Below are 72,089 nucleotides of genomic sequence, written 5' to 3'. Positions count from 1 at the left end.
TAGAAATGACCATCGGAGGAGAACGAAGCGCCGGAATGCAAAACGGACAACGGGGAAAATGCTCGAATGCATGAGACGAACACGTATGCAAATGCAATGCACATGATGACATGATATGAGATGCATGACAACGACAACAACACACGGAGACAAAAACCCGAACCCGAGAAAATAAAATAACTTAACGCCGGAAACGGCAAGAGTTGGAGTACAAATTTGGAAAGTTACATCCGGGGTGTTACAACACTCCACCACTACGAGAGGATCTCGTCCCGAGATCTAGAATGGCACCGGAGGGAAAAACGGAAGAGAAAGAGAGGAGGTAAAACTAAGTTGCTTCTTTGACAAACGAGTGAGACCAAAGAACCTTGAAAAGGTTAAGCCATTTCAAGAAAAAGAATAACGGAGATGACAAATTTGAAAACACTCCGTTAGAAAAGAGGGACAAAGAACATTGCGAAAAACCTTGAGGTTGAAGGGCAAGATGTATATTGAAACCACTCTAGTTAAAACAAGATAGAGAAGGATTAAGAATGATATAATACCACCTCCAAAGATACAGAAGAAAGAATTGCACTCTAGATTACCATATGAAGAAATCTTGAGTTTCTTGGAAAAGAATCTCGATGAACACTTCGAGAATGAATTAAATCATAGATGAACCATCATGTAGAACCTTCATGAAGAACTCCGGTACACAAAAGAATGATCGGACGGAAAGAAAGATGAGAAAAATAAGGTTAAAACCTTGCAATGATTAGATGAAGCTTAGCAACGAGATAAAGAGAAAACTTGGCACTCCGGAAAAGAAAGATGAACAAATGGAAATAAGAATTTGATGAGCCTCCGGAATAAGGAATTAATCACTTGTGTGAAACAAGAGTAAGAATTATGTTATGCGTATCCTTCACCAATTAAATTGATGACCAACAATGGATTTGGCATACTACTTATTCTCGAAGAAAGGATTAGGATATATATGGCGTCATCTTGAGAAGGTCTTCAACGAACCACCGGTAGAATTTGAAAGAACGTGAGTATGATAACGTAAGAAGAGGAATCTTGAATGAAACACCGTAAGACTTAAAAATGAACGAAGAGAAGATAAACAAAACACCGGGAAGAATTAGCAAATGAATGAAGATGCTTGAGAGAATTTAGATATATGAGAACGAAGAGATGACGAGCTGATTAGAGAACACTTGAACGATGCACCGGTAGGATTGGAGAATGATAACTGAAAGCTGAGAATTAATAAATCTTCTGAAATGATGGGCTCCGGAGAAACAAACTAGAAAGACTCCTGAATTACTCCGGCTGGGTGAAAAGAATTCTCATAATCGAAAGCAAATATGAGAGGAAGGCAACAAGCTAGAATCACGAATCTTCACGAGAACGGATATGATTGAAGAGAAAATTATTCCTTGGTCTTTAAATGTTGAGAATGATGACGAAAACACCACCATGAATTATTTAGACACTCCGAAATGACGAATGGAAAGATTGAGCCAACGATGAAAAGAATTTGAAAGATCTTGGAGAAATACATTTGACTGATGATAATTCATCCTTATGTCAAACTTCGAAAGGAATTTGAGAATACCTCCGGGAAAATAAGAAGAGTCAGGTAAGATCCTGGGAAAAGACCCGTGGGTTAGGGCCCACTCAAAAGAAACACCGTAGAACAATTTGAAGGAGAGATTACACCAGTTGAATTAAATGACTTAAATGATATAACATCCTCAAAAGAGTTTGAACGAAAGCAGAGTGGTAACATGAATCTTCGAGATATCTTGAGCACTCCGGAACAAATGAATAACGAGAAGTGAATGAATATGAGGTGCATCGGCATGAGAAGGTATTGAAATGAGGAAAAGGGTAAGATCAACAAAGCTTGACTTGAAACCACCGGAGAAGATAAAAGAAAGAAGAATGATGAACTAGAAGCTCCGTTAGTATCTTCACGAGAATCGCCGGATAAGAACATTGAAGGAAAGGATGGAGAGACTTCACAAGAATAAAAGGATACTTGATTAAGACATCAGATTCCTTGAAGAAAAAGGGTGGGTGGGCGGGAAAAAACAAAGGCAACTTGGAGATGGATGAAACAAACAGCGTTGAGAAGAACTGATACTTGATCTTGCGGATGTTGAAATGATCAGATCCACTTGAAGAGAAACACGCCGGTTGGAAAGAAATGACATGCCAATCTCAATTATCATGAAGGATTAGTATTCACATAGGAATATGAGAACACCGCCTAGGAAAGGTATGGAATCAACATTTGACTTCGAAGCAACTCGAATACCACAACCCAAAACAAAAACAAAAGGTTGGCTTGCAGAATAAGCCGGAACAAACATATGACAGAGATTTCATCCGAAGTTTTCGTGGTGGGGCCTACACGGGCTTGATCGTACAGCACCATCATGTACAAGGCAGTGCACATGACATACGAAGCGTCCCCGAGTCGGCATAGCCAAGGACTCTTTAAGACACAACGAGACCACTGTAAAATCGACCGTGAATAGGCGGACCACTAGACGCCGAACCCCAATTTCATATCATATATCCGTCGGAAAGATATCCTAAGAGCTACTTGAATTCCCACCTATGAAACTCCCTAAATTTTCCGGTTATGCAATCAGGTGTTGGGGATACACGGGAAGCATAATATCTCACCCAAACTAGCAAATCCTACATCAAGCTGTATCCATCCTTCAACACATAACCAAGAAACCTTCGGAAAACATCTACCTCAACCTTCGAAAAGCATCCGTTATACAAGTTATGGCGATACTCCCGAACTCCCGCCCCAGTACTGGGTGGCATCGAGGTTATCTCACCAACGAACTGCATAAAAGAGATTTTCGATGTCGGCGTACTAAACTCAGGTATTCCAGAACTGCAACAATAAAATTATGATGACAACACCTCAGATCTCAACTCCCCGGGACACTTCCACAAATCCCCTGACAGGAGGCACCAAGACAATGTTCTCATCATAAAACCATCGGAACGATTCCAAGATACCCGCGTGATCCTAAATTTTTTTTAGTGAAATTTGAGAAGAGAAGAGTCAAAACTCTACGTCAGGATGCCTTACCAGAGCGATGAGGAGACTGGGAAGTAAAAAGAATCCCTAAACTCTCCGATATATAATTCCTAAATGACTCAAAACATTTTTTCTAGACACAACTCGGCCGCTAAAAACGATCAAGCAATGGGGCTCCTAAGGTCGGGGAAGGCTCTGATTACCAACTTGTAACACCCTCGATGCGACTATAGCTCCCACATGTCGAGGCACGACTTAGAGACATAATCGCATTGAAGGCATATGTCGCAAGTTAGGCAATCTTCACAACATCCCATGTAATATAAATAATAAAGGGGAGATAACATAGTTGGCTTACACTCGCCACGTCAATCAAGAACATAAATAACATTACATCATCCAAACACTCATGGCCCGACTACGGCGCCAAAATAAAAGAGAACCCAACATGCGACACGGTCCCGATCACCCCCAACTAAGCACCACTACTGATCATCAGGAAAGGAAACATAGTAACATTGAGAGTCCTCGTCGAACTCCCACTTGAGCTCAAACGCGTCTCCTGGAGCGGAATCATCAGGCCCTGCATCTGGTGTAATAGTAATCTGTGAGCCACAGGGACTCAGCAATCTCGCACCCTCGCGATCAAGACTATTTAAGATTATAGGTATGGCAAGGTAAATATAAGTGGAGCTGCAGCAAGCGACTAGCAAAATATGGTGGCTAACTTATTCGCAAAAGAGAGCGAGAAGAGGAGGCAAAGCGCGAGCGAGAAACTAGAGAGCAACCTGCGCAAGCATAACTCCAACACCGTGTCCACTTCCCAGACTCCGCCGAGAAGAGGCCATCATGGTAACACACTCACTTGATTCATTTTAATTAAGTTAAGGTTCAAGTTATCTACAACCGGACATTAACAAATTCCCATCTGCCCATAACCACGAGCACGGCTTTCGAAAGTTCAAATCCCTGCAGGGGAGTCCCAACTTAGCCCACGACAAGCTCTCACGGTCAACGAAGGAATAGACCTCCTCCCAAGACGTTCCGATCAGACTCGGTATCTCGGTTCTTCAAGACACTTCGACAGCTTAAAACAAGACCAGCAACACTGCCCGAATGTGCCGACAAATTCTGATAGGAGCTGCACATAACTCGTTCTCAGGGCACACTCAGATAAGCAATCCGTACAACTAAAACTAGCCCTCAAGTTTCCCCGAGGTGGCGCTGCAAGGGGCTCTAGGTTGGACCAACACTCAGAGGAGCACTGGCCCGGGGGGGGGGGAAGAGGCTAGGTGGAAAATGGTAAAACCAAGGTTGGGCATTGCTGGAAAAGCTTTAATCAAGGCGAACTATCAAGGGGTTCCCATTATAACCCAATCGCGTAAGGAACGCAAAATCCGGGAACATAACACCGATATGACGGAAACTAGGGCGGCAAGAGTGGAACAAAACACTAGGCGAGAGGCCGAGCCTTCAACCCTTACCAAGTATATAGATGCATTAAAATAACATGGCAATATAATGATATCCCAACAAGTAAATAAATGACCCAACAAGGAACGGCCTCCAATCTTCACCTGCAACTAGCAACGCTATAAGAGGGGCTGAGCAAAGCGGTAACATAGCCAATCAACGGTTTGCTAGGACAAGGTGGGTTAGAGGTTTGACATGGCAATTTGGGAGGCTTGAAAGCAAGTGGTAGGCATCGTAGCATTGGCATAGCAAAAGAGCGAGCAAACTAGCATAGCAAAGATAGTAGTGATTTCGAGGGTATGATTATCTTGCCTGCACAGTTGTCAGAGTTGACTGGATCCTCGAAAGCAAACTCAACGGGCTCCTCATTAGCGAACTCGTCTCCCGGCTCTAACCAAACAAGACAAACAAGCAACAAGGACACAATCAACCACGTGCAAGGATCAAACAAAATGATGCAATGATGATATGCTATGCGGGATGCGATGCGGGATGCATATGCAAGATATGACAGAGAATGCATGAACCTGGCCTCAACTTGGGAATCCAAGTGTGCCACTGGAAAGATGAGATGAAATCGCTTGAAAACGATATAAAGAACACCGGAATCGGAGTTACGGTTTGGAAATGGGAAGCGATTCAAATAAGACACCGGTCTGCGATTTACAGCAAGTAGCCATCTAAATGCAATGATATGAACATGCTACAGCACCCAAACATGACAACAAAATACATGGCAGGGATGCATTCATGATGCTTAACAAAAGTCTAGCACTGAGCTACGGCCAATTCATCCATTAACAGGTTCAAACAAGCATGGCAAAAAAATGCATATGGCAAACAGATCTCAGACTTAGTGAAATCAACACTTGTCTGGAATTTCAGATCAGATAGCACTCTTCGGAGCAACAAAACTTCATGCTACAGGACCTGAACATGGCAAAGTAAAGCATGGCATGGAGCTAATCAAAGAGCTTAACAAAAGTCCCTTAGTGACCTTGAGCCAAAAGGGATCAGAAAATTCAATTGCAAGCATGTGAACATAGCAAAAACATAATCAGTTTTCACACTTAGTGAAAACTAGAGCATGCTGAAAACAGATATCAAGTAGGCATGTTTACGAGCTCGATGAACTCACTACGGTGCAAGTAGTGAAAAACTAAGCATACACCCATCAAGAACACACAAAATGCAAGCTAGACATGACAAGAACAAAAGCATAGCATGCACGGATCAACTACAACATCATCGGCAAAATTGCAAACAAGTTGACAATCTGCCCAGATTCACAAAGTAGCAAAAGTAGAGCTCGATTGACTCAAGCTAGGGTACTCCATAAATGCAAACAAAGACATGGATGGATAGAGCACTACAAGATTAACAAAACATCCCTACTGATCATCCTCAAAAGAGGCACGGATCACTAGGAAACAACATGAACATATGGCATCATGAGATAAACAGATCAAGGACTTAGTGGAAATGCTAAGTCCCTGAAAACAGAATTAACAAGTGCACCACTTTGCAAGCTTGTGCTAGTCACCCCACACATCACAAAAATACATGGGTTGCACCTCCGGAAAGATGACAAAACCCTTAACAAAACATATGTAGAGCATCAGGGCATATCATGCACACATTAATCATGGCAAAAATGACAAAAACCTAAATGGAGTAGCAGATCTGACAATTATCTCAAGTAGCCCTCTTCTAACAGCATTTCGGGAATCAAGATGAACTCAAATGAAAATGATGCAATGGAATGAAATGATGTACTCTCTGAGATGAACATTTTGATATGCTATATGTATGAATCAGAGCTACGGATGCAAATTTACGAGGCTATGAACATGAGCACTTGGATCTGGAATTTTTGGGACTTAGAAGAAAAAAAACAACCTCTCCGGGATAGATCTAGGGTTTCGGCGGGCATGCGGCCCGAGGCAAGTCCGACGAGCTCCCTCGGCTCCGGCGAGCTTGACGGAGTGGCGGGGAGGCGAGGGGGAGGTCGCCCCGGCCTCTCCTGGCCGGATCCGGCGGCGGGGAGGCGAGGCGGCGCGGGGAGGCGGCTGGGCGAGGCTCCCGCGGCAGCGGCGAGGTTCCGGTGGCGGCGGCCGGCGACGAGGCGGCGCGCAGGCGGCGGCGTCCGAGGCGGCGAAGGCGGCGTGGGCGAGCGGCGTCGGGAAGGAGAAGGCCGCGGGTGGCGCGGCGTCTGCGGGCCGCGGGGGCCCCGGCTGGGCCGCGCGGGCCTCGGGCGATGGCGGCTTGCCACGTGGCAGACGGCTAGAGACCGCGGGCGGCGGGGACGAAATGTCCGGCGCGGCGGACATGTCCGGTGCGCGCGAGGTGGATTCTTTAGGGTTTCGGGGGAGAAAGAGATCCGAATTTCGGGGGGGGGGGGGGTCTATTTATATGCATAGAGGGAGCTAGGAGAGTCCAAATGAGGTGCGGTTTTCGGCCACGCGATCGTGATCGAATGCTCTAGATGATGGAGCAGGATTAGGTGGGTTTTGGGCCAAATTGGAGGGGTGTTGGGCTACAACACACACGAGGCCTTTTTGGTCCCTCGGTTAACCGTTGGAGTATCAAACGAAGTCTAAATGATACGAAACTTGACAGGCGGTCTACCGGTAGTAAACCAAGGCCGCTTGGCAAGTCTCGGTCCAATCCGGAAATGTTTAATCCCCACACACGAAAGAAAGTTAGAAATGACCACCGGAGGAGAACGAAGCGCCGAAATGCAAAACGGACAATGGGGAAAATGCTCGAATGCATGAGACAAACACGTATGCAAATGCAATGCACATGATGAAATGATATGAGATGCATGACAACGACAACAACACACGGAGACAAAAACCCAAACCCGAGAAAATAAAATAACTTAACGCCGGAAACAGCAAGAGTTGGAGTACAAATTGGGAAAGTTACATCCGGGGTGTTACACTTGAACCATAGCTACACCTATCGGGAGCTTGGTCATGTCCGACCATGGTAACGCCATCTGATCAGCTCAAATAAGCCTCTTTTTGCAAACGGTTTTGTCGTTGCCTTTGCTTCACATTTTTCTTTGAAAGATATTTCGTTCTTTTTATTGCGTTTTTTAAACTGACAAAGTTTTAAGCCGGTTCAAACTGTCAATTGACGGAACATGGTCCATTTTAATCCGGAGACTATTTGCTTGGTTGATTTTCTATTACCATCCTATTATGGAATAAACCGGTGTTTATCACAAACCCGGTACGGTTTCATCATAAACCGGTACAATATGAAAGGAGTTATCATTACTCCAAGATTGGGGTTATCACTCTTACTACAAAAAGTTGGTAAACCAACGATGTGATTCAATGTCATAGGTATGATATATTTCATGTTTTTAAGTGCAGCCTTGGTTATAAACCCGGGTTATATGTTGGGCATTATGACCCGTCCGGCGGTAAACCGCCAGGACACTTTAAACTTGTTGTATGCAGAAACAGGTTTGTTAAACCGGCCTGGTTTTTGGACTATAAGTCACCAGTGTATATATATTTGGATTGCGCCATCGGAATTATGCGCTTATAAATCATTGGGTTATATTATTCAAATAGCCAAACTTGAATGAATAAGGTTTTCACCGGATTATATTATCTTGAATAGCCAACATGGCTGGATTTTTATGGTTATTAATAACCGGTATTATTGAGTTTTCAAAGTCGCTATAGCACAATGTCTACTATTTTATCAAAGGATATCATTTATTGTACAATGGAAGGAATAGTCCCGAGTCGCTACAGGCTTACAACCCGGCACTTGGGGGCTACATTATTCAAATCGAGATTACATGCAAGTCTCATGTCGCTGCAAGCATGCATCATGACACTTGGGGGACTAATGCCAAGTCATTTTTAGAAGACCCGACTCATCATATTATAATGAGCCGGCCCTTGGGGGCTACCAATTGCTCCTGTCAACAATTCAAGGTACACAAGTTTTTATCCATTATATTGAAGGGTCCACTCCTCAGTGGGTAAAGCACAAAGCTCTTAACCTTGTGGACCTGGGTTCAAGCCCCATGATGGGAGTTACATCATATGATGTTATTTTCAATGAAGTATATATAAAGTCCCAGCTCAATATTATCTTACTGAACCGGCCCTTGGGGGCTACACTAATTGAAGTTTTTATAAGAAATTACAAGTCCCAGGTTGCTGCAAGCATGACAACCCGGCACTTGGGGGCTACATATATGGAGTATTCAGTTTATATAATTGAGATGAACAAACCGGATTTCTTCAAGGTTGAAACACTTATTGGAGCAAGTCTTAACTTATCACTATGTTCTCCTCTTATGACTTGGGGGCTACAGGTATTATGCATATAAAGGAGGAACATCTTCATTTTATCAGTTTTGAGTAAATCAGGAAGATCAATTACATGACCCGGTGTCGACAACAATTATGACCCGGCGCCATCAGTACTTATAAACTGGCTATTTTGGTAATATTAAACCGGCAAGTTTTACATCTTCAAACCGGTTGAATATCAGATAAGTATTTTCAGACCCATGTTTCTTAAACCGGCGCTTTGGGAGCTGAGTCAAAGGATTTATTCTTCACGATATTTCTTGATGACAAACCAAGGTCGGCAAATTGATTATGAAGCTGGTCTGTTGACCCGGATTTCTCAGAAGGAGGAAATAACAAGGACTTAAGGATGATCAGGTACCGGTTTACAAAAATTCTTAACCCGGAGCATAACCTGTCAAATTTGTTCTTGTGTTTATTTTGCAGCATAAGTTTACCATGAATAAATCCAAGCTAAACTTGGGGGCTAATGTCAGGGATATACCCCGCGGCGTAAACCGGCCGGAAGTTAACCCGGCCAGGACTTGGCGGTTTATCAGAAGACCCCGCTGACACTTGGCGAGTTACTGGCGACCCGCCCTGACCTGGCGGTTTACAAGCAACCCACCTGGTCATTATGACTCACCGGTGATCCGGCGTGTGGGACAGACGGATGACAAGGCCCAAGGCCCAGAAGGCCGGTTCACGTTTAATGGTGGGCCGGTTTAAGAGGAAAGGCATGAGGAACGTTTATCTTACAAGGAGTTAAGACCTGGACTTGTATCCGGTTTGTATTAGAGATAGACTAGTCCTAATCCTAATAGGACTCTACATGTAACCCGCCCCTCCAACATATATAAGGAGGGGCAGGGCTCCCCAAAGGGGAGAGGATACACAAGTTCCACAAGTTGGACAAGTTAGGTTTAGACAATAGCTCTCGAGATAGAGCACACTTGTAACCGTGATCATCATCATCAATATCAATGAAGCAGGGTGTAGGCTTTTACCTCCACCGTGAGGGGCCGAACCTGGGTAAAACATCGTGCCACTCGTCCCGCTCAACCCCTCTCAAGCTACCACATAGATGCGTTGGCCTCGCGACTAAGTCCTGAAACTAAGGACATCTGCCGTGACAATTCCACGACAGTTGGCGCCCACCGTGGGGCCTGCGCACGGTGATGTTGAGTTCTTGGAGGGATCTTTCTCATGGATCGAGAAGTTCGCAATTTTTTCGATGAAGAAGAGCTACAAGAGCTTTGTGATGAACTTCAATATGCAGGGGATGGAAAAGACCATTCCTGAGGTATATTCAATGCTGAAATCAGCGGAGGTGGAAATCAAAAAGGCACATCAAGTGTTGATGGTGAATAAAACCACTAAGTTCAAGAAAGGCAAGGGTAAAAAGAACTTCAAGAAGGACAGCAAGGGAGTTGCCGCGCCCGGTAAGCAAGCTGCCGGGAAGAAGCCAAAGAATGGACCCAAGCCCGAGACTGAGTGTTTTTATTGCAAGGGAAGTGGTCACTGGAAGCGGAACTGCCCCAAATACTTAGCGGATAAGAAGGCCGGCAACACTAAAGGTATATGTGATATACATGTAATTGATGTGTACCTTACCAGTACTCGTAGTAGCTCCTGGGTATTTGATACCCGTGCGGTTGCTCACATTTGTAACTCAAAGCAGGAGCTGCGGAATAAACGGAGACTGGCGAAGGACGAGGTGACGATGCGCGTCGGGAATGGTTCCAAGGTCGATGTGATCGCCGTCGGCACGCTGCCTCTACATTTACCTACGGGATTAGTTTTAAACCTCAACAATTGTTATTTAGTGCCAGCTTTGAGCATGAACATTGTATCAGGATCTCGTTTAATTCGAGATGGCTACTCATTTAAATCCGAAAATAATGGTTGTTCTATTTATATGAGAGATATGTTTTATGGTCATGCTCCGATGGTGAATGGTTTATTCTTAATGAATCTCGAGCGTAATGCTACACATATTCATAGTGTGAATACCAAAAGATGTAAGGTTGATGATGATAGTCCCACATACTTGTGGCACTGCCGCCTTGGTCACATAGGTGTCAAACGCATGAAGAAGCTCCATGCAGATGGACTTTTGGAGTATCTTGATTATGAATCATTTGACACGTGCGAACCATGCCTCATGGGTAAAATGACCAAGACTCCATTCTCAGGAACAATGGAGTGAGCCACCAATTTGTTGGAAATCATACATACTGATGTGTGCGGTCCAATGAGTGTTGAGGCTCGCAGTGGCTATCATTATGTTCTCACCCTCACTGATGACTTGAGTAGATATGGGTATGTCTACTTAATGAAACACAAGTTTGAGACCTTTGAAAAGTTCAAGGAATTTCAGAGTGAGGTTGAAAATCAATGTGACAGGAAAATCAAGTTCTTGCGATCAGATCGTGGAGGAGAATACTTGAGTCACGAATTTGGCACACACTTAAGGAAATGTGGAATAGTTTCACAACTCACGCCGCCTAGAACACCTCAGCGAAATGGTGTGTCCGAATGTCGTAATCGCACTCTATTGGATATGGTGCGATCTATGATGTCTCTTACTGATTTACCACTGTCATTTTGGGGCTATGCTTTAGAGACTGCCGCATTCACTTTAAATAGGGTTCCGTCGAAATCCGTTGAGACGACACCGTATGAATTATGGTTTGGGAAGAAACCTAAGCTGTCGTTTCTAAAACTTTGGGGATGCGATGCTTATGTCAAGAAACTTCAACCTGAAATGCTCGAACCCAAGTCGGAAAAATGCGTCTTCATAGGATACCCTAAAGAAACTGTTGGGTATACCTTCTACCTCAGATCCGAAGGCAAGATCTTTGTTGCCAAGAATGGGTCCTTTCTAGAGAAAGAGTTTCTCTCGAAAGAAATAAGTGGGAGGAAAGTAGAACTTGATGAAATATTACCTCTTGAACCGGTAAGTGGCGCAGCTCAAGAAAATGTTCCTGAGGTGCCTGCACCGACTAGAGAGGAAGTTAATGATGATGATCATGAAACTTCAGATCAAGTTACTACTGAACTTCGTAGGTCCGCAAGGACACGTTCCGCACCAGAGTGGTACGGCAACCCTGTCTTGGAAATCAAGTTGTTAGACAACGGTGAACCTTCGAACTATGAAGAAGCGATGGCGGGCCCGGATTCCGACAAATGGCTGGAGGCCATGAAATCCGAGATAGGATCCATGTATGAAAACGAAGTATGGACTTTGACTGACTTGCCCGATGATCGGCGAGCCATAGAAAATAAATGGATCTTCAAGAAGAAGACAGACGCGGATGGTAATGTGACCATCTATAAAGCTCGGCTTGTCGCTAAGGGTTATCGACATGTTCAAGGGGTTGACTACGATGAGACTTTCTCACCCGTAGCGAAGCTGAAGTCCGTCCGAATCATGTTAGCAATTGCCGCATTCTATGATTATGAGAGATGGCAAATGGACGTTAAAACGGCATTCCTTAATGGTTTCCTTAAGGAAGAATTGTATATGATGCAGCCGGAAGGTTTTGTCGATCCTAAGAATGCTGACAAGGTGTGCAAGCTCCAACACTCGATTTATGGGCTGGTGCAAGCATCTCAGAGTTGGAACATTCGTTTTGATGAGATGATCAAAGCAATTTGGTTTACGCAGACTTATGGAGAAGCCTGCATTTACAAGAAAGTGAGTGGGAGCTCTGTAGCATTTCTCATATTGTATGTGGATGACATACTGTTGATGGGAAATGATATAGAATTCTTGGAAAGCATAAAGGCCTACTTGAACAAGTGTTTTTCAATGAAGGATCTTGGAGAAGCTGCTTATATATTAGGCATCAAGATCTATAGAGATAGATCGAGACGCCTCATTGGTCTTTCATAGAGTACGTACCTTGACAAGATATTGAAGAAGTTCAAAATGGATCAGTCAAAGAAGGGGTTCTTGCATGTATTGCAAGGTACGAGATTGAGCACGGCTCAATGCCCGACCACGGCAGAAGATAGAGAAAAGATGAGTGTTGTCCCCTATGCCTCGAACATAGGGTCTATCATGTATGCTATGCTGTGTACCAGACCTGATGTAAACCTTGCCGTAAGTTTGGTAGGAAGGTACCAAAGTAATCCCGGCATGGAACACTGGACATCGGTCAAGAATATCCTGAAGTACCTGAAAAGGACTAAGGATATGTTTCTCATTTATGGAGGTGACGAAGAGCTCGTCGTAAAGGGTTACGTCGATGCTAGCTTCGACACAGATCTGGATGACTCTAAGTCACAAACCGGATACGTGTATATTTTGAATGGTGGGGCAGTAAGCTGGTGCAGTTGCAAGCAGAGCGTTGTGGCGGGATCTACATGTGAAGCGGAGTACATGGCAGCCTCGGAGGCAGCACAAGAAGCAGTCTGGGTGAAGGAGTTCATTATCGACCTAGGAGTCATACCCAATGTGTCGGGCCCGACGACTCTCTTCTGTGACAACACTGGAGCTATTGCCCTTGCCAAGGAGCCCAGGTTTCACAAGAAGACCAGGCATATCAAGCGCCGCTTCAACTCCATTCGTGAAAGTGTTCAAAATGGAGACATAGAGATTTGTAAAGTACATACAGACCTGAATGTAGCAGATCCGTTGACTAAACCTCTCCCTAGAGCAAAACATGATCAACCCCAGAACTGCATGGGTGTTCGATTCATCACAATGTAACTAGACTATTGACTCTAGTGCAAGTGGGAGACTGTTGGAAATATGCCCTAGAGGCAATAATAAAATGGTTATTATTATATTTCTTTGTTCATGATAATTGTCTATTGTTCATGCTATAATTGTGTTATCCGGAAATCGTAATACATGTGTGAATACATAGACCACAACACGTCCCTAGTGAGCCTCTAGTTGACTAGCTCGTTGATCAACAGATAGTCATGGTTTCCTGATTATGGACATTGGATGTCATTGATAACGGGATTACATCATTAGGAGAATGATGTGATGGACAAGACCCAATCCTAAGCATAGCTCAAAGATCGTGTAGTTCGTTTGCTGTAGCTTTTCTGAATGTCAAGTATCATTTCCTTAGACCATGAGATTGTGCAACTCCCGGATACCGTAGGAGTGCTTTGGGTGTGCCAAACGTCACAACGTAACTGGGTGACTATAAAGGTACACTAGAGGTATCTCCGAAAGTATCTGTTGGGTTGGCACGAATCGAGACTGGGATTTGTCACTCCGTATGACGGAGAGGTATCTCTGGGCCCACTCGGTAATGCATCATCATAATGAGCTCAAAGTGACCAAGTGGTTGATCACGGGATCATGCATTACGGTATGAGTAAAGTGACTTGCCGGTAACGAGAATGAACTAGGTATTGGGATACCGACGATCGAGTCTCGGGCAAGTAACGTACCGATTGACAAAGGGGATTGTATACGAATTGATTGAATCCTCGACATCGTGGTTCATCCGATGAGATCATCGTGGAGCATGTGGGAGCCAACATGGGTATCCAGATCCCGCTGTTGGTTATTGACCGGAGAGGCGTCTCGGTCATGTCTGCATGTCTCCCGTACCCGTAGGGTCTACACACTTAAGGTTCGGTGATGCTAGGGTTGTAGAGATATTAGCATACGGTAACCTGAAAGTTGTTCGGAGTCCCGGATGAGATCCCGGACATCACGAGGAGTTCCGGAATGGTCCGGAGGTGAAGATTTATATATGGGAAGTCAAGTTTCGGCCATCGGGAATGTTTCGGGGGTAATCAGTATTGTACCAGGACCACCGGAAGGGTCCCGGGGGGTCCACCGGGTGGGGCCACCTATCCCGGAGGGTCCCATGGGCTGAAGTGGGAGGGGAACCAGCCCCTAGTGGGCTGGTGCGCCCCCCTTGGGCCTCCCCCTGCGCCTAGGGCTGGAAACCCTAGGGATGGGGGCGCCACCCTTGCCTTGGGGGGCAAGGCACCCCCTTGGCCGCCGCCCCCCTAGGAGATTGGATCTCCTAGGGCCGGCACCCCCCTAGGAACCCTATATATAGTGGGGGGAGGGAGGGCAGCCGCACCCAAGCCCCTGGCCTCTCCCTCTCCCTCCCGTGACAATCCTCCGTCTCCCTGCGGTTGGCGAAGCCCTGCCGAGATCACCGTTGCTTCCACCACCATGTCGTCGTGCTGCTGGATCTTCATCAACCTCTCCTTCCCCCTTGCTGGATCAAGAAGGAGGAGACGTCTTCCAACCGTACGTGTGTTGAACACGGAGGTGCTGTCCATTCAGCACTTGGTCATCGGTGATTTGGATCACGACGAGTACGACTCCATCAACCCTGTTCTCTTGAACGCTTCCGCTCACGATCTACAAGGGTATGTAGATGCACTCCTCTCTCCCTCGTTGCTAGATGACTCCATAGATTGATCTTGGTGATGCGTAGAAAATTTTAAAATTCTGCTACGTTACCAAACAGGCCGGAGTAGTGGAGGAAGACGCCAGCGAGCTCGGGGCGACGAGATCTGGCTGGATCCGGCGCGGCGCGGTGGCGGGGAAGCGCGACGCCGGCGAGGCATGGGTAGCGGTGACCGGCGAGGCGGCGGAGAGGGCGAACGGCGGCGGCGCGGGGGTTAGCCGGGCGGCGGAGGAGGCCTGCGGCGGCGGCGCTCGCCGTCCTCGGGCGCGGGGACGCGCGGGGGAGCGGCCGGGCGGCGAGGGCTCGCGGGCTGCGGCTGCGGCAGGTGGTTCGGTGCCATGTGGTGGCGCGGGGTTGGATGCGGGCGGCGGCGCGGACACGTCCGGCCGTCTTAGACGCGTCCGATGGCGGCGGGGATGGTTAGGGTAGGGTTTTGACCGCGAATTTGGAGAGGGGATCACTTATTTATACATAGGAGGAGTTTGGAGTGTCCAAATGGAGTGCGGTTTTTGGAAACACGGTCGTGATCGAATGGCTGAGAGGATGGAGGGGGTTTGGATGGGTTATTGGGCCACTTTGGATGGGTGTTGGGCTGCAACACACATGAGGCCTTTACGGTTCCCTGGTTAACCGTTGGAGTATCAAACAGACACCAAATGGCACGAAACTTGACAGGCGGTCTACCGGTGGTGTACCAAGGCCGCTTGGCAAATCTCGGTCCATTCCGAGAATGTTTAACACCCGCTCATGAAAAGAGGCAAAAGGGGGCGCCGGAGGACATAGGAGTGTCAGATTGCAAAACGGACAACGGGGAAAATGCTCGGATGCATGAGACGAACACGTATGCAAATGCGATGCACATGATGACATGATATGATATGCATGACATGAACAAAATTCAAAACAAAGACAAGAACCCAACCACGAATCTCATAACTTAGAGCCGAAAATGGCAAGAGCCGGAGTACAAATATGGTAAGTTACATCCGGGGTGTTACAACACTCCACCACTATGAAAGGATCTCGTCCCGAGATCTAGGACTGAAAGAACTCCGGATATTCGGAACGGAGGTGATCCTCGCGTTCCCAGGTGGCTTGTCGGTCGAAATGATGTGACTACTTCACTTTCAGGAATTTGATAGACTTGTTGCGAGTCTTGCGCTCAGTTTCTTCAAGAATAGCAACGGGATGCTCATGGTAAGACATGTCTTCTCGGAGATCAATCTCTTCGAAGTTGATGGTGTGGTCAGGAGTCTTGAAGCACTTGTGAAGCTGAGACACGTGAAACACGTCGTGCACATTTGCAAAGTTGGGCGGAAGCTCAAGTTGATAGGCGAGATCGCCTCTTTTGCCAATGATCTTGAAGGACCCATGTATCTAGGGGCAAGCTTCCCTTTGATACCGAAGTGACGAGTACCTTTCACTGGAGAGACGCGGAGGTAGACATGGTCTCCTATCTCGAAAGCCAATTCATGATGCTTGCTATCATAGTAACTCTTCTGGCGCAATTGCGCGACTTTGAGATTTTCACGGATGACTTTGCACATTTCTTCAGCCTCTGTGATCAAGTCATTGCCAAGAAGTTGGCATTCACCAGTCTCTGACCAGTTAAGAGGAGTACGACACTTTCCGCCATAGAGAATCTCGAATGGGGCCTTGCCCGAACTCGCTTGGAAGCTGTTGTTGTAGGAGAACTCGGCATATGGAAGACAATCTTCGCACTTCATACCGAAAGAAATGACACAAGCCCTGAGCATATCTTCCAGAATTTGATTTACTCGCTCGACTTGTCCACTAGTTTGAGGATGGAAGGCTGTGCTGAAGCGGATGCTGGTGCCCATGGCCTTCTGGAAGGAAATCCAGAACTTAGAAGTAAAGATGCTTCCGTGATCTAAAGATATTAACTGCAGAATGCCATGCAAGGAGACAATCCTGGAGGTATATAGCTCTGCCAACTGAGCTGCTGTGATAGATTCTTTGATAGGAAGAAAATGAGCCACTTTTGTAAGCTTGTCGATGACAACAAAGGTAGCATCATTTCCACGCTTGGACTTGGGAAATCCAGTCACGAAGTCCATCTCAATATGATCAAACTTCCATTCTGGAATGGCAAGAGGTTGGAGGAGACCAGCTGGCCGTTGGTGTTCTGCTTTCACTCTTCTGTAGACATCACATTCATTCACGAACTGAGCAATTTATCGCTTCATCTGAGTCCACCAATACGACTGCTTGAGGTCATGGTACATCTTTGTACTTCCAGGATGAATAGATAGGAGTGAATTGTGAGCCTCGTTCATAATGACTTTACGAAGGTTACTGTCGGTGTCAAAACCGGCGGATCTCGGGTAGGGGGTCCCGAACTGCGCGTCTAAGGCGGATGGTAACAGGAGGCAGGGAATATGATGTTTTACCCAGGTTCGGGCCCTCTTGATGGAGGTAAAACCCTACGTCATGCTTGATTAATATTGATGATATGGGTAGTACAAGAGTAGATCTACCGCGAGGTCAGAGAGGCTAAACCCTAGAAGCTAGCCTATGGTATGATTGTATGTTGTCCTACGGACTAAAAACCTCCGGTTTATATAGACACCAGGGGGGGCTAGGGTTACACAAGGTCAGTTACAAAGGAGGAGATGTACATATCCATGTTGCCTAGCTTGCCTTCCACGCCAAGTAGAGTCCCATCCGGACACGAGATGAAGTCTTCAATCTTGTATCTTCATAGTCTAACAGTCTGGCCAAAGGATATAGTCTGGCTGTCCGGAGACCCCCTAATCCAGGACTCCCTCAGTAGCCCCTGAACAAGGCTTCAATGACGATGAGTCCGGCGCGCAGTATTGTCTTCGGCATTGCAAGGCGGGTTCCTCCTCCGAATACACCACGGAAGAATTTGAATACAAGGATAGTGTCTGACCCTGCAAAATAAGTTCCACATACCACCATAGAGATAATAATATTTCCAAAAATCCAATTTGCTGACTTGTTTTGGCAGCACGACATTATGCCATGGCCCGGTGATTATTCGAACCGTTTCCTTTAACTAGCCTCGCACATAACGTGAGGCAGTTTTTTGACACGTCTTGTCAAAGCAGAGATCGTGTCCCCCTTATTACGGGATTCTCATCAATACAGTTGTGGGTAACCCAACCGTGTCTAGGACTCCTAGATTATAGGCAAGTCCCAAACGGCTACGGAGAGGACGCTTGGTATTCACCCTCTTTATAAAGGGACAAGGCTTTTACTTTTTTCCCTCCCATGCTCAATCAAATCCTTCCCCCGCCTCGAGTTCTAACACCCAAAGCCCAGGTCAGGTGCTTCGGACCTTCAATCATGTCCGGATCTAGCCTTCAAGGCCGGTGGATGCCCTCCTCCGTTACGGAAGAGGATATCAAGAAGTTGAGGGAGGCCAGATACCTGACCACCGAGGTTTCGCATCGGCTGCCTGCCCGAGGGCAGGTCATCCCTACTCCCGAACCCAACAAGAACGTTGTGTTCATCTCCCACTTCCTCCGAGGCCTAGGCCTCACCCTGGATCCCTTTGTTAGGGGTTTGGTGTTTTATTACAGGCTAGATTTCCACGATCTAGCCCCGGACTCGTTTCTCCACATCTAGGCATTCATTTTCGTGTGTGACGCCTTCCTCCGCATTACCCCTCACTTCGGCCTGTGGCTCAAGACCTTTGACGTGAAGCCGAAGATAGCCGAGGGGCAGTATGCAGCGTGCGGAGGCGCATTAATAAGCAAGATAGCAGGAGCTCCGTGGCTAAAAGGTTCCTTTCCAGAGGTGTCCGGATTATGGCAACGGGAGTGGTTTTACATCACAGCTCCCAGAAGTGCCAAGTGGGTGGCTGCCCTGCTTTCCGCTCGGGCCCCCCACCACAACTGATGTCATGGATTAGCAGAGGACTGAGCTGGGGTCCAGCCAAGGACGTGCCTATACTGCAGAGCCGCATTCAAGATCTCTTTGAAGGAGATTTCAGTCTGGTTACGGTGGTGCAAGTCATGCTGGTTCGTCGAGTCCAGCCTTGCAAACGCCGGCCCCTCCGCATGTGGGAGTTCAACCCAGAAGGGTCACACACTATTCAGAATTTTCTCAGCCTGACGCATGAGGAGATGTACAAATCATTCTTCAGACCCCAAATAGAGTGTCCGGATACTACCGAGGACGTGGGCCTAAGCAGCAACCGTACCGCCGACCAAGTAAGTAATCCTTTAGCCGAACATACCATCTTTCATTTACCATGACGTCATTCTGAGAAATCGCTCTTTGACAAGGATTGGCTAACAAGGGCGAAGATGATTCGGTGTTCGGCCCCCCTTACTGAGGGTTTGGAGAATCCGATACTGGAAAAGATGCTCGAGCTAGCACCTTGCCCGGAGCCCTCAAAGGAAGATAAAGGGGGGAATAATGAGGTCGAAAGCGGGCCCCCATCGCTACCAATTCCAACCGAGGGAATGAGCGCCTCCGTGAAGGAGGATAACCAAGGGGAAGAATCTGACCTTCTCTAGCTTCGAGGAAGGAAGAGGACTACCTCTGAAAATCCGGAAACCAAGGCTTCCACACGTGAGAAGAAGTCTCCGCCAGAGGGTCTTGCCTTGGAGGGTGCTTTTGCCGCACAAGGTCCGCGCGAGGATCAGCCCTCCAACAAGCTGTAAGTAATCAAAAAGTACTTTAATAGTGGAGAATACTACCTTACCTCTGAGGAAAATAACCGAAGCGTTTATCTTGCAGTTCGGATCTTAGCCCTTCTCAGCAGAGCTCGTCTTCGGGGGATCTTCTTCCGGAGATGATGGAGAGCGAAACGCCTCCCCCGGACTCCCCCGCTCAAGAAGCGGGCGACCTTGAAGTGTCGTCGCGGAGGGCCTCTCCGGATCCGATGAGGCCAGAAGATAATCCTATAGTCACCCGAAGTCCCTAGCGTCCGGCTCTTGAAGAGAGCAAACAAAAGAGTCCGGCACCGTCTGGTATGCGGTCGGACATACTGAGGGAGCTATTGGAGCGAGCGGCCATCTCAGAAGAACACCGTACGTTGATGGGTACAGTGATGGAAAGAATTTCGTCCACCGAAAGCGGATTGCATGAAGCCTTTATGAGTCTACTGACGGGCTTTGAGGTACGTGAAATGATATACTTTTTGATAGTACCACACATTTTTAGGTGTGCCCTGTGTAGATAGTAGCCCCTGAGACTCAGGTCGTCGTCGAGAACGGCGACAAACAGAGGATCGTAATCCCAAGTAATAACCATACCGCTTTATGTGCAGGTGATGGGAGCTCCAGTGGCTGGCCGGACTAATGAGTTTGCCGAACTAAAGCGGCAACTGGATGCGGCAGATGATGACATCGAGCTTGTTAACAAGCGGCTTGACGAGGCATAGGGTAAGTAATGTTTTTACGGTCAATGTCACATAGTAAGAGGAGCATGATGCCAGTATCTTTAATATGTTGTGACTGCAGATGGAGCTGCCGCCGTGGAGACCCTTCGGGCGAAACTTGCCTGAGCCAACGAACAAACAAGGATTAGTAATGCGGCCGCTTTAAAGGTGGCCAAAGAGTTAAGAGCCGAGAAGGCCGCACATTGTGAGAGAAAAGAAAAGATGGCCAAGATGGCTGTAAAGTTAAAAGACACTGCCGACCATTGTCGGTTCCTTGAAGAAGAAAACCAAGCGAAGGCGACGGACCTTGAAAAGGCCATGATGGTGGCCAAAGACACCCGCTCTGCCATGAGGGCAAAGAAGGAAGAGCTGCGTGAAGCTGGTGATATTGTGGCTGGGAAGCCCTTTTTGCTGTGGTGGAAGTTCGGAGATCCGCAGTATGCCCCTCTGGATCGGCTGTGGAGTTCGGCAGACGCATATCTGGATTTGACGACGAGTGCTGTCGATGCGGCTGAATACTTTCGAGATCAGACATATCGTGAAGTGGACAAGCTATTTTGGTCGCAATTTAGCGTTCCAGAGCGTCCGCTTCCCTTGACTGATCGGCTAGCCAAATGGGCCGAACTCAATAGATTGTCCGGACTTGCCATGAGGTCCGTCATAGATCATCTGTGGCCGGAAAAACCAAAGCCGAACAACTATTTCAGCTTAGTGCAACAGTTCCTTGGAGCAGTGCCGCGCATCAATGCGATGAAGAGGTCGGCGTGTATAGAAGGCTCGCGGATGGCCCTTGCCCGTGTCAAAGCATACTGGGCGGAGATGGATGCTACCACTATTGCGGCGCAGGGTTCGGCCATAGGCCGAGTGGCTGCCGAGCACTATTTTGAAGAAGTTCTTGAGGGTGCTTGTTTGATAGAGACCCAGTGCTCGAAGAATATTATGTTTGAGTGACATGTATTCCCATTGTAAAAACAAAGTTTTTATGAAATTTATCAAGGTTGTATTTATACTTTTCCCCGAAAGTAATATGATGCCTCCTGTGCGGCCGTTTATGTATACATGCGTATAACCTGAAAGATTGTAGTCGTTGGCTTCAGCCCCCACGCATATAATGCGGGGGTGTTCGCAGAAGACGCGTATTCACACTTAATCCAACGTCTTGGTCCTAATAAAGAGGTGATGGCGCAGCGAACTAGGCAACCGGACTATAGTGCTTTAACACTTTCACTTAGCCATAGGAGTTTGACAGTGGGGCTATTATATAGCCCCTGGTGGCTTCGCACTCATCCGAATTCGGGGTGCGTACATGCCTGGCCGGGAAACGGCCCTTCGTTAAGGCGGAGGAATTCTAACATTTCGATAGGTCATCGAGTGGTTGACCAGTCTCACGCTATATCATGACAGTCAGTTTTCGGCTTTCTCTACTGAGGTGCTCGTCCGGATGAACCAGGGCACAATCGCAGCAGTTCTCCTAGTGCCGTGTTAGCCGATAGAGCGGAACGTAAGGCAGCAAAACACAGGAGCCGGGCAAACCCGACATTTGACCAAAGACATGATTCGGAGCTGATGCATATAAGGCCACACTCGCGACGCCGAACACTCCCTAAGGTATTCGGTCTTTATGGTGCAAACCGGGCCTAAACAGTGCCCTTTATAAGAAGCCCCAGGTGTCCAGGTACGTGCATTACTCTGACGTGGCCACATGCCAAGACGCCAGCATCCTTCTCAATTGTACTGAGAATCCGAGGGATGTGTATCAACAAGAGACAGTAAAAAAGGTTTACGTAGGGTCTTAATCTAAAAAGAACCCTTGGAACGGGTCTGTGCTGCACGTCTGCGCCTGTGTCTCCGTTGTGCCGTATCCTGGATGGGTGTAGCACTATGGTCATCTGTAAAAGAGAGAAACTTAGGTGAAAAGTTGTCGTGCAAAAAGGTAGGTTTAAAGAAACCATGTATAATTTAAGATGAGTAAAAATTGCCACTTGTCTACGCGCGTTGAGCCCCTTGTATTTGTAATAGGGGTGTGGCCTATCAAACCTGTGTGAATTACATATAGTTGTGCCAGACTCGTCTAACCGTGTCCGTGGTCTTGACGACCTATCAAATGCTTTAGTTGGTGAGGCCGTTTTTAGTGTGCGGCTACCAAGGCAGTCACACTCTCTTCGGTGCGCAAGGATCGCTCAATATTTTCATTCACTGTAATGATGCCACGTGGACCGGGCATCTTAAGCGTGAGGGAAGCGTAATGCGGTATTGCATTAAAGCGAGCGAAAGCTTCGCGTCCAAGTAGTTCTTGATAGCCACTTTGGAACGGAGCAATGTGGAATGTTAAATTTTCGCTACGAAAGTTATCGGGGAAGCCGAATATAACCTCTAGTAGCAGGGAGCCCGTGCAATGAGCCCCTGGGCCTGGCGTTACTCCTTTAAAGGTAGTATTGCCGTGGCAAATTTTTAGTGGGTCTATCCCCGTTTTGCGGATTGTGTCCTGATATATCAGGTTTAGACTGCTGCCACCGTCCATCAGGACTCGTGTGAAATGGTATCCGTCAATTATTGGGTCTAATACCAAGGCAGCCCATCCTGCATGCCGGATACTTGTTGGGTAATCCCAATGGTCGAAAGTGATCGGTTGAGACGACCAGTGGCAGGACTCCGCGGTGATAGGCCCTTGGGCATATTTCTCTGGGAGTGCCGCTTTGTTTCTCCACTTGATCACATGTAACACGTTTACTGTTTTGACTTATGGTGGAAATTTTTTTTGTTCCCCAGTGTCTTGCTTGAGAGGCTCATCCTCGTCTTCGCTTGGTGTATCCTCCCCCTTGTGTACGGCATTGAGCTTGCCGGACTGCTTGAAGACCCAACATTCTCTGTGGGTATGATTAGCGGGTTTACCAGGGGTGCTATGGATCTGACATATTTGGTCCAGAATTTTGTTTAAGCTGGACAGTTCGTCTCTGCTGCCTTTAGAGGGCGGCTTTTTCTGACCTGGCCGAGAGCTTCTGAATCCGGCGTTTACTGCCGTGCTCTTCGGGCTGTCTTCTTTATTCCGGCGCGTATTATTTTTGCTGCGTCGTGATTTCCCATTTCCATCTCTAACTTCGGATGTACTTGGGTCGCTGGTGCTGCATCTGGCTAGCCAGCTGTCCTCACCCGCGCAAAAGCGGGTCATGAGGCTTGTTAATGCTGCCATTCTTCTCGGCTTTTCTTGGCCGAGGTGTCTGGCAAGCCATTCATCGCGGACGCTATGCTTAAAAGCTGCCAAGGCTTCCGCGTCCGGACAGTCGACTATTTGGTTCTTTTTAGTAAGAAACCTGTTCCAAAGCTTTCGGGCTGACTCTCCGGGCTGTTGAGTTATATGACTCAAATCGTCCGCGTCCGGAGGTCGGACATAAGTCCCTTGAAAATTTGCCCGAAAAGCGTCTTCGAGCTCTTCCCAGCTTCCAATGGAGCTTTCGGGGAGGCTTTTAAGCTAGTGCCGAGCTGGCCCTTTGAGTTTGAGGGGTAAATACTTAATGGCATGGAGATCATCTCCTCGAGCCATATGGATATGGGGGATATAGTCCTCAATCCAGACCCCTGGGTCTGTTGTTCCGTCGTATGCCTCTATGTTTACGGGTTTGAATCCCTTTGGAAATTAATGGTCCAGCACCTCGTTGGTGAAACATAGGGGGTGTGCGGCACCCCTGTATCTGGGTGTACCGCATTGTTCGGATGTTTGTTGTCTTGCATCGTATGCTGGAGCGCGCTTGCGTGGTCCATAGATGGATCTAGTTGCACCGTCCTTTTGATGAGAGCCCTCGCGTGGATCGCGTATTGGCTTACGTGCGGCGGTGTTTGCCACTCTATGTTGGTCGTGAGGTTGTTTATTCGGCCAGATGGCCGTTTTAATTTTTGGTTGCAGGGGATCTAAGGCCTCCTCATTGAATTCAGGTAGCAACTTCCGCTTCGGGTAGCTCTTGGTGGGGTGATTACCTCCGTACTTCGCAGCTGTGTTGAGCACTTTACTCCATCTAATTCTGAGTGTGTCTTGCGCAGCCTTGAGCCTTTGCTTCTGCTTTTTTAGACTCCTCGCGGTGGCAACGAGCCTTTGATGGGCATTCTGTTGCTTCGGGTGTCTATCCGGTGTGATGTCGTCCGGACTATTATCTTTGACAGAGTCGGGTTGTTCGGTTTGATTCTCCGTGTTGCCGTGGTCCGGCGATGGTTCACCCTGCTCTAACGCTGGGTCTATATGATTGTTGTTTCTGCCGAGGCGGGATTTGGAGCGGCGCTTACGTCGCCGCTTTGACTGCTTCTCGAGGGGACAACCCTTCGTTGCGTCCTTCCGTTCCTCGTCGTCGTCTTCTTTTGGTGTGTCCACCATGTATACGTCATGTGATGAAGTGGGCGTCTAGTGCCCTGTGGGCAGTGGTTCCTGTTCGTCTCCTGCATCGTCGTCCATACCGTGGATGTCTTCGGAGTCGGAGTCGAGCATGTCGGTTAAGTCATCGACAGTGGCTACAAAGTGGGTGGTGGGTGGGCGGCGAATTTCTTCGTCATTCGTATCCCAATCCTGCCGGACATATTTTGGCCAGGACTCTCCTGATAAGGAGAGAGACTTTAATGAATTCAGTATGTCGCCGAAGGGCGAGTTCTGAAAGATATCTGCGGAGGTAAACTCCATCGGCGCCCAACCGGATTCGATAGGAACAGGCGTAGGCGGTTCGGAGTCCGTGGTCGGAGAAGTATCCGGCAGTTTAACAACACGGCTCTTGTGAAGGGTAAGATCGATATTCGGCTCGATCGCCGTTGGGGATGTGGCCTCTGTGGCGGGGTCTATCCACCCATCCATGGGAGGCGCAACTGGCTCTGAATTAAGGGTCGGAGCGGCTGCCGGTGTGATTTCTTGAACACTGTCCAATGGCAGAGCTAAATCGTACTCATCGTGACCGCGTGACGCACAAGGCAGGGGCTCGAATCCGTCAAAGATCAAGTCTCCCCGGATATCGGCCGTGTAGTTTAAGCTTCCAAACCTGACCTGGTGGCCAGGGGAGTAACTTTCGATATTCTCCAGATGGCCAAGCGAGTTGGCACGCAGTGCGAAGCCGCCGAACACAAAGATCTGTCCGGGGAGAAAAGTCTCACACTGGACTGCATCGCTATCGATGATAGTAGGAGCCATCAAGCCTAACGGCGACGACACTTAGGAACTCTCAATGAAAGCATCAATGTCGGTGTCAAAACCGGCGGATCTCGGGTAGGGGGTCCCGAACTGTGCGTCTAAGGTGGATGGTAACAGGAGGCAGGGAACATGATGTTTTACCAGGTTCGGGCCCTCTTGATGGAGGTAAAACCCTACGTCCTGCTTGATTAATATTGATGATATGGGTAGTACAAGAGTAGATCTACTGCGAGATTAGAGAGGCTAAGCCCTAGAAGCTAGCCTATGGTATGATTGTATGTTGTCCTACGGACTAAAACCCTCCGGTTTATATAGACACCGGGGGGGGGGGGGGGGGGCTAGGGTTACACAAGGTCGGTTACAAAGGAGGAGATGTACATATCCGTATTGCCTAGCTTGCCTTCCATGCCAAGTAGAGTCCCATCCGGACACGAGACAAAGTATTCAATCTTGTATCTTCATAGTCTAACAGTTTGGCCTAAGGATATAGTCCGGCTGTCCGGAGACCCCCTAATCCAGGACTCCCTCAGTCACCTTTAGGAACAACAATTCGATCCTCGAAGAATAGAGTATCTTTGTCATCAAGGCGATATCACTTGTACTTGGGTTGGCTCTTGGCAATCCCATTTTCACCTTCTTCACCATTGCATCAAGAAGTTGTGCCTCAAGAATTTGATCTTCCAAAGTAGGAGAGACTTGGAGGTTGGCAAGAAATCCTTGAGGAACAACTTGGAGATGAAGTTTGCGGAAAGCTACACAAAGGTCCGGTTGGAAGGGCTTGAGAATTAAGCTGTTGCGGTAAGCCTTCCTGCTCAAAGCGTCTGCAATGACATTGGCCTTGCCTGGAGTATATTCAATACTCGGATTATACTCTTGAATCATTTTGACCCAATGAGTTTGCTTGAGGTTAAGGTTGGGTTGAGTGAAGATGTACTTGAGGCTCTTATGATCAGTGAAGATGTCCACTTTCCTTCCCAACAAGAGATGTCTCCATGTTAAAAGAGCATGGACAACTGCCGCCAACTCAAGATCATGAGTGAGGTAGTTCTTTTCGTTGGGCTTCAACCGGCGAGAGGTATAGGCCACAACTTTCTTCTCTTGCATTAACACAGCACCGAGACCTTGCAGGGAGGCATCATAGAAAACTGCGAATGGTTTGGATTCATCAGGAGGAGTCAGAACTGGAGCTGTGACTAACTTCTCTTTCAGGGTGTTGAAAGCAATGTCGCATTCAGGCATCCAGACATACTTCACATGCTTCTGGAGGAGGTTGGAAAGAGGCTTTGCAATCTTAGAGAAATTCTCAATGAATCTTCGACAATAGCTTGCAAGCCCAAGAAAGCTGCGGAGCTGCTTCACATTCTGAGGCAGTTCCCAATTCACAATTGCAGACACCTTCTCAGGATTAACAACAATGCCCTTGGTGGAGATGATATGCCCAAGGAAGAGAACCTCATCGAGCCAAAACCCGCACTTTGAAAACTTCGTATAGAACTGATGTTCTCTGAGTTTGTCCAGCACCAATCTCAAGTGCTTGGCATGATCCTCCTTATTCTTTGAAAAGACCAAAATATCATCGAGATACACCAAGACGAAATCATTTGTGTAAGGGTTGAAGATGAAGTTCATCATGCGAGAGAACGTTGGAGGAGCATTGACAAGGACGAAAGACATGACAGTGTATTCATAAGAACCATAACTTGTTCTGAATGTTGTCTTGGGGATATCTTGTTCACGAATGCGAATCTGATGATAGCCCATACGGAGGTCAAGCTTGGAGAATACTTGAGAACCTTTGAGTTGTTTGAAAAGCTCATTGATGTTGGGAAGTGGGTACTTGTTCTTTATTGTCTTCTTGTTCAATGGACGGTAGTCGATGCAGAGTCGTTCCGTTCCATCCTTCTTCTTGACAAAAGAACACCACAACCCCATGGAGAAGAACTCGGTCGGATCAGACCCATACGCTCTTGTTCATCGAGTTGTTTCTTCAGCTCCTTCAACTCTTCTGGTCCAAGCTTGTAAGGACATTTGCAAACAGGTTCCGTGCCAGGCTCAAGATCGATGACGAATTCAACTGGCCGGTGAGGAGGCATTCCTGGAAGCTCTTCCGGAAAAACGTCTTGATATTCACAAACGACTGGAATCTGAGAGATGGCATTCAACTCGCCCTTCTCATTGAGAGAAAACAGTCGAATGGTATCATCACAAGTGGCATAGATGATCACATCCTCAGACGAGTGTGTCAATTGAATCTGCCTGGCAGCACAATCAAGCTGAGCCTTGTACTTAGAAAGCCAGTCCATGCCGAGAATTAGATCAATATCTGAGTTACTAAGAACAATTGGAGATGACAGAAACTTATAGTCACCCATCTTGCTAGAAACATCCGGAACCATGTAGCTTGCGTACAAGCATTTACCCGGTGAGACAACTGCTAACGGACTAGGCAAATCTTGGAAAACCCACTCATGCTTAGATGCAAATGGTCTTGAGATGAAACTAAGCGATGCACTAGTGTCAAAAAGAACTTTTGCAGGAATATCATTAACAAGAAGATTACCCATGATCACTTCTGAAGAGTCCTATGCCTGAGCTGCGTTCATCATGTTGACCTTTACAAACTTGGGATTATGCTTGACCACTGCATTGCTGGCAGATCTCATAGGAGGAGGAGGCGGAAGACGCCTTTGGTTGAAGCATTTGTTCGCATAGTGCCCTTTCTGCTGACACTTGTTGCAAGTAACCTCTGAGAGCGGACGGTGATAAGGAGCACTTGACCTTGGAGCATGAGACGGAGCTTTGTTCTGATAGCCTGGGTTGGGTGGGTGGGAAGATCCATTGCCACCATTACTCTTCTGCTGATAAGGCTGACGGAACGGAGGAGGAGGAGGCAACCAGAATTTCTGTTGCTTAGCTGCCACTTGAGTTGAAGAAGACGATTGAGTTGCATCCCTGACTCTCTTCTTATAAGCATCAAACTTGAGCTGAGTGGCCTCTTGCTTTAGTGTCATGTTGTAGAAATCATCATACTTGGTCGTCTCAAAAAGCACGAGAGCTAGTTGCAGATCTTCTCTGAGGCCACCTCTGAATTGATAAATCATGCTCTTCTCATCAGGGACGTCTTGTTTAGCGAAGTGAGAGAGCCTCTGAAACAGGATGTTGTATTGGTAAACAGACATGTTGCCTTGCTTGAGATTGCGGAACTCCTCACGCTTACTCTCAGCAACACTTTGTGGAATGTGGTGAGCTTTAAAGTCTCGGCGGAAATCATCCTAGGTAATCACACGACCTCCTCTGGAATCTTTGTATTGTTGATACCACTCAGCAGCTTGGTCTTTGAGTTGGAACGAAGCAAACTTGACAAAGTCCTCAGGCCTGACATTGCTACACTCAAAATGTTTGCAGATATCCATGAGCCAATCATCAGCGTCTGTGGCCTCGACACAGTTACTGAAGGACTTCGGCTGGTTTGCGAGGAACTGACTGAGAGTAGCAAACTGAGCTTGATTGTTGCCTTGGCCTTGATTTCCTTGGTTGCGCTCTTGCAAGAGTTGCATAAGCATCTGCGTGTTGACGTTGGTGGCGGCCATGACAGCTTGCCATGCCTCCGGAGGTGGAGGTGGTGGCGGAGGTTCCAGATTCTCACGCGTTGGAGGAGTCATCCTGAAGAGGTTGACATCCGTTAGCATCCTGAAAGACATATATTCAAGATGAATCAATGGATTGAAATTGCAACATATAGCCTTAACATTCGAACAAAAATGAACGAATGAATTCCAAAGTAAATGATCACACTTCCATAAGGCTGAGAAGCCACTTAGATAGAGATAGATGAATAAAACAACAAGGTACGGATATGAGCAAATAATTGGTAAGGATTACCCAATCACAAACCAAATATCTGCGGGAAGAAATACTAGAGCTACATGAATTCCCACCTATGAAACTCCCAAAACTTTCTGGTTATGCAATCAGGTGTTGGGGATACAGGGGAAGCATAATATCTCACCCAAAACTAGCAAATCCTACATCCAGTTGTATTCATACTTCAACACATAACCAAGAAACCTTCGGAAATCATTTACCTCAACCTTCGAAAAGCATTCGTTATACGAGTTATGGCAATACTCCCGAACTCCCGCCCCAGTACTGGGTGGCGTCGAGGTTATCTCACCAACAACTGCATAAATGAGATTTTCGATGTCGGCAAACTCAGGTATTCCAGAACTGCAACGATGAAATTGTGACGACAACACCTCGGAGCTCAACTCCCTGGGACACTGCCACAACCCCTAAATGTCAGGAGGCACCAAGAACAATGTTCTCGTCACAAAACCATCGGAACGATTCCAAGATACCCGCGTGATCCTAATTTTTTTAATGAAATTTGAGAAGAGAAGAGTTAAAACTCTACATCAGGAGGCCTCACCAGAGCGACGAAGGGACTGAGGAGTATAAAGAATCCTACTCTCCTATATATATATAATCCTATAAGACTCAAAACATTTTTCTAGACTCAACAACGTCAGCGATTCGATCAAGCAGGGGGCTCCTAAGTCGGGGAAGGCTCTGATTACCAACTTGTAACACCCATGATGCGGCTATATCTCCCACGTGTCGGGGCACGACTTAGAGGCATAACCGCATAATAGGCATGTCGCAAGAGGGGTAATCTTTACACATCCCATGTACTGAATAAGGAAGGGATAAAGAGTTGGCTTACAGTCGGCACTTCACACAATACATAAATATAGCATTACATCATCCAGAATACAATCAAGGTCCAACTACGGAACCAAATAAAGAAAGACAACCCCAAATGCATAGATCCCCGATCTCCCCAACTGGGCTCCTCTACCGATCGTCCGGAAAAAACACATAGTAACGTCCCGAATCCTCGTTGAACTCCCACTTGAGTTCGGTCGCGTCCCTTGCACTGGCATCATCGGCACCTGCATCTGGTTTTGGAAGTAATCTGTGAGTCACGGGGACTCAAAAATCTCACACCCTCGCGATCAAAACTATTTAAGCTTAAAGGTAGGAAAGGGTAGTGAGGTGGAGCTGTAGCAAGCACTAGCATGTATGGTGGCTAACTTACGCAAATGAGAGTGAGAAGAGAAGCAAAGCACGGTCGAGAAGCTATAAAGATCAAGAAGTGATCCTGAAACTACTTAAGTTCAAGCATAACACGAGACCGTGTTCTCTTCCCGGACTCCGCCGAAAAGAGACCATCACGGCTACATAGGCGGTTGATTCATTTTAATTAAGTTAAGTGTCAGGTTTTCTACAATTGGATATTAACAAATTCCCGTTTGCCCATAATCGCAGGCACGGCTTTCGAAAGTTTCAAAACCCTGCAGGGGTGTGCCAACTTAGCCCATCACAAGCTCTCACGGTCAACGAAGGATATTCCTTCTCCCAGGAAGACCCGATCAGACTCGGAATCCCGGTTGCAAGACATTTCGATAATGGTAAAACAAGACCAGCAAAGCCACCCGAATGTGCCAACAAATCCCGATAGGAGCTGCACATATCTCGTTCTCAGGGTGCACCAGATTGTCCAAACTTCCGGTAGGCCAGCCCAGAGTTGCCCCTGGTTGCCACTGGCGGCTGACAAGTTGGACCAACACTCAGAGGAGCACTGGCCCGGGGGTTTAAAATAAAGATGACCCTTGAGTCCGCGGAACCCAAGGGAAAAAGGCTTAGGTGGAAATGGTAAAACCAAGGTTGGGCCTTGCTGGAGGAGTTTTATTCAAGGCGAACTGTCAAGGGGTTCCCATTATAACCCAACCGCGTAAGGAACGCAAAATCAAGGAACATAACACCGGTATGACGGAAACTAGGGCGGCAAGAGTGGAACAAAACACCAAGCATAAGGCCGAGCCTTCCACCCTTTACCAAGTATATAGGTGCATTAAAGTAAACAAGATATAATAATGATATCCCAACAATAATCATGTTCCAACATGGAACAAACTCCATCATCACCTGCAAGTAGCAACGCTATAAGAGGGGCTGAGTAAAGCGGTAACATAGCCAAACAACGGTTTGCTAGGAAAGGTGGGTTAGAGGCTTGACATGGCAATATGGGAAGAATGATATAGCAAGTGATAGGTATCGCGGCATAGCAATAGAGCGAACAACTAGCAAGCAAAGATAGAAGTGATTTCGAGGGTATGGTCATCTTGCCTGCAAAGTTCTCCGAGTTGACGAAAGCTTGATCCTTGTAAGCATACTCAACGGGTTCCTCGATCACGCACTCGTCTCCCGGCTCTACCCAAGGCAAGAACACAAGCAAAGAAAAACACAATCAACCACGGTGCAATGCGCAAGCAACATGATGCAAAACATGACATGACACGCAGGATGTTATATGCAATGCATATGCGTGCTCCGGAAGGAAAAGGATGAACAAGGCATCAACTTGGCAAACCAAGTGTGCCACTGGAAAGATGAGTTGATTTTGGTCGAAACCGGTATAAAGATCACCGGAATTGGATGCACGGTTTGCAAATGGCAAGCAAAACAATAATGGCACAATTCTACGATTAACAGCACGATGCCATCTAGAATGCAACAAGAAACTAAGCTACTGCACTACAACATAACAACCAAGCACATGGCAGTGATCTACTTAAGATGCTTTACAAAAGATGACCACTTAGCTACGGCTAAATCACACAATAGCAGGATCAAACAAGCACGACAAAAGTGCAAAAGATATCAGCTTCATAGACTTAGTGAAAATACTAACATGCCAGGAATTAACATGAGGAAGCAATGTTGAGAGCAAGCAAACAACATGCTACAGTAACATATCATAGAAAAGCAAGGCATGGAATGAATCTACTCAAAGCATATAACAAAAGTCCCTTACTGACCATAAGCCAAAAAGGATCAGAAGATATGATGGCACCCATGTAAACATAGCAAGTTTCGTTAACAGATTCAGAGTTAGCAGAAAACTGGACATGGCATAAACAAAGTTATGAAGGCATCTTTGCGAGCTCGATTCACTCATCACAAGGCATTGCATGACAATATAAGCATAGCATCAGCAAGAATACATCTTCAAGAAGCTAACCATGGCAAGAACAAGTTTATAGAATGCTTGTATCAACTACAACAACCTTGGCAAAAATTGATTAACACGTAAACAATCTGCCAGGAACATTTTATAGCAAAAGTAGAGCAAGATTGAGTCATGGTAGGTCACTCCATAAATGCAATTAGGGGCATGGATGGATATAGCATGACCATATGTCCAAATCATCCTTACTGAACATACTCAAAAGAAGCATGGATCTCTCTGTAGTAACATGAATACGTGGCATAAAAATAACAGCAGGGAAATGACTTAGTGAAATTCTAAGTCCCTGAAATCAGCAATATTACGAGAGCTACTTTGCATGCTTGTGCTAGTCACCACAAAGATCACAAAAATACATGGCATACACCCCTGTAAAGATGGCATGGTATAGCCCAAAACACATGTAGAGCTCATGCCCATAGGCAGCACACAACAAATGTAGCAAAAATGACAAATGCTCATACTCTGCTAAGAATCAGCACCTAACCCTTTATAGCACTCTTGCATCGGTCATTTGGGCATCAAGATGGACTCAAACAATCATGACACAATGGAACAAATTGAAGAGCACATCAAGATGAACATTTTGATATATCATGCATGCAAAACGGATCTACGGATGAGGAGTTATGGCATGTTAAACAGCGCTTCAGAATGCAAAAATAAAAGACTTAGTGATGAAACGAGGTCAACCCTAGGGTTTTCCAGATCTGAGACGCGTGGTTCGAGGTTTGTCGGGGAGGTCGCATGAGAAGATGGGGACGGCGGCCGAAGTAGTGGATGAACACGCCGGCGAGCTCAGGGCGACGAGATCCGGCCGGATCCGGCGCGACACGGTGGCGGGGAAGCGCGACGCCGTCGAGGCGCGGGCGGCGGCGACCGGCGAGGCGGCGGAGAGGGTGAACGGCGGCGGCACGGGGGTTAGCCGGGCAGCGGAGGAGGCCTGCGGCGGCGGCGCTCGCCGTCCTCAGGCGCGGGGACGCGCGGGGGAGCGGCCGGGCGGCGCGGGCTCGGTGGGCCCGCCATGGGCTCGCGGGTCGCTACGGCGGCGGGTGGCGCGGTTCCACGTGGTGGCGCGGGGTTGGATGCGGGCGGCGGCGCGGACACGTCCGGCCATCTCGGACACGTCCGGTGGCGGCGGGGAAGGTTAGGGTAGGGTTTTGACCGCGAATTTGGAGAGGGGATCACTTATTTATATATAGGAGGAGTTTGTAGTGTCCAAATGGAGTGCGGTTTTCGGCCACGCGATCGTGATCGAACGGCCGAGAGGATGGAGGGGGTTTGGATGGGTTATTGGGCCACTTTGGAGGGGTGTTGGGCTGCAACACACACGAGGCCTTGACGGCTCCCCGGTTAACCGTTGGAGTATCAAACGGACTCCAAATGGCCCGAAACTTGACAGGCGGTCTACCGGTGGTGTACGAAGGCCGCTTGGCAATCTTGGTCCATTTTGAGAATTTTTAACACCCTCTCATGAAAAGAGGCAAAAGGGGGCGCCGGAGGACATAGGAGTGTCGGATTGCAAAACGGACAACGGGGAAAATGCTCGGATGCATGAGACGAACACGTATGCAAATGCGATGCACATGATGACATGATATGATATGCATAAAATGAACAAAATGCAAAACAAAGACAAGAACCCAACCACGGATCTCATAACTTAGAGCTGAAAATGGCAAGAGTCAGAGTACAAATATGGTAAGTTACATCCGGGGTGTTACAACGGGGAAGGAATTGGGATGTAATTAGTAGATGATGGGTTGCTAGAGTGATAGAAGCTTAAACCCTACTTTATGCGTTGTTTCGTAAGGGGCTGATTTGGATCCATATGTTTCATGCTATGGTTAAGTTTACCTTAATTCTTCTTTCGTAGTTGTGGATGCTTGCGAGAGGGGTTAATCATAAGTGGGAGGCTTGTCCAAGGAAGGGCAGCACCCAAGCACCGGTCCACCCACATATCAAATTATCAAAGTAACGAACGTGAATCATATGAGCATGATGAAAAGTAGCTTGAAAACAATTCCCATGTGTCCTCGGGAGCGCTTTGCTTTATATAAGAGTTTGTCTAGGCTTGTCTTTTGCTACAAAAAGGATTGGGCCACCTTGCTGCACCTTAGTTACTTTATTTACTTGTTACCCGTTACGATTTATCTTATCACAAAACTATCTGTTACCGATAATTTCAGTGCTTGCAGAGAATATCTTGCTGAAAACCACTTGTCATTTCCTTCTGCTCCTCGCTGGGTTCGACACTCTTACTTATCGAAAGGACTACGATTGATAAGTAACAAGTAGTTTGATAGCAAGATAATTTGTAACGAGCAAGTAAGGTACCAGCAAATAATATGAAGCAAGGTAGCCCAATCCTTTTGTGGCAAAGGACATGCCAAAATGGTCTCTTATAATAAGCAAAGTGTTCTTGAGGGTACACGGGAATTTCATCTAGTCACTTTCATCATGTTGGTTTGATTCGTGTTCGCTACTTTGATAATTTGATATGTGGGTGGACCGGTGATTAGGTGTTGTTCTTATTTGAACAAACTTCCTACTTATGATTAACCCCCTCGCAATCATCTGCAACTACGAGAAAAATATTAAGATAAAATCTAACCATAGTATTAAACTTTTGGGTCCAAATCGATCCCTTACGAAGTAGCGCATAAACTATGGTTTAACCTTCTGTCACTCTAGAAACCCATCATCTAATAACTACTCCACAATGCATTCCCTTAGGCCCAAATATGGTGAAGGCTCATGTAGTCGACATTCACACGACACCACTAAGGGAATCACAACATACATATCATCAAAATATCGAACACATATCAAGTTCACATGATTACTTGCAACAAGATTTCTGCCGTGACCTCAAGAACAAAAGTAACTACTCACAAATGATAATCATGCTCAAGATCAGAGGGGTATCAAATAGCATAATGGATCTAAACATATAATCTTCCACCAAATAAAGCATATAGTAATCAACTACAAGATGTAATCAACACTACTAGTCACCCACAAGCACCAATCTAAGGTTCTGGTACAAAGATTGAACACAAAAGATGAACTAGGGTTTGAGAGGATATGGTGATGTTGAAGATGTTGATGAAGATTGCTCTCCCCAAGATGGAAGAGTTGTTGGTGATGATGATGTCGATGATTTCCCCCTCTGGAAGGGAAGTTCCCCTGGTGGAATCGCTCTGCCGAAGGGCAAAAGTGCTCCTGCCCAAGTTCCGCCTCGAGACGGCGGCGCTTCGTCCCAAAAGTCCTCCTCTTATTTTTTCTAGGTCAAAATGACTTATATACCAGAAGAGGGGCACCGAAGGTGGGCCAAGGAGGACACAACCCACCAGGGCGCACCTGGGCTCCCTGGCGCGCCCAGGTGGGTTGTGCCCACCTGGTGGGCCCCCTCTTGTACTTATTTGCTCCATTATTCATTATATATTACAAAATAATTCTCCACAAATTTTTAGCTCATTTGGAGTTGTGCAGAATAGGTGGCCTGACGTAGCTTTTTCAGGTCCAGAATTCCAGCTGTCGGTATTCTCCCTCTTTGTGTCAACCTTGCATATTATGAGAGAAAAGGCATTAGAATTACTCCAAAAAGCATTATTATGCATAAACACATAGTAAATAACAATAGGTAAACATTATGCAAAATGGACATATCACTCACCGGCTCTCAGTGCCACCGCCATCGGAGTTGTGTGTTCACACATGGAACACTGGTCCATCGCCTGTTCACTCCTCTCGCATTCGCTCACGTATGCTCGATGCCTGATTCAGTGGATTGCCTAGTTGCTCGCTGCCTTGGGCTGTCTCAGTTTGGGCTATTGAGCAAGGATGGTGGGGTTGGGTCGCTGGCCCAAATCTCAGGGTGGGCCGTGGGCGGCGGCCCACCCTATCCACATGTAGCTCCACCACAACTTTTAAACCTTTGATACATATTAACTAGCTCGTGTGGTGTCCAAACAACCTAATTCCGCCACTGGTCACTGATCACTCTATTCCTGAACGTGTACACCATTACACCACCATCCATCAACATGGTCGCCACGCCTTGGCCGCCTAGACAACATAAGCTAGATCGACTCAACAGTAGACAGCCCATCAGCCGAACTAGGCTGCCTTGGGTTGGACACTTCAGAGGTTAGGGCCTTTGATGTAGACTAGCTGCACTCAAGTCCTGGCCTAATACAACCTGGCAGATCTCGGCTCAAGTCACTTTTTCAAGTATATTTACAGCCACATACGAGGGTTTCTCATGACCACATCTCGTCTCTCCGTTTTAGAGAAAAGGTTGAGGCCCAACTTTAAATTAATAAAGCCACCAAGCGTTCAACAATAGAGTCTTACAAACCACCCGCACCGAGCGAAAGTACACCTAAGCAGACAAGTTCAAAGCGACATGGCAGGCCACAACCGGCATGAAGGCACGCATGCCAAAGGAGTGTAACCAAAAGAGCATAAAACTACCCAAAGTGGGGGTAACTTCATCAGTAACATAAAGTCCAACTAATCAAATTTGTTTATGTGGCAATGATTTAATGAGGAGAGAGATGAATTGAGTAACATAGCTAGTTACTCATACTATGAGTAACATCACACATACCAAAAAAAGATGAGTCTATAAACTAATAAATGAAGTGTTGCATGACACCACACATATATTATTCCCCATTATGAAGGTAGTAACATAGACTATTAACATATGCATGTTACTAGTAGAAATTTCTCCCCATTGTGAGTAGTCTAATAGAAGATAGACGGCGACGTAGCAAAGCCCCAACTACAACCGGCTGGCCCCGATCCCTATCCAAAATGGAGGCCGGCGTTGTTCGCACGCGACGAGCTCCACAGTCGCCACGTCGTCGTCCTTAATTAGAGATATCCAGTGTCGTAACAAAATAGACATTTTAAAAATGCAGTCAACCAGTTTGTTAGGGATCATCCGTTCAATGGTAAATTAGTTTCTGGTGGTTCACAGGGTCCAACAGACTCTACTGCTGCCCATTCCACCGCTCTCCCCATTCTCTCCTCTCCTCTCTCCCCATTCTACCGTTGTTCGCTATGCGAGGCAAAGCGTCGGTCCTCCTTCCACCGAAACATCATGTCGTTGAAGATGGTGCATGTCGAGGTTGACCCCGCAGACAAGCGACCCGAGTCCAACGTCTCGGAAGATGTCTCCAAGTTTGAAGTTAACCAAAACCAGAACCTAACCAAACCGAATAACCCCATTGTCGCGGTGGAGTGTGGAGTTTCAACTAGACTTGTTGTTCGTAGCAAATTGTAGTCTCTTGTAATTGTTTTCTGCCTTCTATAAAAACATGGTACGTCTAGGGTTACTCTTGAAAAAAAGTTAATTCGTTGTTCAGTTGTGATTCTTTTTTTTAGAGTTCGGTGATCGGTTAGACCCGCAGTTATTTATTTTTTGAGCACAGATCTGTGGTTATTACCCTGTGTTAACTGAAGGAAAGTGAAGGAAATATGCCCTAGAGGCAATAATAAAGTTATTATTTATTTCCTTATATCATGATAAATGTTTATTATTCTTGCTAGAATTGTATTAACCGGAAACATAATACATGTGTGAATACATAGACAAACAGAGTGTCACTAGTATGCCTCTACTTGACTAGCTCGTTAATCGAAGATGGTTATGTTTCCTAACCATGAACAAAAGAGTTGTTATTTGATTAACGGGATCACATCATTAGAAGAATGATGTGATTGACTTGACCCATTCCGTTAGCTTAGCACTCGATTGTTTAGTATGTTGCTATTGCTTTCTTCATGACTTATACATGTTCCTATGACTATGAGATTATGCAACTCCCGTTCGCCAGAGGAACACTTTGTGTGCTACCAAACGTCACAACATAACTGGGTGATTATAAAGAAGCTCTACAGGTGTCTCCAAAGGTACATGTTGGGTTGGCGTATTTCGAGATTAGGATTTGTCACTCCGATTGTCGAAGAGGTATCTCCGGGCCCTCTCGGTAATGCACATCACATAAGCATTGCAAGCATTGCAACTAATGAGTTAGTTGCGAGATGATGTATTACGAAACGAGTAAAGAGACTTGCCGGTAACGAGATTGTACACGGTATTGAGATACCGACGATCGAATCTCGGGCAAGTAACATACCGATGACAAAGGGAACAACGTATGTTGTTATGCGGTCTGACCGATAAAGATCTTCGTAGAATATGTGGGAGCCAATATGAGCATCCAGGTTCCGCTATTGGTTATTGACCGGAGACGTGTCTCGGTCATGTCTACATTGTTCTCGAACCCGTAGGGTCCGCACGCTTAAGGTTTTGATGACAGTTATATTATGAGTTTATGAGTTTTGATGTACCGAAGGATGTCGGAGTCCCGGATGAGATCGGGGACATGACGAGGAGTCTCGAAATGGTCGAGACGTAAAGATTGATATATTGGACAACTATATTCGGACATCGGAAAGGTTCTGAGTGATTCGGGTATTTTCGGAGGCACCGGGAGTTACGGGAATACGAGGAAGAAACAATGGGCCTTAATGAGCCTTAGTGGAAAGGACCAGGAGGTGGCGTCGCGCCCCTCCCAAGCCCAGTCCGAATTGGACAAGGGATTTGGGACGCGGCCCCTCTCTCCCTTCCTTCCCCTCTTCCCCCCTTTCCCCCCTTCTCCTAGTTGGACTAGGAAAGGAGGAAACCTACTCCAACTAGGAGTAGGAATCCTACTCCCTGGCGCGCCCCTCCTAGGGCCGGCCTCCTCCCCCTTGCTCCTTTATATACGGGGGCAGGGGGCACCCCATAGACACACAAGTTGATCCACGTGATCATATTCTTAGCCGTGTGCGGTGCCCCCTTCCACCATAATCCTCGAAAATATTGTAGCGGTGCTTAGGCGAAGCCCTGCGACGGTAGAACATCAAGATCGTCACCATGCTGTCGTGCTGACGGAACTCTTCCCCGACACTTTGCTGGATCGGAGTCCGGGGATCGTCGTCGAGCTGAACGTGTGCTAAAACTTGGAGGTGCCGTAGTTTCGGTGCTTGATCAGTCGGGCCGTGAAGACGTACGACTACATCAACCGTGTTGTCATAACGCTTCCGCTGTCGATCTACAAGGGTACGTAGATCACACTCTTCCCTCGTTGCTATGCATCACCATGATCTTGCGTGTGCGTAGGAAATTTTTTGAAATTACTACGTTACCCAACAGTGGCATCCGAGCCTAGGTTTTATGTGTTGATGTTATATGCACGAGTAGAACCCAAGTGAGTTGTGGGCGATATAAGTCATACTGCTTACCAGCATGTCATACTTTGGTTCGGCGGTATTGTTGGACGAAGCGGCCCGGACCGACATTACGCGTATGCTTACGCGAGACCGGTTCTCCCGACGTGCTTTGCACAAAGGTGGCTAGCGGGTGACAGTTTCTCCAACTTTAGTTGAACCGAGTGTGGCTACGCCCGGTCCTTGCGAAGGTTAAAACAGCACCAACTTGACAAACTATCGTTGTGGTTTTGATGCGTAGGTAAGATTGGTTCTTGCTTAAGCCCGCAGCAGCCACGTAAAACTTGCAACAACAAAGTAGAGGATGTCTAACTTGTTTTTGCAGGGCATGTTGTGATGTGATATGGTCAAGACATGATGCTAAATTTTATTGTATGAGATGATCATGTTTTGTAACCAAGTTATCGGCAACTGGCAGGAGCCATATGGTTGTCGCTTTATTGTATGAAATGCAATTGCGCTGTAATGCTTTACTTTATCACTAAGCGGTAGCGGTAGTCGTGGAAGCATAAGATTGGCGAGATGACAACGATGCTACGATGGTGATCAAGGTGTCATGCCGGTGACGATGGTGATCACGACGGTGCTTCGAAGATGGAGATCACAAGCACAAGATGATGATGGCCATATCATATCACTTATATTAATTGCATGTGATGTTTATCTTTTATGCATCTTATCTTGCTTTGATTGACGGTAGCATTTTAAGATGATCTCTCACTAATTATCAAGAAGTGTTCTCCCTGAGTATGCACCATTGTGAAAATTCTTCGTGCTGAGACACCACGTGATGATCGGGTGTGATAGGCTCTACGTTCAAATACAAAGGGTGCAAAACAGTTGCACACGCGGAATACTCAGGTTATACTTGACGAGCCAAGCATATACAGATATGGCCTCGGAACACGGAGACCGAAAGGTCGAGCGTGAATCATATAGTAGATATGATCAACATAGCGATGTTCACCAATGAAACTACTCCATCTCACGTGATGATCGGACATGGTTTAGTTGATTTGGATCACGTAATCACTTAGAGGATTAGAGGGATGTCTATCTAAGTGGGAGTTCTTTAGTAATATGATTAATTGAAACCTAAATTTATCATGAACTTAGTCCTGGTAGTGTTTTGCAAATCATGTTGTAGATCAATAGCTCGCGTTGTTGCTTCCCTGTGTTTATTTTGATATGTTCCTAGAGAAAATTGTGTTGAAAGATGTTAGTAGCAATGATGTGGATTGGATCCGTGATCTGAGGTTTATCCTCATTGCTGCACAGAAGAATTATGTCCTTGATGCACCGCTAGGTGACAGACCTATTGCAGGAGCAGATGCAGACGTCATGAACATTTGGCTAGCTCAATATGATAACTACTTGATAGTTTAGTGCACCATGCTTAACGGCTTAGAATCGGGACTTCAAAGACGTTTTGAACGTCATGGACCATATGAGATGTTTCAGGAGTTGAAGTTAATATTTCAAGCAAATACCCAAGTTGAGAGATATGAAGTTTCCAACAAGTTCTATAGCTAAAAGATGGAGGAGAATCGCTCAAATAGTGAGCATGTGCTTAGATTGTCTGGGTACTGCAATCGCTTGAATCAAGTGGGAGTTAATCTTCCAGATAAGATAGTGATTGACAGAATTCTCTAGTCACCATCACCAAGTTAGTAGAACTTCGTGATGAACTATAGTATGCAAGGGATGACGAAAACGACTCCCGAGCTTTTCATGATGATGAAATCGATGAAGGTAGAAATCAAGAAAGAGCATCAAGTGTTGATGGTTGACAAGACCACTAGTTTCAAGAAAATGGCAAAGGGAAGAAGGGGAACTTCAAGAAGAACGGCAAGCAAGTTGCTACTCAAGTGAAGAAGCCCAAGTCTGATCCTAAGCCTGAGACTAAGTGTTTCTACTGCAAAGGGACTGGTCACTGGAAGTGGAACTGCCCCAAGTATTTGGCGGATAAGAAGGATGTCAAAGTGAACATAAGTATATTTGATATACATGTTATTGATGTGTACTTTACTAGTGTTTATAGCAACCCCTTGGTATTTGATACTGGTTCAGTTGCTAAGAGTAGTAACTCAAAACGGGAGTTGCATAATGAACATATACTAGTTAAGGCTGAAGTGACGATGTGTGTTGGAAGTAGTTCCAAGATTGATATGATCATCATAGCACACTCCCTATACTTTCGGGATTAGTGTTGAACCTAAATAAGTGTTATTTGTTGTTTGCGTTGAGCATGAATATGATCTGATCATGTTTGTTGTAATACGGTTATTCATTTAAGTAAGAGAATAAATTGTTATTCTGTTTACATGAATAAAACCTTATATGGTTACACACCCAATGAAAATAGTTCGTTGGATCTCGATCGTAGTGATACACATAATCATAATATTGAAACCAAAAGATGCAAAGTTAATAATGATAGTGCAACTTATTTGTGGCACTGCTGTTTAGGTCATATTGGTGTAAAGCGCATGAAGAAAATCCATGCTGATGGGCTTTTGGAATCACTTGATGCTTGCGAACCATGCCTCATGGGCAAGATGACTAAGACTCCGTTCTCCAGAACAATAGAGCGAGCAACAGATTTGTTGGAAATCATACATATTGATGTATGTGGTCCGATGAATATTGAGACTCATGGCAGGTATCATTATTTTCTGATCTTCACAGATGATTTGAGCAGATATGAGTATATCTACTTGATGAAACACAAGTCTGAAACATTTGAAAAGTTTAAATAATTTCAGAGTGAAGTGGAGAATCATCGTAACAAAAATAAAAGTTTCTACGATATGATCGCAGAAGTAAAATATTTGAGTTACGAGTTTGGTCTTCAGTTAAAAACAATGTGAAATAGTTTCACTACTCACGCCACCTGGAACACCACAATGTAATGGTGTGCCCGAATGTCATAACCGTACTTTATTAGATATGGTGCGATCTATGATGTCTCTTACCGATCTACCACTATCGTTTTGGGGTTATGCATTAGAGACAGCTGCATTCACGTTAAATAGGGCACCATCTAAATCCGTTGAGACGACACCGTATGAACTATGGTTTGGCAAGAAACCTAAGCTGTCATTTCTTAAAGTTTGAGGTTGCAATGCTTATGTGAAAAAGTTTCAACCTGATAAGCTCAAACCCAAATCGGAGAAGTGCATCTTCATAGGATACCCAAAAAGAAAAATGTTGGGTACACCTTCTATCACAGATCCGAAGGCAAGCTATTCATTGCTAGGAATGGATCCTTTCTAGAGAAGGAGTTTTTCTCGAAAGAAGTGAGTGGGAGGAAAGTAGAACTTGATAAGGTAATTGTACCTTCTCCCTTATTGGAAAGTAGTTCATCACAGAAATATGTTCCTGTGACTACTACACCAATTAGTAAGGAAGCTAATGATGATGATCATGTAACTTCAGATCAAGTTACTACCAAACCTCGTAGGTAAATCAGAGTGAGATCCGCACCAGAGTGGTACGGTAATCCTGTTCTGGAAGTCATGTTACTTGACCATGACGAGCCTACGAACTATGAGGAAGCGATGATGAGTCCAGATTCCGCGAAATGGCTTGAGGCCATGAAATCTGAGATGAGATCCATGTATGAGAACAAAGTATGTACTTTGGTTGACTTGCCCGATGTTCGACAAGTCATTGAGATTAAATGGATCTTCAAGAGGAAGACGGACGCTGATAGTAGTGTTACTATCTACAAAGCTAGAATTGTCGCAAAAGGTTTTTCGACAAAGTTCAAGGTGTTGACTACGATAAGAGTTTCTCAATCGTATCTATGCTTAAGTCTGTCCGAATCATGTTAGCAATTGCCGCATTTTATGAAATTTGGCAAATGGATAAACAAAGCTGCATTCCTTAATGAATTTTTTTAAAGAAGAGTTGTATATGATGCAACCAGAAGGTTTTGTCAATCCTAAAAGTGTTAACAAAATATGCAAGCTCCAGAGATCCATCTATGGACTGGTGCAAGCATCTCGGAGTTGGAATATACGCTTTGATAAGTTGATCAAAGCATATAGTTTTATACAGACTTGCGGTGAAGTCTGTATTTACAAGAAAGTGAGTGGGAGCAATACAACATTTCTGATAAGTATATGTGAATGACATATTGTTGATCGGAAATAATGTAGAATTATTCTGCAAAGCATAAAGGAGTGTTTGAAAGGAGTTTTTTTCAAAGAAAGACCTCGGTGAAGCTGCTTACATATTGAGCATCAAGATCTATAGAGATAGATCAAAACGCTTGATAAGTTTTTTCAACGAGTACATACCCTGACAAAATTTTGAAGTAGTTCAAAATGGAACAGTCAAAGAAAGAATTCTTGCCTGTGTTACAAGGTGTGAAATTGAGTAAGACTCAAAGCCCGACCACGGCAGAAAATAGAAAGAAGTCATTCCCTATGCCTTGGCCATAGGTTCTATAAAGTATGCCATGCTGTGTACCAGACCTATTGTATACCCTACACTAATTTTGGCAAGGGAGTACAATAGTGATTATGAGTAGATCACTGGACAGCGGTCAAAATTATCCTTAGTGGAATAAGGATATGTTTCTCGATTATGGAGGCGACAAAAGGTTCGTTGTAAAAAGTTACGTCGATGCAAGTTTTGACATAGATCTGGATGACTCTAAGTCTCGATCTAGATACATATTGAAAGTGGGAGCAATTAGTTAGAGTAGCTCCGTGCAAAGCATTGTAGACATAGAATTCGCAAAATACTTACGAATCTGTATGTGACAGACCCGTTGACTAAAATTTTCTCACAAGCAAAACATGATCACACCTTAGTACTCTTTGGGTGTTAATCACATAAACTATGTGAACTAGATTACTGACGCTAGTAAACCCTTTGGGTACAGGTCACATGACAATGTGAACTATGGGTGTTAATCACATGGTGATGTGAACTATTAGTGTTGGATCACATGGCGATGTGAACTAGATTATTGACTCTAGTGCAAGTGGGAGACTGAAGGAAATATGCCCTAGAGGCAATAATAAAGTTATTATTTATTTCCTTATATCATGATAAATGTTTATTATTCTTGCTAGAATTGTATTAACCGGAAACATAATACATGTGTGAATACATAGACAAACAGAGTGTCACTAGTATGCCTCTACTTGACTAGCTCGTTAATCGAAGATGATTATGTTTCCTAACCATGAACAAAAGAGTTGTTATTTGATTAACGGGATCACATCATTAGAAGAATGATGTGATTGACTTGACCCATTCCGTTAGCTTAGCACTCGATCGTTTAGTATGTTGCTATTGCTTTCTTCATGACTTATACATGTTCCTATGACTATGAGATTATGCAACTCCCGTTTGCCGGAGGAACACTTTGTGTGCTACCAAACGTCACAACATAACTGGGTGATTATAAAGGAGCTCTACAGGTGTCTCCAAAGGTACATGTTGGGTTGGCGTATTTCGAGATTAGGATTTGTCACTCCGATTGTCGGAGAGGTATCTCCGGGCCCTCTCGGTAATGCACATCACATAAGCCTTGCAAGCATTGCAACTAATGAGTTAGTTGCGAGATGGTGTATTACGAAACGAGTAAAGAGACTTGCCGGTAACGAGATTGAACACGGTATTGAGATACCGACGATCGAATCTCGGGCAAGTAACATACCGATGACAAAGGGAACAACGTATGTTGTTATGCGGTCTGACCGATAAAGATCTTCGTAGAATATGTGGGAGCCAATATGAGCATCCAGGTTCCGCTATTGGTTATTGACCGGAGACGTGTCTCGGTTATTTCTACATTGTTCTCGAACCCGTAGGGTCCGCACGCTTAAGGTTTTGATGACAGTTATATTATGAGTTTATGAGTTTTGATGTACCGAAGGAGTTCGGAGTCCCGGATGAGATCGGGGACATGACGAGGAGTCTCGAAATGGTCGAGACGTAAAGATTGATATATTGAACAACTATATTCGGACATCGGAAAAGTTCCGAGTGATTCGGGTATTTTCGGAGGTACCGGGGAGTTACGGGAATACGAGGAAGAAACAATGGGCCTTAATGGGCCTTAGTGGAAAGGACCAGGAGGTGGCGCGCGCCCCTCCCAAGCCCAGTCCGAATTGGACAAGGGATTTGGGGCGCAGCCCCTCTCTCCCTTCCTTCCCCTCTTCCTCCCCCTTTCCCCCTTCTCCTAGTTGGACTAGGAAAGGAGGAAACCTACTCCAACTAGGAGTAGGAATCCTACTCCCTGGCGCGCCCTTCCTAGGGCCGGCCTCCTCCCCCTTGCTCCTTTATATACGGGGGCAGGGGGCACCCCATAGACACACAAGTTGATCCACGTGATCATATTCTTAGCCGTGTGCGGTGCCCCCTTCCACCATAATCCTCGATAATATTGTAGCGGTGCTTAGGCGAAGCCCTGCGACGGTAGAACATCAAGATCGTCACCACGCCGTCGTGCTGACGGAACTCTTCCCCGACACTTTGCTGGATCGGAGTCCGGGGATCGTCATCGAGCTGAACGTGTGCTAAAACTCGGAGGTGCCGTAGTTTCGGTGCTTGATCGGTCGGGCCGTGAAGACGTACGACTACATCAATCACGTTGTCATAACGCTTCCGCTGTCGATCTACAAGGGTACGCAGATCACACTCTTCCCTCGTTGCTATGCATCACCATGATCTTGCGTGTGTGTAAGAATTTTTTTTAAATTACTACGTTACCCAACAGAAAGAAGTTCATTTTTCACCCTCAAATGTAGCCTAAGGGACAAATACCCCCTGAACTCAAATTTGGTATGATTTTGATCCTCAAATCCTTAAAACCGGGTAAATCTCCACCTTTGGTGGTTTTGCATCAATTTTAGGCGGGTTTGGGGCTAGAAAGTGTGATGTGGCATGGTATTTAGGTGTGTAGACAGAGTAAAGCTCGCCTCCTAAAGTGCGTCGTCTGCCATGGCACCGCCTCCTGTTTGCCCCGTCGTTGCTGTCGTCCCTCTCACTCTACGCGCTTCTCGAGGGCACTGGCGACGGCGGCGCGATCTTCATGGCCTACGAACAGATCGTCGTGCGGTGGGACTAGGACGGGATGTCGGCGCCCCGATGCTTTGCGACCCGTCCTCTCCCGCCGGTTGCCGTTTCGGTTTGTGGCCGCCGCGGCGTAGCTCGTCCTCATCGCGGAGTCTACTTGATGTTGTGCCGCCTGCTCGTGTTCGACCCGGCCGCCGCGCCCGTGCCGTCCTGGCTGGCCGGCTCGCGGGTCCCATTGCTCTGCGTAGGTGGGGAACGGCGGGCGGGGCTGCTTGTTCGTTGCGTGCGCCGGCTACAACCTCACTATCGCGTGCTCCTAGGCGATATGGGACCCCGCCATGCCGTGGGAGCCGCTCCCTCTACGGCTTCTGCTCGGGCGGGAAGATATCTATGGTCAACGTACGCGGCGGCGGCGCGCTATGGAGGCCGTCGTGTTCGACCTCGTGGCCGGCAGGTGAGAGGACATGCCGCCAGCATGCTCGCTGGGTGGAAGGGCCCTGCCGCGGCATTACCTGGCGACCGCGACATGATCTTCGTCGTGGACGAGGGGCACGATGCGCTTAATGCTTACGAAGGATTTGGACGGAAAGACAAACCGCAAAAGTTGGGTTGAGGATTTGGATGGCAATAAGCTCTACGGCAGCGTCTTCGTGGCCATGGTCTACAAGGGCATCCATGAAGAAAAGAGAATGGGACAAGGATGAACTAGTCTGATGCAAAGAAAATTGGTCTAATGCCACGTCAAGAGTCAAATGCCTAATCATCTTCCAAAACCGTAAAAAATCTGACAAATCGGAAGCAAAACCACTGAAGGAGGAGATTTATCCCAAGATTTGAGAGTGAAAATTATACCAAATTCGAGTTCAGGAAGGTATCTGTCCCTGGGACGCATTTGGGGGTGAAAAATGGACTTCTTTCTAACCGAAGGACCGAAGAAACTGAACCGAAGTAGTTGGCCCACGGCCCATATTAACAGAGAAGCCCACCAGACACCGGCCACCAGCCATCAATCGGGCGAGCAGCGGCAAGGAGGCGGCGGCGGCGGCGGGCGAGCAGTGGCGTAGCTAGGGGATGGCCAGGGTGGTCCATGGACCACCCTGGAAATCCCCCATAGCTTTTGTGTATAGTGTAGTAAAAAAATTCTTTTAAAATAAATATAATTTGTGTATATATTTTTATTACCGAACCACCCTGGCAAATTGGGCTGGCTACGCCACTGCGGGCGAGCAGCGGCAAGGCGGCGACTCTGCGCGTGGGCGGTGGCTCGCGAATAGCAGCAAGGCACAGACTTCGGTGAAGGTCGAGCATTCTGTCGTCGAAGATGGTGCACGTCGAGCTCGACCCTGCGGACGAGTGGTCCGAGTCCGACGTCTCGGAAGATGTCTCCGACTCCGAAGTTGGCGATGGCCTGGACTGGCTCGACGCCGTTGAGGGCCCTGATGGCTCAGCCCGGCCATCCGCCGCCTTCTCGACCGTCGGAGGCGTGGCCGTGGCGCGGAGGCCGAACGCCCACGGTGGCGTGCTCTCCCGCCCTTTTCAGCCGCTCTCCAACCGCACACAGAGGCTCGCCTCCCACATGCGGGCCACGCCCTTGGAGGTATGCAGCTTCAACTCTTCGCCTTATATAGAGCCTAACGTGGTGAATTATTTGCTTGTATATGATGTCTACAGTCTCGTGTTATGGTACGTTGTGTTCAATATCTTATGTGATGGATTTTGTACGTATTATTTAGGAGTGGGAAGGTAGAATGAACGTGGGGATGTCAAATTCGGTAACGACTGCAATCAGGGACAGCATAAGGGACACAGCAATTGGCAAAACAAGGAACCATGAGAAGGCCGATCGTGCTACGGTGGAACATGTCTTTAAATGCTCTCTGCTAAGTGATATTTATTCTGTCCTATGCCTTTTGGAGCTGAGCATGTCTGCATGCACTTGCAATCCTGCATAATCCTGATGTACCGTTCCATTCCCTTCCAATCGAGCTGGCATTCGTTTCAAGAGTCTGCTTGCATTGGTCAGAAAGTATCTTCTTATTTCACGTTTTTAGAACTCGTTTAATTCCCAGCTATATGTATGATCTAAATGGCACCATGAGTCACCAACTCTTTTTGTTAGAGTAATGTTGGCTACTTAAGTGAAATTTCCTGAATTATTTTGCTGATTGCAGTTTTTCATTAGGCCTGACTACCACGTTAATTATCTTTTTTTTGTACATACGGCTGAGGGGTAGAAGTTTCTTCTCTTATACAAGCATTAACCATGCTCTTCCTGATGCTTAGTGAAGTATCAGTTACTTTACATTTATCTAATATCTTTATCAATGAAGTAATTCGTTTATATGCAGGCCATTGACCCAAGAACACGCATGGTTCTGTTCAAGATGTTGAATGGTGGTGCTTTCAATAATATAAATGGCTGCATTTCTACAGGAAAGGAGGTAAACACTAACATGCAGTGCATGTGCTACTGAACTATTTCCTTCGATCTATGTATTTCTCTTTGCTGCAGACTTAAAAGCGTTAGAACATTATTAATAGAGAAAAGTATACTTTTCATCCCTCAACTTTCGACGGAGTCTAGATTTGGTCCCTCAACTTCAAAACCGGACAACTTGCGCGGATTTAATAAAAGCACGTGAACTTGAAAATGGTATGTGGACCTGAAAAAATAAATGGATTCGAAGAAAGTACACGAATTTGAGTCAAAACACGGTCAAAACCGGGGAAGTCAACACCAAAACCGGTCAAAACCGTGTCCAGGGACGAACCTTGTCCGGTTTTAGTAGTTGAAGGTGCAAGTTGTCCGGTTTCGGAGTTGAGGGACCAAATCTAGACTCTGCCAAGAGTTGAGGGACGAAAAATATACTTTTCTCTTATTAATAAATGAAATACCAGCTCCTTGTTTGGTAAATAGAATAAAGAGAATGCTGCTCTATCTGCTGGTTTCAGTTATCTGTTTTCCTGATTGGGCATTATCTACTTCCATATTCAACATTAATCCTCTTTCTGTGCAGGCAAATGTCTATCATGCAACAAAGATAGATGGCCAGGAGCTAGCAATCAAAGTCTATAAAACCTCTGTCCTTGTATTTAAGTAAGATTTGATTCTTTACACTTGTTTGTTGCTCCCCTATAGATTCTTGTTGAAACATATTGCAGTAGTGTGTCATTTGATATGCTCTTTATCCTTTCCGTACTTGTTAAAAAAATTGATCTGAAAATGCGTGAATGACATTTGTTTATTGCAGGGATAGAGACAGATATATTCAAGGAGATTATCGTTTTAGATATGGTTACTGCAAGCATAATCCCCGGAAAATGGTTAAGACCTGGGCTGAAAAGGAAATGAGAAATCTTAAACGGTGGGATATATTTTTCATGCCTTATTCATAATTTCGTATTGTTTATACTCTAGAAGTTAGGAAGCTATTATTGTTGTGTTTAATTTTAGTTAGTTAGGGGAGCCCTGGCGACTGGTGAAGTTGTTGCCTTGTGACCACGAGGTCACGGGTTTGAGTCATGAAAACAGCCTCTTGCAGAAATGCATGAAAAGGCTGCGTACAAAAGACTCAAAGTGGTCAGACCCTCCCCGGACCCCGCGCAAGCGGGAGCTACGTGCACCGGGCTGTCTTTTTTTTGGTAAAAAATAGTCTATCACTTCTTAATCTCTTTTTTTCCGAGAAAATGCAAAAAGACTTTTGCGTTTCATTGTATTGAAAAGAAGGGGTTTGGTACAATCCTCCTAGGAGGCAGATTTACAAGGTGAGTACAGGCACACTAGTGAACATCCCATGTCTGTGGCAAGATAGCCCGGAGCCTGAAGGCTCCAGCTCTGGGCCGTAGTGCGGCCTCATCCTTAATCCTAGCAGTTAGGGAGGTAACCGACGGTGGTGTGCCTTCAAACATGCATCCATTGCGATGCTTCCAGATCATCCAAGGGACGAGCAAGGCAGCGGAGGCCAATCCCTTGTGCATAGGTTTAGGGGTGTCATGTTTTGCAGAGCGCCACCAGTCGTGGAGAGTGGCATCATCAGTGGGCAGCTGGCAGGAGAGGCGTAGCCATGAGAAGATCTCGTGCCACACTACGCGGCTGAAAGGGCACTCCAGGAGTAGATGGTGAATCATCTCCGGGGCCTGATCGCAAAGTGGGCAGCGCTGTGGGTGCGGCAGGTTGCGTCGCGCTAGGCGGTCGGCCGTCCAGCACCGGTCGAGGTTGGCAAGCCAGTGGAAGAAGCGTACCCTAGGCTGTGCCCAGCACTTCCATGTAAGCTTCCAAGCCTGGCATCTGGTGGAGCCGTGAAAAGTGGAGAGGTATGCAGACTTGGCGGAATACTCGCCGTTCGCGGTCCACTTCCAGCGAATGCGGTCTGGTGCGTCACTGAGGGCAGTTTCGGCGAGCATGTGCCAAAGGCGTAGGTATTCTCCAATCTCCGGGATGCCAATCATGCCGTGGATGTCCGTGGCCCATTGGTTCGCATGAAGGCCGTCCGCAACAGTTCTGGACTTGCGACGTCGTTTGGGGATGAGAGCATAAAGGAGGGGCGTGATCTCGCGGACCGCACGCCCGTTGATCCATCTGTCCTCCCAAAACAGGGCGTATTGGCCATCGCCAATAGTCATGGTAGTGGAGGCGAAGAAGAGCGCGCGCTCCTCGGGCGCGAATTGCAAGTCAAGGCCGCTCCAGGCCCTGCTATTGTCAACTCGGCTGAGCCATTGCCACCGCATGCGAAGGGCGAGGCCGGTGCGCTTGAGGTCGTGAACGCCGAGGCCGCCGAACTGGATAGGCCGGCAGACGCGCCGCCAGTTGATGTGGCAATTGCCACCATTGGCCTCGGCGCGGCCAGCCCAGAGGAATCCTCTTTCAATCTTCTCCAAGAGTTTGATGGTCTTCTTTGGCGGCGCAAGCACAAGTAGCTGATGTATGGGGATCGCGCTCAAGACCGCCTTGACGAAGGCAAGGCGGCCGGCTTTGTTCATGAGCCAAGCTTTCCAGAAGGGTAACTTCCCAGCGACTTTGTCGACGACGGGTTGGAGCTGGGCAGCAGTGGGGCGACGCAGCGTGAGCGGGATGCCCAAGTAAGTGAGCGGTAATTCGACGATGGGGCATCCCAGGTGCGCGACAACATGAGCAGCGTCCATGGTGTCGCAGCGGATGAGGGCCGCAGCGCTCTTCTGGAAGTTCACGTGCAGGCCAGAGGCGCGCCCAAAGAGCTGCAAGATCTCCTTCACTGCCGCAATATCATCCGGCGAGGGGTGGCATAGGAGAATTACGTCGTCGGCGTAAAGGGATATGGTAGGAATGGCGCGGGGCGGGTGGAGCTGCTGCATGACCCGGAGCTCGATCGCGCGATGGAAGAGCCTGCCCAACATATTGACAGCCAGGACGAAGAGCTGCGGGGAAACTGGATCACCTTGGCGCAGTCCACAGCGGTGCCAAATCGCTGGTCCGGGGTTGCCGTTGAGGAGAACCTTGGTGCTGGCCGACGATAGGAGAAGGGCGATCCAATCAAGGAAGCGGTTGCCGAAGCCATGGCATCGCAGCACCTCAAACAGGAAAGGCCACGAGACGGAGTCGAAAGCCCGCGCCAAGTCAAGCTTCAGAAGCACGCGAGGGGCACCAAGTTGATGCAAAAGCCGCGCGGATTGACGCACAAGGATGAAGTTGTCGTGAAGACTTCGGCCGGGGATGAACGCGTTCTGGACATTGCTGACAAGATTGTTGAGCTTGGGGGCTAGGCGGAGCGAAAGCAGCTTGGCCAGGACCTTGGCAACAATGTGAATTAGGCTTATGGGCCTATAATCCCCCAGGCCATTGGCATCGGCGCGCTTGGGGAGGAGCGTAATTAGCGCCTGGTTAAGGCAGCTAAACCCGCGGCCACGCAGCGCGTGAACCTGGTCAAAGACACATCGGAGGTCGTGCTTGATGACCGGCCAGCAGGAGCGGAGGAACTCCGCGGTGAAGCCGTCCGGGCCGGGCGCCTTGCGAGACGGCAAGCTTTTGATGGCTTGCCAAATCTCATCTTCACTGAATGGCGCATCGAGGTCCTTCAGGTTTGAGGGCTCAATGAACTGCGACAGGTCAATGGTGCAGTCACGTGGCACGTCCGTCCCAATCCGGCTGTCGAAGTGCTCGAATGAGGCCGCGGCCATGTCGCTGGGATCAGTGAGCACGGTGCCATCGACAGAGATGCCATGGATCCAGTTCTTCTGCTTGCGGTACGTGCACTGGCGATGGTACAACGTAGTGTTCGCGTCGCCGTCTTTGAGAGATGCAATGCGTGCGCGCTGCCAGGCGATCGTCCGCTCAAGGGAAGCAAGGCCAAGGTAGGAGAGCTTGATCTGACGACGCAGCCAGACTTCATGCGGTGATAGGGCACGCTGTTCTTGTGCGGCGTCGAAGCGGAGCAGCAGCTCGCGAGAGATCGCAAGCTGGTCTCGCACGTTACCAACGGAACGCGCGTTCCAGCTGGTGAGTTTACGCGCTGTGGCCTGCATGCGCCGTTTGAAACGCCGGAACGGATCGGCGTCATCCACCGAATGCCACGAGGTCACCATGATCTCCGGGAAACCGGCGTGGCAAAACGCCCTGCGCTGCGCATCTGAGGCGCATGGGACACAGGGATGGATTGTAGCGTTGACGGGCTTGGGGGAGCGGGCCTGCTGGCATGAGCATCAGGAGGCGTGGGCCTTTGCAATATGCATCTGGGTTCCTGGGCCGCCGGGGAGGGGCAGCCCAAGTCAGCGTCCCCGATGGCGGCGGCAGGATGGGGCGAAGGCGCAATGAGTGGGACCATATGATCCGCGTCCCGCGTAGTCGAGGAGGGGCTGGCATGCAGCTCAGATAGGGCCACGGGGTGGACGAGGGCGCAGCATCACGCGTCGCAGTGGCGGGGCCGGCCTGCAAAGTGGCGGGGCTCTTGTTCTCCTATAATTTTCTAGTATTTGAATCCATCTATTTCTCTGTAACCCTCGTTACAGAGTGAGAGCAGCTAAAATTCGATGCCCAGAACCATTGCTCCAGAAGCTTCATGTATTGGTGATGAAATTCATAGGTAATTCCACAACTTTCTTGTGTAACAATGGTATATTTGTAGTTATTTATTTTTAGTTGGAAACATGCTTATCATGCTTGCAGGATAAAAGTATAGTTGATATATGTTCTGATACAAATTCTTTGGTTATCTTTCAGGGAAAGGAGGTTGGGCGGCTCCTCGTCTTAAGGATGCTGCTTTGTCGGATGACAAGCTGCGTGAAGCTTACTTTGAGGTACATCCGTACATGACAAGTCAAAACAGTGTTCCGAACCATTACCTGTTGTATTGATAGTCCAACTGGATGGTTCAAAGTTGGAACTTAATATCCGTTTTATACAACTTAGCATATATATCATAATTCACATTTGGAGTATGGTTTGTTGCAAGGGATGGTGATGCCGTGATGATACAAGAACCTTTTTAGCTATAACAAACTTCTTAATGTTATTTTCGTTGCACTTATCTTCCCCACTCCTCAATTGTCGGGTCATGTTTTAGTCAACAACAACAAAACCTTTTGGGGTCGTATTTTTGTCTGCACTTTAAAAATTTAGTGAAGTCCTACAATGCAAATACGTGACAGCAGTCTAGTTTTCCTGGACTGAAGAATGGTCAATATTTTCTAAATATAACTTTTTTTAGGAGGCTTTGTACTTCCACCTGTTATAGTGGTCATTTACATTTCCACAAGTCCTCGTGTAAAATATATGTTATGATATTTTATTCACATTGTAGTCCCAGGCTCTAGCTTTCATTTATTCTGTTGCTGATGTGTATTATATTAATGTTATCATTATGGATTTTTTTTTGAGAATGTTATCATTATGGATTTTTTCATACACTAGATTTGGGTTAAGAGAATCAAGACATATGATATCTCTCATTCTTGATTGCAGTATTTGTATATCATTTTGAGTTTTCTCACGTACTTACTGCACCATGTTTTCAGATTGTTACGATAATGAGGACACTTTACCAAAAGTGCAAGCTGGTCCATGGCGATTTGAGTGAATATAACATTCTTTATTTTGAGGTACTTGAAACCTGTTTTGAGCTTTTTCCAGTAATCTTACCATTGTTCCAGAAAACCGGTTCTTATATCCCTCTTCTGTTGTGCAGGGCCACTTACATATCATTGATGTTTCGCAATCAGTTGACCTCGATCACCCTTTGGCGTTGGACTTCTTAAAGGAAGATTGTTTGCATGTTTCTGTAAGTGAAAAGCTGGATAGAGCACCACACATGTGTATATTAATAAATTAATAAATTGATACGTCTGATATATGCAACATTTTGTGCAGGACTTCTTTAAGAAACGAGGTGTTGGTGTCATGACAGTAACAGATCTAATTAATTTTGTGATTGATCGAAACATTGTGGATGACGATGTGGACGATTACCTAGAACAGGTATGTTGAATGAAGATAAATTGGTGATGGTGCATGCTGCATCATCGATAAAGAAGAATCTGATGGGTTAGCTGTATTGTATTAATCACAGGTTCAGCAAAAGATGTTGGAGAATGGAGATATACTCGCAAATGATGATGAAATATCTCCAACAGTCATGGTGCAGGTAAGATTAGTTGAACCGTCATCTGCTCATATTTGCCATAAATGATTAGCCTCCTAGTTAGGAGATGTTGCTGGCAGGCAAACTTGCACTTACTATGTTGTGGTACTCATGAATCAAAGTCTTAGATGGATGATGTTCCTCTTGTTGGGTTTAATCAGTGGGTTTAATGCATAGGATTCAGGAAGTCTGTGTTTAATTTCATTTTTCCTATACATGTTTGGACTAGCCGGATGGGTTTAACAATAATTCACTTGATTTCCTTGTGTAGACGTTGGATTATATGAAGCAGTGTGAGGCTGATGTAGCCAACATGTCAATGTTGCAAGGCCCATCCTTCTTGGGTTATGAGCCACCAGCGGATAAGCTTTATAACCAGCCATTGCTAGGATTTGTGCGGGCTGAAAGAAACACGCGTAGTGATGAAAAGCAGCAAGAAGAGTTGCCACATAACGCAGTGAATGTGCAAAATAAGTGGTCGTTGCAAAGTACTCCCAAGATGGGACCTGAGGAGAGGAAGGCTGCTCGGAAGGAGATGAAGAAGAAAGTGAAAGAAGAGAAGAGAGAAAAACGGCAGACAAAGAGGCCCAAGGCCGTGAAGAAGAAGAAGAAGAAAATGGCAAAAGCAAAGTGCACGCGGTAGCAATCTCTGCGGGCAACATTCCGCCAATTTATTCTGAATGAATTCCGTGAGATAGTGTTTATAACGAGAAAGGATGATGCTTGTCCAGTGATGACGCAATCCAATGTCACTGGATTCGCAGTCGTGTTTTTCTTGTTCTTTTTGCTTTTTAAATTGCACAGCCCTGAAGCGTAGCAGGTGTTCCAGCAACCTTGCAAATGGTGCCTTGCTAATGTAGTTTTGTTTTGCGACTTTCCAGCTAAGAAATGTTTCTCTTCTTGCTTGTTTGATTGCAAAGTGTCACCAACGTAAACCCGGGCATGGCAGCCCAGCCCGACCACCCGGCCCGAGCTCGGACCAAAATTCCTGGACCGGGCTGGGCTTGGATTTTAATAAAATTGACAGGTGGGTCCCACCTACAATAATGGCAAATGTAATGGTCAAAATAAACAGAGTTGACTTTCCTGTCACATCAGCCATGGGAGGTGGGTCCCGCCTGCCATAAACATGTTTATAAATCGTCTAAACCGGTTATTAACTAAAAGTGGTAGTATTTGGCACTATTATGGTAGATTTTAGTCAATAATTTAAAAGTGGTAGATTTTTGGAACCGATACCTCTAAAGTGGTAGTTTTTTTCCTGTCAATTACTCTTTTTAATGAATAAGTTCATAACACCCTCTTTGTGAGTTCGTAAGTGCATACTCATCGGTTTTGTCTTCGATCGTCGTGTCCGCTGCGATGGATCTTCCACTAGCGCCAGCCCCTGTCCTTCGCTTGTCGTAATGGCCCCTTCAATGTCAGTGACCAGCACTCCACGGATCGCGACTCTCCCTCTGCCGACCGCCGCTTGTCGTGATGGCCCCTTCAATGTTAGTGACCGGCACTCCGCGAATTGTCAAAGAGGCTATCGACTGGCCCTTTTATGTCTACTACGCAACTTTACTCTTGTAGACTTGGTTGGACCTCCAAGCGCAGAGTTTTATATGACATCAACAAATTTCTCTCAAGTGGATGACCTAAAATTTATCAATTCGTGGAAGGTGTAGGATGAAGATGGTTCTCTCTCAAACAATTCTGTAATTAAATACAAGAAATCTCATGTATCCCCAACATACCCAAAACAGTTGTCAATCATACGATGTGCACTAGTTTGGCGAAGACATGATGATATATGTGTGATATGGGTGATAGAAATTTATATTTATAATTTGAATAAATAAAACAGTAAAGTAGCAAGTAAAAACGGTATTGCAATGCTTGGAAACAAGGCCTAGGGTTCATACTTTCACTAGTGCCAACTCTCAACGTCATTAAAATATTTGAACATCATTGTAATCCCTCAAAGTGCGGCAAAGAATCACTCCAAAGTTTCTATTCTATCGGAGAAAGCATGATGAAATCGCGTAGGTTGCAAACCACCTCAAAGTTGTGTTTACAATCAATCTATTGAACCACCCCCAAAGTGTCAAGGATAGCCCTAGAGATCGTACTACGACAAAACCATATGAAACATGTCATTCAACCTTTATGCTAAGAGTACACCAATGTCACCACGGGTATTCGCAAGTTCATTACTAGACATGCATCAAGTGATCTCAAATCCAAAATATTCAATCCAACATAAAGAAGCTTCAAAGAGCAAGACTCAATTCACCACAAAAAGGATGGAGAGAGATGAACATCATAAGATCCAATAATAAAGCTCATGATACATCAAGGTCCAATCCATCAAGAACACGAGAGAGAGAGAGAGAGAGATTGAACATATAGCTACTAGTACATACCCTCAACCCCGAGGATGAACTACTTACACTTCACCATGAGAACAACAAGGTTGATAAAAGGCCTCCTCCAATGGCTTCCCCCTTCGGCGTAATGCCGGAAAAGGCCTCCAAATGAGATCGCCACGAAACAGGAACTTGTAGCGGCGGAAAAAACATTCTGAGGGTACGACGGAGGGTTTCAGTATTTATAGGAAATTGTAGCGTTGGAATTACGTCAAAAGGGTCCCGGGTGCCCCCACAAGCTCAGGTGGCGTGGCCACCCTCCAAGCTGCGCCATCTGGACTTGTTAGCTCCTCATGCATCTTCTCGTCGACTTCGGAAGCTTCTAGGGTCCTTCCTGGTCCAGAAAAAATCATTAAAAATTGGCATCGTATTTGGACCTTCCTAGACACGGATTTGCTGCGAAACCAAAAACATGCAAAAATAGGAACTGACACTGGTCATTAGATTAATAAGTTAGTCCATTAAAATAATATAAAAGTGCACCGCATATAAATGTTGTAAATATAACATGAATACTTTATAAATTATAGATAGGTTGAAGATGTATCAGCATCCCCAAGCTTAATCTTTCTCATCCCCGAGTATGTAAATGATAAAAGAAATAATTTATGAAGTGTGAATGTTAGCATAGTGCATAAGTTTGATTAATCAAAATTCTAATCACTTTTTCTAGCATCATTATATATCATAAAAAACAACTTTTTCTCATAAAACTTCTCACAATCAAGTAACAATCTATTCACATGTTAAGGTGTAGGCAATAAACTCTCTTGAAACCCAACAAACTATGTTCCCAGTCATCATACAATTACAATTCATTATATTTTTCACAAGAGTCTATGTAAGAGTTTTTTTAGAAAACTTCACATACTCAACTACCCCTTCATCCCATAATATTAGAATGTTTTCCAAACTAACAAAGCTTGATAAACATTCTTATATTATGGGACGGATGAGGTATCATCTAGTCTTCTAATGATTGCTGGCACTCAATATCATAATTTTAGAATAAACTGATCCCATCAGACACAAAGGAAGATGGTGGTTTAGTGTTTGACATCCCAACTTATTTACCATAGAGATAATTGTCAACAATAATAACTCGTGATCATATATATATATATATATATATATATATATATATGTGTGTGTGTGTGTGTGTGTGTGTGCCTGGATATTTCCTCACCACATCATTTTGCCAAGTGGAGAACATCTGAGGTTGGAATAATAATTAATTGAACCAGAATGAAACTTAATAGAAAAGTAAAAGATATGCCCTTCGCAGAGAGAAGCAGAGGTTGTCATGCGCTTTTTGAATTTGGATGTCTAAACTCTTAATGAAAAGGAACATCACTTTAATATTTCCCCTTATGAAAATGACCTTTATTGAGCAGTCTCTCTCTTTTATTACTCCACCACCATACAAAGCTTATTTCACTTCCAATAAAAGATCATACATATTTAATGACATTTTTATTGCATGTACTGATGAGAACTTACTTGAAGGATCTTGCTCAATCCATAGGTAGTTATAGTGGAGTCTCATGGAAGAAACTTGGTTTTTGGTCTTTGGATGCACAAGTAGCATTTCTACTTAGTGCGGAAATATTTGGCTAGCAAATATTATAAACAAACACCACATGTTGATCCATGACAATATAACTTATATGCAAATATACACAAACATAACTCATTACATTGCCTTCCTTGTCCAACATCAACCATTTGATCAAGTGTGAAAATATTTAATGAGGGTTCACAATCACAAAAGATGTCCAAGATAGTATATTTTCATGTGAAATATCTCTTCTTTGTACTAATTTTTCATAAATTGTTCAAATGACCAATATTGTGTTTGTTAATCTCAATAGATTTTACTTTCTAAACCCAATGTGAATCCACTAATCCCCATGAGATAAGCACATGAAACATATATAATTTCCAATTTACATTATTCAATTCATTCAAAACTATACTCTTAGGATATAAGTGAAGCACACGAGTAAAAATAAACTACTCCAAAAGATATAGGGATATAAGTGAAGAACAAATAGTAGTTAAGTAAATTGGTAGCTATGTATAAAGTCTCTCCAAATCAAAATTTTCAGATCTAAAGATTATATCAAACAGAAAACAAAACAAAAAGATGCTCCAAGAATAGAACATATCATGTAAACAATTAAAATATAGCTTCGAGTGGGACATGCCGATAGTTTTGAAGACAAAAGAGGGGATGCCATCCGAGGCATCCCCAAGCTTAGCTTCTTGAGTCTTCCTTAGATATTGCCTTGGGGTCCCTTGGGCATCCCCAATCTTTGGATCTCTCTGCTCCTTATTGTCCTCATATCGTTATCTCACCCAAATCATGAAAACATCATTCACACAAAGCTTAACTCCAGAGATAGATTAGTACAAAATAAATTCAAAACCATAACATTCTCTTATGTAGAAAATCATAAAAACTATAATTAAACATTGCATACTAAATTCCTACACATATTTAACATCTCTATCCACTAATATAAACATTAAATAAGAAAACATGAGCAAACAATGCAACTATAACAACAATCTATCTAAACAGAATAATCTGTAAAGGAAGAATATATTAATGTACTTCCGTAACTCCAAAAGTTCTGACATATTAACATGTAACAAAGAAATCATACATTCTTAGTGTGTACAAATTTCAATATTTTATCATGTTTTTTGAGACAAATGGCAACTTCATTTATACAAACAAGGATTGTTCACTATATACAATGTTCTTCATTATCTCAGGAACTTCATCAAACCAACATGAATGATACCTCCTTTTATTGATCCGGTATTGGACTATAAAAGATTATTCAACACTTATTTTTCCAGAGGTGACCCCGGGTTATCGAATCCACGCGAGGAAGATTCCATTGAAGCGATGGTCTCTAGCAAGCTTTTTTCAAAGTGTCAAATCCAGCTTTTGACCGGATCAACAAGTGATACGTCTCCAACGTATATATAATTTTTTTATTGTTCCATGATATTATAATATAATTCTTGGATGTTTATATACACTTTCAAGCAATCACATATCATTTTGGGGACTAACCTATTAACTTAGTGCGTAGTGTCAGTTGTTGTTTTTTGCATGTTTCAGAATATCAGTACCGAACGAAGTCCAAATGCCGCAAAACCTTTTGGAGATTTTTTTTGGACATAAGAGACCCTGGAAGTTTCGGGGGGGGGGGACGCGAAGATGGAGTAGTGGCCCACAAGGCACCAGGGCGTGCACAGGGGGTAGGGCATGATACGTCTCCAACGTATCTATAATTTTTTATTGTTCCATGCTATTATATTATCCATCTTGGATGTTTTATATGCTATTTTATATTATTTTTGGGACTAACCTATTAACCTAGATCCCGGTGCCAGTTTCTGTTTTTCCTTGTTTTTGAGTTTTACAGAAAAGGAATACCAAACGGAGTCCAAACGAGCTGAAACTTTACGACGATTTTTTTGGACTAGAAGAAGCCCATGAAGTATCAGAGATGGACCAGAGGAGCCACGAGGCATCCACAAGGGCACCCCTACCTTGCCGCTGCCTCGTGGACTCCCTGACTTGAAACCGATGCAAAAAATTCCTATAAATCCAGAAACCCCCAGAAAGAAACCTAGACCGGGAGTTCCACCGCCGCAAGCCTCTAGAGCCACGAAAAACCAATCGGGAGCCCGTTCCGGCACCCTGTCGGAGGGAGAAACCATCACTGGTGGCCATCTTCATCATCCGGGCGGTCTCTATGATGAGGAGGGAGTAGTTCACCCTCGGGCCGAGGGTATGTACTGGTAGCTATGTGTTTGATCTCTCTCTCTCTCTCTCTCTCTCTCGTGTTCTTGATTTGGCACGATCTTGATGTATCGCGAGCTTTGCTATTATAGTTGAATCATATGGTGTTTCTTCCCCTCTACTTTCTTGTGATGAATTGAGTTTTACCTTTGAGGTTTCACTATTATTAGATTGAATACTATTATGGATTTGAGAACACTTGATGTATGTCTTGCGTGGGATACCCGTGGTGACAATGGAGTGTTCTATTGATTCACTTGATGTATGTTTTGGCACTCAACTCGCGGATTCCCGAGGTGACATTGGGGTAATCTATGCATAGGGGTTGATGCACGTTTTCGTCCTTGTTTCTCCGGTAGGAATCTTGAGGCACTCTTTGAGGTTCTTTGTGTTGGATTGAATATTATGAATCTGAAGTTGTTTGATGCACATCGTATAATTGACCCATAGATACTTGCGGTGACATTGAAGTATCTAGGTGACATTAGGGTTGATTGATATGTATCATATGGTGTTATTTTACTACGAACTCTAGGGATGTTTTTGACACTTATAGGAATAGCTCAATGTATTGATCGGAAATAATAACTTTGAGGTGGTTTTGTACCCTACAAGCAATTTCATCTTATGTTCTCCACGATAGGAACTTTGGACCGACTCTTTGTTGCACGTTGAGGGATTGTTATATGATCTAATTATGTTATCATTGTTGAGGGAACTTGCACTAGTGAAAGTATGAACCCTAGGCCTTGTTTCCAAGCATTGCAATACCGTTTTCGCTCACTTTTGTTACTTCCTACCTTGCTGCTTTTATATTTTCAGATTACAAAAACCCATATCTACTATCCATATTGCACTTGTATCACCATCTTGATAACCCACAAGTATAGGGGATCGCAACCGTTTTCGAGGGTAGAGTATTCAACCCAAATTTATAGATTCGACACAAGGGGAGCCAAAGAATATTTGAAGGTAATAGCCGTTGAGTTGTCAATTGAACCACACCTGGAGATTAATTATCTATAGCAAAGTGATCAGTAGCAAAGTAGTTTGATAGTTTTGATAGTGGTAACAGTAGCAACCGTAACAATAACAGTGATAGTAGTAATTTTGTAGCAAGTGTAACAGTGATGATAGCAGTAGTAACTTAGTAGAAACAATATGGAAAAGTTCGTAGGCATTGGATCGATGACTTGTTGGATGATATTCATCATGTGACAGTTATAGCCTAGGGCGATACGGCACTAGCTCCAGTTCATCGATATAACGTAGGCATGTATTCCGTAAATAGTCATACGTGCTTTATTAAAAGAACTTGCATGACATCTTTTGTCCTACCCTCCCATGGCAGCGGGGTCCATATTGGAAACCAAGGGATATTAAGGCCTCCTTTTAATAGAGAACCGGAACAAAGCATTAACACATAGTGAATACATGAAATCCTCAAACTACGGTCATCACCGAGAGTGGGCCCTGTTGTTGTCACTCCGGGGTTGTTGGATCATAACACGTAGTAGGTGACTATAACTTGCAAGATCAGATCTAGAACATGGATATAATGGTGATAACATAAACGGTTCAGATCTGAAATCATGGCACCCGGGCCCAAAGTCACAAGCATTAAGCATGGCAAAGTCGTAGCAACATCAATGGATACTAGGGATCAGGCCCTAACAAAACTAACTCAATTACATGATGAATCTCATCCAACTCCTCACCGACCAGCGAGCCTACGAAGGAATTACTCACTCTCCGTGGGGAGCATCATGGAATTGGCAATGGAGATGGGTTGGTGATAACGAAGAACGAAGACCCCCCTCTCCGGAGCCCCAAACGGACTCCAGATCTGCCCTCCCGAGGAAGAACAAGGCTTGGCGGCGGCTCCGTCTCGTGGATCGCGATAATTCTTTCTTCCTAATTTTTTTCTCTGAAAATAGGAATTTATAGTGTCAGGGTTGAGGTCTGCGGGGCCACCAGGTGGGTACAACCCACCTAGGCACGCCAGGAGAGGGGGGCGCGCCCTGGTGGCTTGTGCCCACCCAGGTGCCCCTCTCCGGTAGGTCTTGGCTCCAGAAATTCTTATTATTGATATAAAAAATCCTCGCAAAATTTCGTTCCATTCCGAGAACTTTTATTTCTGCACAAAAACAACACCATGGTAGTTTCATTCAGATCATGCAAATTAGAGTCCAAAACAAGAGGGAAAGCGTGAGAAAAAGTAGATACATTGGAGACGTATCAACTCCCCCAAGCTTAAACCTTTGCTTGTCCTCAAGCAATTCAGTTGTTAAACTGAAAGTGAGAAAGAAAAAACTTTTACAAACTCTTTTGCTCTTGTTTGCATAAATAAGCTTAAACAACACCCAGGTTTTCAACCAACATTATAACTAACCATGTCGAAAATAACTCTTAAAGATTATAATGACTCATATCAATGACATAATCAGCTAGCGAGCAATAATAAGATATCTCAAATGGCAACATGTTGTCAAAACAACCATGATATAATATGACAATAGTGGTATCTCGCTAGCCCTTTCCGAGACCGCAAAACATAAATGCAGAGCACCTCCAAAGTTCAAGCAGCGACTAAACATTGTAATTAGTGGTAGAAAATATCCAGTCATGATGCACCCAAACATTAGCTACACACAATGCATAAATCATGACAGCTGTGCTCTACTCAGTTTCTGGCGCTTGTTTTAGAAGGTGATGAAACAACATAAAAGTAAATGGAAAGTCCCTTCACAGAGGGAAGCAGTGATTTGCAGAGGTGCCAGAGCTCAATTTTTAAAACAGAGGTAAATGATATTTTGAGACATGCACCCTTCTCATTTATTTCACAACCATCCGTTATCAACATCTTCCATGCTAAGCACGCTAGTGGCGGTTTCCAAGCGATAAAAGTAAAGGTTTACCCCCCTCCACCATCAATCACACTCCACGACTTGTCCGAAACAATAGGTGCCGTCCATACCAACATCAGTCCCGTGGGAGTTTTGTTTAATTATTTGCATTTTGAGTTTGGGACTGGGAATCCCTATTACCGCCCACTTTCTCGTGCGATGGCGAGTGAATAAACACTCGACCTGAGAACAACCCACTTAGCATGGAAGATATCAACCACCTCCTGTCGTTCCATGAACGATCCAAGCACACAAAACGGATAATTTTTAGAAGTTTTTAGAGGTGGCACATGCAAATTTACTTAGGACGGCAGGGTAATACCATATATAGGTAGGTATGGTGGACTCATCTGGAATAACTTTGGGTTCAAGGTTTTTGATGTACAAGCAGAATTCCCATTTAGTACAGGCGAATGCTAGCAATTTAGATCGAGAAGCGGCCAGCTAGAGAGAAACAACCACTACTACAGGATGCTGCTAACGCGACACTACAATCAAAGACCCTTCGAGAAACTGTGTGCAATGCCATAATCGCAAACGGTATTGTATGAAAACTGTCAAAAAAGGTGAAAACGTTTGCGATGGAGGATGCATCAAACACGGTTCAGATTTTACTTGTGTGTGCGATCCAGGGCATACGGTTCAATCCAATGAACTGTTTGCAATGAGGCGGAACAAAAGAAACGGGCAGCCTGATGAAGGCGTGTGCGATATAGAGCATACGGTTCACTCGGATGAACTATTTGTGATTAGGCAACACAAAAGAAACGGGAAGACAGATGAAGGTGTGTGCGATATATAGCATACGGTTCACTCGGATGAACTGTTTGTGATTAGGCAACACAAAAGAAACGGTCAGCCAGATCAAGGTGTGTGTGATTAAGGGCATACGCTTCAGAAGGATTAACTGTTTGCGATTAGGCAACATATCAGAAACGGGTAAGCCGGATCAAAGTGTCTGCGATTGATGGCATACACTTCACATGGATGAACTGTTTGCGATTAGCCACACCAAACTGAAACAGTTAGATATATCAACGTGTGTGCGCTAGATGGGCACACCCATTCTAATTAAAAGACCTGTGCTGACATTGCCTATTGCGGTGCACCATATGGTGCAAGCGCCACATACACGGCCGAGAAGGCGTACGTGCCCATGTTAGGCCTTCCGGGAATAGTGCCGCACTTATAACCGTCAGTAAATTTTGAGCATGCGTCCCGTCACATTCCAAATTGCAAACATGTTCAGACCGATCAAAAGCTAAACGGTTTCCCACTTACGAGCGTATTACTACACGGTTATAAATACTACTACCTGAAGATGACTGCACATTCCTCCTCAACTCCTCATCCACAAAAAGTCAAAAACAAACAAGTCATTCACCATCGTTCCCTTGCGTCCGCCATGGCCAGCGTGAGTTCTGGGTCGATAGATTGCCACCAGGGAGAGGCGAGCCTAGAAGCGAGAGCACGAGAGATGTCCCGCCTCGCTGCGATAGCAGCCAACATGTCCTGCCGCACGGCTGTAGCAGCAGAGAGGTCCCGTCGCGCCGCCGAAGCATCACGGAGGACCCGCCGCATCGTCGATGCAGCAGACTGGTCCGACCGCGCCGCGAAAGCAGAAGAGATGTCCCGCCGCGCCGCGAATGCAGCAGAGATGTCCTCCCTTGCTGCAGCAGCTTGGGAAAATGCCTCGCGGGCAGGCGAGGACTCTTGCATGCGTGCCCTCGTCCATAGGCAGATGGATCAGATCTCCAGGTGGGCGAGGTTTCAGGATGACCTGCAAGCCTTGTTTGAACAGTCTACCGACGTCATCCGACAACTAAATGAGAGCAATGCGAAGCTTCGGGCCGAGTGCGACCTGTTGAGGGCGAAGATCGTCGGAAGTGCAGAGCAGCAGGAGCAGACCACTGCCTTGTTGAAGAGGACCGGCATCATCGTCGAGAAACTTATGGGCGAGAATAACAAGCTGCGCATCAAGCGCAGAAGGCTGGTGGAGGAATCTGTGGATGCTCTCAAGCAGCATCTTGAGGACAAGATAGAGCTCGTTGCGGAGACTAGTTCCCGCGGCCTATAGCAACGCATCAAGAAAGTAGAGATCAGCAAGCCAGATCGTTCTCTTCATTCTTCTTTTGCCCTTGTGTATTTAGGGCGTTGCCGCATGTGGCTTTTTTAATTATATTTCTAAATATGTAAGACAATTATTATCCACTGTCATCGTCCTTATATTCATCATGCTTGCTATAAGTCGCAGTCGATGCTATATAGGTCCGTCGAATCTCACATCAAGATCCGTGCAAAACTTTCTTTTCAGATTTTCATTTTTCTCTCTTAAATCTCAGTCCAGTGAGACATATAGCCACGCCATAGAACTGGTGCTCGGGCGCCATTAATGGACACGTTGGGAGGGAGGTGCGCGGCGGGTAGTGGTCAAAGGGCTCTCCTCCCGATGAGCACGCACAGGGGTCTGATCGCACGCTTCCCTACTCAAATAGCTACCCCGCACGGTACCTCCTAGCCAATAAAAAAGGGGACGCGTGGCCGCACGTAATTGGTAAGTCGAACGCCCACGGTTTCAATAATACTTGTGTTTCCGATTTGTAACGTGACAACACTTGTTCCAAAATGACTTTGCTGATTGTTAATGTGTGGACCTTCGCAAATCGGACGGAAAAATTACCACAACATGTTGGTGCCATGTCATGAGACCATACCAAGTTTCATGATTTTCAGGCATGTTTTGGAATTACAGGAATTAAAAAACCAAGTTTCTCAATGTTTTCGGCCGAGCCACGACGCCTAGATGTTTAAATTTCACTCCCATCTCTTGCATGGGACCTAGAAATTCACCCAAAGACACACATGTGATTTTTCAAACAACTTTGGTGCACTGGGGCATGTGCAGGTAGTTCAAATTTGAATTATGCACATTAAATGCCCAGAAACTCAATTAATGTATAAAAAGGCCAAACAAACCCGGAATAATTCCAAAATTTAGCATGATACTTCTATTTGGTCTAATCTAGACGTGTAAAAAAAATAAGGCGGGAGAAGGCAGTGTACGTATGTTGTTTCACACACAGAGGTGACACGTTCCCTCTCGGAACCACGCGCCTTCTTGAGGGAAGCTCCGGTTTGCAAGAAGCTTACACCAAAGCTTGTCCCAATTCGGCCAAAAAATTTACCGCAGCATGTTGGTGCCATGTCACGACACCATGCCAAGTTTCATGATTTTCAGGCGTGTTTTGGATTTACAAGAATTAAAAAACCAAGTTTCTCAATATTTCCGGCCGAGCCACGATGCCCAGATGTTTGAATTTCATTCTCATTTCTTGCATGAGACCTATAAATACACCCAAGGACACACATGTGATTTTTCAACCAACTTTGCTGCACTGGAGCATGTGCTTGTAGTTTAAATTTGAATTATGCACATTAAATGCGCAGAAACTCAATCAATGTAGGAAAAAGGCCCAACGAACCCGGAATAATTCCAAAATTTAGCACAATACTTCTATTTGGTCTAATTTGCCTGTGTAAAAAAATTAAGGCGGGAGAAGGCAGTGTACGTATCTCATTTCGCACACGGAGGTGACATGTTCCCTCTCGGAACCACGAGCCTTCTTGAGGAAAGCTCCGGTTTGCAAGAGGCTTACACCAAAGCTTGTCCCAATTCGGACAAAAAGGTTACCGCAGCATGTTCGTGCCATGTCATGAGACCATGCCAAGTTTCATGATTTTCAGGCGTGTTTTGGAATTACAGGAATTAAAAAAAAACCAAGTTTCTCAATCTTTTCGGCCGAGCCACGACGCCTAGATGTTTGAATTTCACTCCCATCTCTTGCATGGGACCTAGAAATTCACCCAAGGACACACATGTGATTTTACAAACAACTATGGTGCACTGGAGCACATGCTTGTAGTTCAAATTTGAATTATGCACATTAAATGCCAGAAACTCAATTAATGTATAAAAAAGGCCAAACGACCAAGGAATAATTCCAAAATTTAGCACGATACTTCTATTTGGTCTAATCTGCTTGTGCAAAAAAAATTAAGCCAGGAGAAGGCAGTGTACGTATGTTGTTTCGCACACGGAGGTGACACGTTCCCTCTCGGAACCAAGAGTCTTCTTGAGGGAAGCTCCGGTTTGCAAGAAGCTTACACCAAAGCTTGTCCCAATTAGGCCAAAAAATTACTGCAGCATGTTGGTGCCATGTCATGACACCATGCCAAGTTTCAGGATTTTCAGCCATGTTTTGGATTTACAGGAATTAAAAAACCAAGTCTCTCAATCATTCTGGCTGAGCCACGACACCCGGATGTTTGAATTTTATTCCCATTTCTTGCATGGGACCTATAAATTCACCCAAATACACACATGTGATTTTTCAGCAAACTTTGGTGCATTGGAGCATGTGCTTGTAGTTCAAATTTGAATTATGCACATTAAATACCCAGAAACTCAATTAATGCATAAAAATGCCAAACGAACCCGGAATAATTCCAAATTTAAACACGACACTCATGTACTAGTTGCATGTTCACTGTACGTAAATGTTCTAGCAATTCAAACACCATCCTTTCCCTCCTTAACACCATTTTGTCTTTCAAAACATAATGAAAAAATCAGGTATATCACAAACAGTTTACTAGAAAGAATCGTGTGGGATGCGATATAAAATATCTTGGCGCACCGTCTTGTCTGGCTTACGCAGGAAGCTTCTTCGTCTACAGTCCACCGCCCTCGCTTGAACCACACTTGCGCGCCAGTTTCTTGCGGCACCGAGCAAATTTTTTTTGCCACCGCGGAATTATCTATCTCCCCGCCCCCTCCCTCCTACCAAAAGCCACATTTCCACTGTTCCTCCTTGCTTTCCAAGTTCAAACCTTCACTGCTGCTTAATGGCAACTGAGCCTCCTCGCTGGCGACCCTTCTTCTTGTAGCGCCGCCTCCTCCCCGGCTACCCTTCTTCTTGTAGTGCCACCTTCTCGCCGGAGACCCTTCTTCTTGCAGCGCCGCCTCCTCGCGGGAAACCCTTATTCTTGCTCCGCGGCCTCCTTGTCGCCGACCCTTCTTCTTGCTACGCGGCCTCGTCGATATGGTCAGGTAATCCACACCCCACCCAGACCATCCTCCTCCTTTCCCATCCCACATGCCTCGACTGACGGAGCGACACCTTCCACCGAAATCACTGCCCCCTCCTCCAAAAATAAGTGCCGCCCATAGCCATTTTACACGCAGTATAACATGGAGCTGAGTAGCATGCGGCCGCATGCGCGAACGAGGTCGCTATGGCTGACATGCGTGTCGACCGCCAGATCTTGGAGGAGCACCTCGTCTTCAAGGCCACCGTCGATACTGCTGCACGGTTGTCTACTTGAAAATATAGTTCGTGATGTTTTCTCGAGGCCACCGCCAGTGCCTTCTAGTGATTTGTCCTCTGTAATGTTAATATGCAATCTGATGTTCAGTTAACAGTTTGGTCCTCTGAAATGTAATGTTCAGTTAACACTTTGGTCCCACAATTGCTACATTTCGTAGTACTGTTCTCAAGCATTCTTTGTTTTGTTAACTGTCTTATCTTCTAGTACATGTTTCTATTCTGCAGTGTCGTGCTCAGTTAACTATTTTGGTTCATTTGGTCTACTGTCCATTTAACTGTTTGGTTCAGTTATGCAATTTGATTTTCATTTGCTGTGGGTACAATTTTCTATTGTTATGCATGTGCCACCAATCGAATTTGGCTGTACTCAATACATATTCTACTGATAGTATGGCAACTCTCAGTTAACCTAATCAAGATCTTCCTTATGTGTGTTGCAGGGAAACAATGGGAGACACTGCGGTTTACCATCGAGGTTTGTTCAAGCAGGGTCCTTTGGCCAATAGCACATTATTGTGCAGTTTCAGGAATCATTCTAATATTTAGGTTTCTTACAATTTGGTCTTGCACATGTAGGTCCTGCTGTCAGAGTATTAGACCCACTGTTCAACCCATTTTGCATATGGGGAAATGAGATGTCCATGAATATCAGCCAAGTCAAGAAACTCAGAAAGATTGTTAGGATGAAGAAGCTTGCGACGAATAACAACAAGATCGTTGTTTGCACAATGAAGAAGACATCAGTCAACTATAGGATGGTACCGACTCTTTTACCTTGTTTTTACCCCTTGCGCCATTTCAAAATTTACAAAAGCAATTTATGCATAGCTTTGTTTTCAGTACTTTTCAAAGCAGTTCACCGATGATTACCTCTCAAACCACCTGCATGGTCAAGAGGCAAGGAAGGTATTCATTCAACACCCACGGTACAATATTGAAGTCTTGCTGAAGAGGACGAAGGTTGGGCGGGCAATTATCCATAGCCACTGGCCTAAAGTTGCAAGGACATTCAACATCACTGAAGGCTCAATATTTTCCTTCCGCTTCTGCAGTTTCCCAGATGAGATTCATCTGTCTATTTACCATGTATGATGCTACTTTCCAAAGGTTTTCGATGCTGCATGTGAAACTTGGTGCTGTTGTGTAATGGCTTAACTGAGTGCTGAAGCTATCTGATGTAATTCGATTATGAAATCCTGGTTGCTTTTATACGGATATGAAATATCTGGCGTGTTTTATAAGAAATATCAATTTGATTAGTACATGGATTATCAATAATAGGCTAATTACCCTGCTTATTGGGGTTTTCTATTGCAAACGGTTACTCAGAGAACACCGTGGGCGATGAACTAAAACAACCCACGTGGTTTCTAGAAAGTAGACGTGTTCGATCAACTAACAATCACACACAGCTTCCGGCAGCGAACTGTTTGCGTTAGGCCACCTTGCACACATGTTTCCACACAAAGAACTGTGTGGGATGTACATACCTACGGAAATGATTTTACGGGATTCACCGTGTGGGATGTACATACCTATGGAAATGATTTCTGGGATTCACCGTGTGGGACGAACATACCTATGGAAATGATTTCTGGGATTCACCGTGTGGGATGTACAAACCTACGGAAATGATTTCTGCGATTCACTGTGTGGGATGTACATACCTACAGAAATGATTTCTGGGATTCACCGTGTGGGATGTACATACCTACGAAAATGATTGGGTTTCCAAGCCTCGCCCCATCG

General features: G+C 45.6%; 1 protein-coding gene and 1 pseudogene across 3 annotated transcripts; both read left to right on the top strand.

Annotated features, from left to right (window-relative positions):
- Window positions 1-33,634: 33,634 nt before the first annotated feature.
- On the top strand, window positions 33,635-47,817 carry LOC125535717 (F-box/kelch-repeat protein SKIP25-like; annotated as a pseudogene).
- A 290-nt stretch (window positions 47,818-48,107) lies between these two features.
- Window positions 48,108-56,608, top strand: LOC125541404 (uncharacterized). Of its 3 annotated transcripts, none has more exons than XM_087539789.1 (12): window positions 48,108-48,801; window positions 48,938-49,066; window positions 49,553-49,645; window positions 50,222-50,301; window positions 50,456-50,569; window positions 54,186-54,259; window positions 54,397-54,473; window positions 55,191-55,274; window positions 55,361-55,453; window positions 55,543-55,650; window positions 55,742-55,816; window positions 56,085-56,608. In XM_087539789.1, the coding sequence occupies exons 1-12, from the start codon at window positions 48,526-48,528 to the stop codon at window positions 56,454-56,456; spliced, it is 1,575 nt and encodes a 524-aa protein (XP_087395915.1). In that variant the 5' UTR covers window positions 48,108-48,525; the 3' UTR covers window positions 56,457-56,608. The 3 variants fall into 3 exon arrangements, with proteins under 3 accessions (XP_087395915.1, XP_048560784.1, XP_087395916.1); XM_048704827.2 differs by having other exon boundaries at window positions 55,742-55,825; XM_087539790.1 differs by lacking the exon at window positions 55,742-55,816.
- Window positions 56,609-72,089: the final 15,481 nt, after the last annotated feature.

The sequence above is a fragment of the Triticum urartu genome, chromosome 2A (assembly GCF_056163025.1).
Source record: "Triticum urartu cultivar PI428250 chromosome 2A, HENAU_Tu73, whole genome shotgun sequence".
NCBI lineage: Eukaryota > Viridiplantae > Streptophyta > Magnoliopsida > Poales > Poaceae > Triticum > Triticum urartu.
The sequence above is the reverse complement of the archived record's forward strand: the minus strand, read 5'-3'. Positions and strand labels throughout refer to the sequence as shown.

Excerpts from the sequence above, each read along its gene's own strand:
- LOC125541404 (XM_048704827.2), top strand. The coding sequence starts at position 48,526 with ATGGTGCACGTCGAGCTCGACCCTGCGGACGAGTGGTCCGAGTCCGAC. Across the intron at positions 54,474-55,190 it reads TGCGTGAAGCTTACTTTGAG|ATTGTTACGATAATGAGGAC; the intron begins GTACATCCGTAC and ends CCATGTTTTCAG. Across the intron at positions 55,651-55,741 it reads TGGACGATTACCTAGAACAG|GTTCAGCAAAAGATGTTGGA; the intron begins GTATGTTGAATG and ends TATTAATCACAG.